Consider the following 72,089-nt stretch of genomic DNA (forward strand, 5'->3'; position numbering starts at 1 on the left):
ATGGTATCACAGCATGATCGGTCGACCGAAAATGAGGTTCGGTCGACCGAACCAATAAAAGCATTAATGGAGCATTAAGTGTGAATCTCGGTGAGAAGGGAAATTCACTGTTCGGTCGACCGAACAAGGTTATCGGTCGACCAAACCATTAAAGATCAGTTAATACTCGAAGATCAGATCTCAACGAATCTCAGGACAAAAGGAGGGGAGCGGGTTCAGTCGACCGAACCCCTGGATCGATCGACCGAACGTCGACAATTCTTATAAAAGGGAGCTTGAGGTCCAGAGCTCAGGCACATGGTTCTGCTTCAAAGGTCATCTCTGTGCAAGCTTCTGCTACTGCTCTATGACTTGCAAGCTGCTCCATTCAGAAGTGTCGACCTAGCTTCGTCTTCAAATCCTTGTCGGTATACTTTATTTTGTAATAAGCTTGCATTGTACTTAAATTGTTACAAGATAGTAGGGTGTTACTATCTTGCATATTGTACGCACTACTTCTTTTCAAAGATTTCGGAAAGAAGGGTTATAGTGTTTGCCTATCAGCGCGGTCAAGGACCGCGGGCATTCGAGTAGGAGTCGAGCTAGGCTCCGAACAAAGTAAACAATTTTGTCCCCTTTCTTATTTTCCACTGCACGACTTTGATTTTAAAAAGTTAAAGAAAAGTTTTTAAACGCGCGATATTTACCCCTCCCCCCCCTCTATCGCTCCAAACGATCTATCACATATAGCTAGGAATTTAACAACAACTGAACTACAACAATTGTATTTAATTTCCTAGTGATTTTTTAGCTTAGTAAGTGTGTAAGAGACTTCTCTGCCTTCTGCAAAGGAGTAACTTCTAATGGATCATTCTTCAACGCCTTGGATTAATAACCACCTTGGTTGTGACCAAGTAAACAACTATCTTACTTTCTTTAGTTGTTTAGTTTATTTCTACTTTATTTTAATTGTGCTATCTAACTAAGTTGAAAGAATGAGAAAAGGGTTATTTCAATTTTGCAGGCAATTTACCCCTTCATGCCGACCGCACGGGACTTACAAGTGGTATCAAAGCCAAACAACTTTAGAAGGACTAACCACCTCTAAAGCAATAAGATGATGGCCGATTCAAGTATACATCCATTGAAGTTTGAGGGAGATTTCACGCAATGGAAGCACCAGATGGAGGTATTTTTCAAAACAAACTTTGAAATATTGTTAATTATAAAATATGATTTTGTAGCCCTCAAAGACCAATAAGGAGCTGAAAAAGAAGAGTACTCATGCATAAAGAAAGAACAAGTCGATTTCATGGTGAACGACAAAGTAGAGGTAAGTGAGGTATGCACACTATCTCCTAAAAAGACTTTCGAATTTATTAAGATACTTTCTAAAAATATGCTAAAATTAGAAAATGAAAATGCTAAGCTTAAATTAAACTTAACAATTTCATGCCCCTTAGTTATGTATGATAATTTAAAAATAGAAAATGAAAACCTAAAAATAAAAATAAAGAAAATGGAAAACGACCATGCATGTTCAAACAATTTTCAAAAATCAAGATTTAGAAATTATGGTAGAATTAACTAGTACATTAAAAATCACTAGAGATAAATTAGAAAAATCCCTAGGAATTATGTACCACTAAATTTTTTAATAAATCCAATAGGAAGGAACCTATATTGGATTTCAAAATCTTTTTAAGATTAAAATTTTTAATTTATTAGTATAAAAATTATTTTAAATTGAAAAATAAATTTTGAACAATTTTTTGGGTTCCTATTCTTTTCTCAAAATTTTTATACTGATAAAACATTATAATTTTGGTTAAAATGTTTTTTTAAAAAAAAATTCTGATCAAATTTATTTTCTCAAAATTTTATCTCTACAAAATGAAAGTGTTATCTACTAACAAAAAAACTTTCAAAAAATTTTTCTGTTAAGTTATTTTCTATGATTTTTGTAATGATTTTTTTTTTTACAAAAATCATATTTTGAAAACTCAAAATATTTTATAGACTTATTTTTTAAAAAATTTACTTTTTTGTGATAAAACATTATGTTTCTCTATCATAATAAAAATTTTCATATTTTTTGAATAATATCTGAATTATTATGAATTATTTTTTGAAAAGTTAATTTTTTAACTTTACAAATTCAAGAAAATAGTAATTTATAAACTTTAATTTTTCTAGTATTAAACAATCTATTTTATATATTCAGGGAAATTAGCAAAATTTTTAGAATTGAAAATATACTTTTCAAGATTTATTTTTAAAAATTAGTTTATTCTATTGGAATAAATTAGTTTTGTTCTATTAAATAATGTTTTATTGAGAAAATTTCTACTGATATAGATTATTCTAGTTAAGTTTGACAAAAAATTTCAGGATTTTTCGAACCCAAAAAGTAATTTTAAAATTATTTTTTAAAAATAGGAAATTAATTAGTAAAAATAGAATATTTTTAAAAATTATTTCTGAAAAATATTTGTCTACTTTTAATTCTTGTTATGTATCTCTAGAAAAATATTTCAAAATTTTTTAACTATTTATTTTATTTTTCCTAATTTTTTGATGTGATGAAAGGGTGAAAAAATGTATAAGTTAAGGGAGAGTCGGGATAATTGGCAATTTATTTCTGTATTTGCTAAATAGATAGTGTTGATTGCATAATTTATGTTTATTTGCAATTCACTTAATTATAATATTGTATTTTTGTTTTATCCCTAGCTTTAAATCAGATTGATGCACATAAAAAAGGAGGAGATTGTAAGTACCCCGGGGTAGTTTTGATGTGGTCAACCGAGTTAAGTTAGTTTATATTTGTGTTTAATGCCTTGTGTCTAAATGTATAGGAATGTAGGAGTACAAGAAATTGAGCGAAAGACGCATCGGACGAGAAGGATGACATTGGAAAAGGAGCCGATAGGCTCGGTGCATCCGAGGGATGGGAAGTTGCAGAAGAGTACACTAGCGGACGAGAAGGATGTGCCCGGTGCTTCCAAGGGACGAGAAGTCGGAGCAGAAGTCTACTCGAGGAGAAGACCGGAAGATAACTTCGGGTGAGCTCAATTCTAGATGGCTAAAATCACCCACACGAAGCTACTGGAGTCTACCAGTAGCTGCTGGAGGAAGACACCTTCAATGGCTTGGAAGACGCCTTCAAATAACTATTAGCTGAAGATAAAGTTTTATCTTCGACGATAAATCTTGTCTTGTTGAAGGCGCCTTGGAACACCTTGAAGGTGCCTTCAAGCTACGGATAATATTTTTCAGGAGCTATAAAAAGACCCTTACACCTAGAAATTTAACAACAACTGAATTACAACAATTATATTAATTTCCTAGTGATTTCTGAGCTTTGTAAGTGTGTAAGAGGAGAGGCTTCTCCAACTTCAATAAAGGAGTACCTTCTAGTGGAGCATTCTTCAACGCCTTAGATTAACAACCACCTAGGTTGTAACCAAGTAAACAACTATTTTACTTTCTTTAGTTGTTTAGTTTATTTTTACTTTATTTTAATTGTGCTATCTAACTAAGTTGAAAGAACGAGAAAGGGGTTATTTTAATTTTACAGTCAATTTACCCCCTCTTGTCGACCTCATGAGACTTATAATTATGATTGCTATAGTTCCAAGGTTTATTACAAACCCTAAATCCTGAAATATAGGTTTGCTATAGAAATTTCGAGAGTTGCTACAATAGCTTTAGGGTTTAGTATAATAACTTTAGAGTTTACTACAGAAACCGAGTTTAGGATTTCTACTTCAGTACTTTTGCTATTGTAGTCAATCGATTGGTGACTTCTAGCAATCGATTGGTGTCATTGTAGCAGCAAACAAAAGCATCTTGAATTGATTGCCTAGTTTGACTGTTCTCACTAATCGATTGATAAGGTAAAAAAAGAGTCGTTTTGTATGTTTAAAGGTCGAATTTGATGATAATAGATTAATGAAATCTAGCAATCGATTATTAGGTGAAAATCAGTCCGAATAACAACCTTATAAAGAGAATTTTGAGGAGGATTCTTGAGGCCAGATCTTGAGAGATTGGAGATGAAGTGTCGCTATATTTCCCACCATCAAATGACAATCTAAAGCAACAAGTAAACATCCAAAGCAAATTAGTTGCTCAATTGTAAAGTGTTTTCGCCTTCATTTCCATTTGTATTCTGTCTTGCTTATATTTGCTTGTAACAACAGGCGTTATAAGAGACTTCTCCGTCTTCGAAAGGTATCCGAGAAGGAGAAGGTTGTAATGGTTGTATATGTCTAGGACTAGACTTTGGATTAGTCGTCTTAAGAAGCGGATACCAAGTAAAATCTTGGTGTTGTATATGTGGCATCAAGATTGATTTAAGTTCTCCACTGCACATTCAAACGACGAGTACACAATCAAGACGAAGTGATCGAAACTATTCACCCCTTTAGCTCGCATTGGTCCTAACACCCTTGTTTGTAAGAAGTATGAACATATAGTAGATGTTCCAGTTCGAGAATGATGAGTGAGTCAAATCCCATGGAACTTGTGGAGAGTTGACTTTCATCGAGTGTGGTTAGCTTCTTCAAATTAACTTCGGGTTAGCCTTGTGATGTGGTCGATACCTACAGAGTATAACCCACATCATATGACTTATTGAGAGTTATTTGATGAGGTCCTTTTGATGCCTAAGTCATCACGGAGTCCCAAAAAATTAGTATAAAAGGAAAAATGATAATAAATGTAGTAAAATAGATGATAACATAGAATAGAATAGAATAGATGATCATCATGACCTAGATAACTTCCCAAGAGGGTCCTCCACCATCAATTTATGTAACACTTCATTAATACATCATTAAAGGGTGATGTTATAACCGCCATGTCCTTAAATTATAATAATTATTATCTCGCGGCGGGGGGTGAGTCAACAACTCAGTAGCTCAATTTGATGAGTTAGGAAGTCCGAAGATTAGCAGCTCAACGAGTCAACAAGCCGGGAGGTCGACAACTCGACTGGTGAGAGATGATTGATAAGCTACACGACGTTGTTGACTGACTTCTAAAGCGCACCACATAGTATTTGTATTGACCAAATATTGACCTGCCAAATGATCCACTTAAGAGCTCGTCACATGCACAATACAGAAGACATTTAATTCATGGATTGGGTAGAGACGTAGAGTAGAGAAGTGTGAATACCTATGGGGTTGTCTATTATCATCCCATTTGAACTGTACAACCTCACATGTGATGTATGGCCCTGGCTGACGGCGACGCCACGTCCGTATAGATAAATTATGAGCTACGAAGCATAAATGCATGCATGAATATCTCCGCCCTCACTTTAAGGCTGTCGTATATATACATATATATTTATGCGGGAGGGAATATGGATTCAGGCAACCACGTTACCTAAACCAGCAGAGAGAATAAAAAAAGAGGAGGAATCAATAACCCTAATTCTGTTACTGTCCTGCCTATTTCTTCTTCCTCCTCTTTTCAGGAGAACTGCAGGACCCTAAACTTTTGAAGGATTTAAAGAGCTGTGTTTATTTAGTTGGATAAAAAATCAAAATAGAGTCAATTTTTTTTTCATCTTATTCTATTTTTATTATTCAAATTACCTCTACTTACTTGATCGACATTATAGTGTCCTATTAAAAGATCAGTGTCTGTGCATTATAATAGTTATGAATCATAATTGTTGAACATTGTAATAACTATATATGATTCATAATTGTTACATTATAATTTTGACCAATATTATGCAAATGTTAATGTGTTAGTAGTTATGATTCGTAATTGTTACAATATTAGGATTGTTCGCGGGTAAAGAACTCACTACCCTCGCTATTCCAGTTCATGTGCCCAACGAAATGAATATAAGGTCGAACTTGAATGAATTTGTAGACGCGAACTAGTCGATTGTTCACTAATTTCATAAAATTGAATTAAAGTGCAAAAAATTTGAAAATTTCCATGAGAAAAAAAAATTTGTCAAGGTCAGTTGACAGTTTACAAACCCTAGCTTCCATGTTCATGGCAGGGCTACTCCTCCTCCTCCCTGCCCTACACTATGAGATCATCAAACCCTAGCTACTCCACCCACCGAACTCAAAGATTCTTCCTTCGTAACGAATTCCTCGTACTTCGATAGGTTTCCACATTTCCGATTTCTTCTCCTTCCTTGGAATTGAATCGCGCTCGCAAAGCCATACGTCAAACATCTGTTGTGCCCTGCTCTTGGATGCGGAGAGATCTCTCCTCCTCCCGTAGAGTGTGTGGCCTAGTTAGGTCCGCAGCTATGAATCCAGTACGGCATAGAAATGGAAGAAAGAGAAGACGAGAGTAGTGACCTTGGCATTAGCAAAATGGACGATTCCGGGAAGGATCGAGCAGCTCGCCGTGAAGTTAATGGCTCCATGGCGCTCGGACCTTCTTCCCCAATCCGCTCTCGCTTGCCGCAAACGTTTGCAGAAGGATTTTTTTTTCCGAATGTTCGTGAAGTGTTCGAGGTGATGGCTAAATAATCGTTTTGTGTATGGTTCTGTTCTTGGTTACAGGATGCACGCAGGCCGCTCGACGTAATGCTTGCGAGGCAGCGATAACAGATCAAATTGGCCGTACTTGTGTTGCTGTTCAGGATGGCGCCACCATTGAATGCGGGGAGAAGCTTTTGCTGATTGATGGGTGCTGCTGCTGCTTCGCCTTGACGAGAGGTTGATTCGCGTACCAGAAGATGGCACGTATAACAAGCTTTCTTGGATTCCACCCCCGTCGCGCTGCTCCATTTCTTCCACCTCCGCCTGACCTCAACCTAGTAATCTCAGAAGGGTAATACCTGGACTTCACTCTCTCTTTCTTGATTAAATCACTAAAAAAAAATGTGGGAAAAAAGCTAATTTTGAAGTGGTTAGCGTAATTAATCAAGGTTGATTCGAAAAGAGCAATCTTGGAAAGAAATGGGAACAGTACTGGTTGTGTGGCCTATCCCTGTCACCTCCTCCCCTCCCATATTCTCTCTCAGCACTACTCCATTATAATCTCTCTTTTCACAGCAGTAGCAGTAGCAGCGGCGGCGACGAAGATGGGTAGGGGAAGAGTGGAGCTCAAGCGGATCGAGAACAAGATCAACCGGCAAGTGACCTTCTCCAAGCGCCGCAACGGGTTGCTCAAGAAGGCCTACGAGCTCTCCGTCCTCTGCGATGCCGAGGTCGCGCTCATCATCTTCTCCACCCGCGGCAAGCTCTACGAGTTCGGCAGTGTCGGGTCTGTAGCTTTTGCTCGAGTTTCATTTCTTTGTCTTTGACCGCCAAGGTCGCTTTTTTATCTACTCTGCCGCGACCTTAAAGGCTTCAAACAGTGGATCTGCGGCGGATCGAAGGCTTGGTTCGGTTGGTTCTTGCCATTTTCATGCTAAGGAGAGGGACGATGAGGAGAAAGCGAAGCCTGCTTTTTGCTGCTTGAGTAGCGGCCATCAATTGTTCTTGCATCTTTTACTTTGCTTTTAGCCTTTAGATCTCTCTTAAAAACGTTAAATTTTCGAACTTGCTGTCTTCTCCAACCATGAAGATTACCAAGATCATCCATATGCATAATAAATATCTTTCTTGAGAAAGATGAGCTGCTGAGGAGGAGAAAGAGAAAGAGAAAGAGAAAGAGAAAACAAAGAGAAAAGAAAGAGAAAGAAGATTTTAACGCATGGTTTCTATTTCTGTGTATGAGTTTCTGACCTCTTCATTTAAGATGGTTTGTCATACGGATTCATGTATCTTTTCGAGACGTCGCATGCCTGCTCTCCTGCCTCAGCTGGATCTTAGGCTTCTCTCTATTTTTATCTCTTGGATCTTGCTTTCTCCCAAATGTATTCCATTTTTCCCTATCCAGTCTCTTCTTCCAACTTCTTGAACAGAAATATTACACAGATCTTTGGAGAAAAAATTATACTAAACTAGTTATGATCTTCTCAGTAAGATCTTCTTTCTGAACTCCTCAACTGGTAAAGTAGTCATGCAGATGAAGGTGCATGTGCCGTGTTTTAATCTCCTCAGGAAGAACAAACTGTGCAGATTTTGGTGTGTTTTTGTCCAGATATTAATATATATTTGAAGCTAACTTTAATATGTAAACTTTGTAGAAGTTCCATGTTTCATAGTATTCTCATGGATTAATTAATTATCAAAGAGTATTATTGGGTTTGAAAACTGTCAAAAATACAATTAGAATTGTTCTCTCAAACTGATGGTTTCTACAGCTTAATCATCCAAATATGCTTCTATTTCCAATTTTATTCCAGTCACAAGAGTATAATGTTACAGTTGCTTGGAAGAAACAGATATGTTTTAGTCCAGAATTTGTATAAATAATAGCTGGTATTCATTGTTTAATTAAGCAAAAAAGAGGTGTTAATTTTTGTTTTTCTGCTTGAATGTAAAATTCTACTAATCACAATGGCCAACATCTGCTTTTAAAAAAATGGTCTTATTAATTAGATTTAGGAGTGGTTTATCTGATGTTCTATTTGCAAGTAATGGATGTAAATAATTATAAATAAATATAAGATGAACTAATTAATTAAGAGTTAGTGACTCTTATGTAAATTGTTTAGCCTCATTGTCTATCGTGGCAAAGCATAATTTCTTAAGTTGGAGGGGAAAAAAATACTTCATACACATTGTTGAAGCTTATACATGCAATTAATATTGAGATTATCAATTAGCACATTCAGCCATTTGTTTCAATACATTTAAAATTTCAACTTTTGTGTTGATCAAGTATTCTAATGTTGTTATTGTAGAACAAGCAAAACATTAGAGCGATATCAACGTTGTTGTTACACCTCTCAGAACACCAATGTTGCTAATCATGAAGCACAGGTAAATACTCTTTGGTGTTTTATCACTTTCATTATGTTAATTAATTGCGAGATGAATTATATCATCTAAAGTATTTGTTAGCATTTGAATAAACATATAAATTCTCTCAAATAAGCTTGTAACTGTTAGTTGTTTTATCCAAAGATGATTAATACTCGAACTCTTGCAATTGAAGTATATATGTTAAGAACAATTCATTGTAACTTTTATCATAAATTATAACCACATATTATTCGATGTTTGATTGAACTATCTTAATCTTGATCTTGATTTTAATTTTGGCACAATCAGAACTGGTATCAAGAAATGTCAAAGCTGAAGGCAAAGTTTGAATCCCTGCAACGCTCACAAAGGTGTTTCTCATTCCTAACAAGCGTATAGATGGAACTATTTATCTTTATGTTTTCACTGTTTCATTCATCTACGTGAGTTTATATGACAACTAAATATGCTACTAATTATTTCATCCTATCAAGAGAATTAAATTTGTACTGTTCCTCATCCTAGTAATCGAGTAATATTATTGATAAAAAAAGTGTTTATGTTGCATGGAGGATAGTTTTTCAGGTACATCATTAACATTGTCATGTATACAATTAAACTTTATCAATTATTATGTTAATCATGGTATTAATGAAGGCATTTGCTGGGAGAAGACCTCGGCCCACTGAGTGTGAAAGAACTGCAACAATTGGAAAGACAACTTGAATCTGCACTCTCACAGGCCAGGCAAAGGAAGGTCATTAATTAAACTTTTCCTTCAAATTTCCTTCTATAATCTCTCTTCATTTGTTTGTTTGTTTGAATCTGGCTTTTCATTGTAAGTGCAGACTCAGCTGATGCTGGAACAGATGGAAGAACTTCGCAAGAAAGTAAGCAAAATTTTGAGCTCTGATCAACTACTTTCATGAAAATCTACTTCCAATTCTTGTGGTGGCATGTAGGAACGTCGTCTCGGAGAGATAAACAAGCAACTGAAAGATCAGGTAACCAGAGATTGCAAGAAATCAATTCAAAAGACAATCGAAATGTTTCAACTGATCATCCCTGTGCCTTTTTCTGTTTCCAGCTCGAGGCAGAAGGTGCCACTCTGAGGGCTCTTCAAGCACCATGGGCCACTTCTGACCATGGAGCATCTGCAGTGGCTGGGAGTTCCTTCTCTGTGGAAGCAAATCCCAACATGGACCATGCACCAACGCTGTGTATAGGGTCAGTTTCAGTTCTGATCATAATTAAGTCAATAACAAAGCATTTTGTTATTTATTTATTTTACTGAAAAACTGATGAATAAACTTTAAAAAAAAACAGGCACCATCAGTTCGTGCCATCTGAAGCTGCCATGGCCAGGAATCTGGCAGTTGAGGAGAACAACTTCATGCTTGGCTGGATTCCTTAATTAAGAAAATGCTGCAAGTGGTTTCTGAAGTTTCCCAACAATTTAATGGCTATATGTATATGTATTCTAGCGATCAGCATGAAACTTGCTGCTACTTTAGTTAATGGGTAGAACATGTTGTGGTGATGCTGACTAAATATTTATTTAGTCGGTGGACTTTGACTTTTGTTGTGGGTTTGAGTTATCTTGCAATTAGTAAGAAAGTCATGGTTATTTTTGGATTGATTAAAACTTTAGGATTTTTTTTAATGATGATTTATTTGAATTTGAAATACTTATTTTGATAAAGAAAAATTCTTTTGTTTGTGAGTGTCACTAATGTAATTTTCCTTTAGGCATAAGGAGAGTGAGAAATTCTAAATTTTATGTCAAAGATAAACAAGAATAAAAATGAAAAATTAGAAAAAAATACAATTTATTTAATTATTTATTTTTTTTTAAAAAGAAAAATCTATGAATACATCATGCTTTATAATTTTCAAACCCTAATTTATTTGTTATCTTTTCAATATCCTCAAAAATAACTTACAACATATAAATTTAATAATTTTAGAGCCGCAAACTCATATGTTATATTTTATGTCAATATTATAAATTAAAATTTACTTGTGGGTTGATCTAATCTACAAATTAATGGGCTCTTTATAAAAAATCTTAAATTTATTTGTGTAAGTTGAGTTACAAATCATTTTTTCTTTTTAAAAAAAGGACAGCTAAATGATGATGCAGGAGGAGTCGGAGAGACCCATAAATTAGATTTGAGGATTCTGAGAGACCCATAAAGTAGATTTGATAAGGCTATGTTAGACCATGTTATAATGCAACAGATTATATAAAAAATTAATTTAATTGTTATATCATATATTTAACTAATGATACTATACTTTGTCAAAAAAAAAACTAAGATGTGAAATTAAAGAAAATCACGACAGTCCATATTTTTATATAAAAAGTAACTAAAAAAAATTACTAATAATGTTTAAAATTATTTTTAATAAAATATTAACTTAATTTAATTTTATGTTTACTAAAATTAGTTATATAAATTCTTAATTAAATAGTAAGATTAGTTTTTTAAAGTAATTTTAGCTTTTTATAGTATTTTTGTTAATTTATATTTTTTGTATTTTTAGATTTTGAGTACGTTTAGGAATTTTATAATTATGAATCTTAATAATTTTTATTTTTTTTTTATTTTACAAGTTAAAAATTTAGGTTTATATGTTGAGATTTATTTCCTTTCATTATGTTTTAAGGTTTAGAGTTTATATTTTGAAGAATTATCCTCGTTATTAAAAAAATTTAAAATCTGGTAATTATTATTGATGCGATCATAAAAAGGGTTCACTAAGTGTGAATTAAAGGATGGAGATAGCCATCGACATGGAGATCAAAGTCAAGAAGGTCAACGCTAGAGGACTAACATTCTCACCAAAGGGGGGTCGAGCGGAGCTCTATTGCAGTAGTCAATTAGGCGTAAAGCTTCCGACCGACAAAGGGCTAGTCCAAGCAGAACATCTGTACATTCAAGATAATGGGGCGCTTGTCATGGAGCAGAGGACCGTTGGGACGACCGGAGCATTAATCTGATTGGGCGATAACAAGCTACTATACCCGGTCACAACAAAGAGTAGCAGAGGCCGACCGAGCGGAGGAATCTCAGTCAATTGGTCATCTCGCTTGGTCGAACAACGGGATTATTGTCGTATCTCTCAATATCCCTTTGGGAGACAGTGCCATTGACACAAGGCATGGTCAATAGACGGATAATACGATGGAAGCTTTTACTGTCTTATCAGAGATATGCATGCCCTGTCAAAATATGGTGTCAGAAGCACTTTTCTGACAAATCTTTCATAGGACAAATTGGAGAACGTACCCACGATCAATTGGAGAACGTGCTCATGTCTCGAGAAGCATGCACGTTGCCCACCAGGGCACTATATAAAGGGGGCCCATATATCGGCGGAGGTACGCGTTATTCATTATTCACGCCCGTGTCTTCCGTTGCTCCGTCTTTTTCTTCTTTTCGATAACTGACTTAAGCGTCGGAGGACCAACGCCGTGGACCCCTTCCCTAACTCAATATTGACATTTCTTGTATTACATAATATAATAGAATTTATATCCAGTCAACATAATAATCACATTTCAATCAATCATCTTGGTACGCGCTATTCACTATTCACGCTTGTGTCTTCCGTTGCTCCGTCTTTTTTCCTCTTTCTGATGATTGACTTAAGCATTAGAGGACTAAGGCCGAGGACTTCTTCCCTAACTTGATATTGATATTTTTTGTGTTACAAAATAGAACAGAATTTATATCCAGTCAACACAATAGTCATTTTTTCAGTTAGCCATCTTTTCGATTTTTGGATCAGATCAATTATCTTGTTCGACGTTAAATGATAATTTTAAAACTCTAGCGACCAATTTATTTATTTATTTTTTATTTTTTATTTTTTGAAGTACTAGCAGAAAATAAAATTAATTAAAAATGACTCGAAGACTTGACTCAGTGGCAAGTTGGAGTCAACACGCGAAAAGCATGGCACTAAATTCCAACAACTTGAATTGATTTAGCGTGTGAAATAAATGATTCCAAAAATTGCTCATAATATAAAAATAAGTATAGAAGACTCGAGGTCAACCGCATATGTAGCCATCGAACCGTGTCGGATCCTTATCACGCTAGATCATCATCATCTTATACTAATCCACATATATAATGAAATTGAGTTAGGAAGAAATTAAGATTATAAAAAAAATTCAACAGCATGAGATCTGACTAACTAACGAGTTTAATTGGTTTAAAACAATGAATACTCATCTTCTCTAACCTACAAATGTTGACCTGTCATGGAACTTTGAGAAATGAATTGTGTTTGATGTTCTATTTTATGGTAGATCTGTGTGCCTTGAGGAACTAATGTTTGATTACGTCGAGGTGCACGAGTTAGGATGATCTCTTGATCTTAATTTCTCTAACTTAAGTTTGAACATAACATCATCGGTTGCATAAAATTCAAAAAAGATCCTTTTCAATTGCTCTATCATAGACGACGTGTGACACCCATTGTTACGAATGTCTTTGATCGTTCGTCAATCAATGTCTGTCATAGCTTCCGGGCCTCACAAACCTACCCAGACTCGACCGACCCATTAGAAATTTTTAGAGTAAAGGAGAAAAACAAATATGGAAGAAGATGGAATCTCTAGTCTTGAATCATACATATATAAAAAACAAAGGACTAGTCAACTCATTAATTGTACCACTTGACTAAATTAACTATATTAGTTGAGTGATATATTAGCAGCCATCTAACTCTTGAGCTAATTCACTGCTATTTAATTTCCATGGCCAACCAGCTCCTCTCCATCGCCCCCCGCCATGTTTCCCTCCCTGAAAACTACGTCCGGCCGGAGCCTCAACGGCCGCGCCTCCATGAAGTCATTGCCGGCACTTCTATCCCCACCATCGACCTCAATTCCCCTGACATCATTGACGAAGTGGCTGACGCTTGCACCTCCCATGGCTGCTTCCTGGTTTCAGACGCCATCCTTCCCTAATTCCCTGCATGAGTATCATCGTCCATGTTGGTTAGTTATGGAATTTGGATGCATGATAGGTGGTGAATCATGGAGTGGAGTCTGTGCCGGAGATGCTGGAAGTGTCCTCGGAGTTCTTCGACTTGCCGGCGGAGGAAAAGGCAAAGCATTACTCCGACGACCCGATGAAGAAGATGAGGCTGTCCACGAGCTCCAACGTGAGGACGGAGACGGTGAGGAATTGGAGAGACTACCTCCGGCTCCATTGCTACCCGCTCGAGGAATTCGTGCCTTCTTGGCCCTCTAATCCACCTTCATTCAAGTAAGATTTACTGATTCACAACTATTTATTATATTGATGACAGAGCCTACACTCAATATCTTATCTAATTGACCATGTTTATTTGCTATAGAGAACATGAATTTATTGAGCACAAATGTTATCAGGAACTCAGGAATTTTATTTGTGAACATTATTCACTAACCGTTTGTGAATATAAATGAGTTGAACACTAATTTAACGAGTTATATATTTAAATTTATTTATTTATTTAATTATATATTAAATGAACATAAATAAACTCTTATTAAATCCAATATATACCAAGTTTGCTCATATATATATATATATATGTTTGGTTCATTTACCGTCATAAACTCAAGCAACAAATTAAAGACAAACAAGTGGAGAAGAAAATTAAAACAGAAAAACAACACAAAAAAACTAGAACGTAGTTAACGAAATAACCTTTATGTTTAAAGTGTGATAAACAATTCAAACTTGCAGTTAGGTTTCTGAACTTGTATGATCAGTAAAGCAAACGGTATCGCTAAATAAATGGTGTGGCAGGAGAGTGGTCAGCACCTACTGCAGAGAAGTGCGTCAAGTAGGGATGCAAATCCTGAGGGTGATATCTTTGAGCCTGGAGCTGGAGGAGGAGTACTTAGTGAAGATCCTTGGGGAGCTAGAGCAGCACATGGCAATCAACTACTACCCCAGGTGCCCGCAGCCGGAGCTGACCTATGGCTTGCCGCCCCACACCGATCCCAATGCCTTCACCATTCTTCTCCAGGACCCCAGCGTCCCAGGCTTGCAGGTCCTCAAGGATGGCCACTGGATAGCTGTGGATCCCCAACCCAATGCCCTGGTCATCAACATTGGTGACCAACTGCAGGTTAAGTCCATTTCCTTTATTTCATGAGTTCATACTGACCTGCTCTGCTCAATGGTAAACACATGTTAAAATATTGTCTGACTCACCAATTGAAAAAAAAACGAGCTCAAATTTGAATATGAACAAAGAAAAACACAAAGAATGTGCTCATCAAATTAGACTTGCCTACTGTTTTTTCAAACATACCGACGGCTAATTAATTTCAATTTGTAGACTTCCTGAGTTCAGTACTTAGTCTTCAGTGATAGATTCTGATAAATCCTAAGTAGCATGAATTCTATGAATTCGTACATAGAAAATATTAAAAACATGAGCATAAATCTAATTTCAACAAAAAACATGACATAACAAATATGAAGCACAAATTAAAAGCGACAAGGAATCTACTAATTGAAGAGTCATATCCTTATCTTTAAATATCGTGAGTATCCTTAAGGAAGAAATCTCCTAGAGCCGCCTCGCAATCCACCGAGATAGAAAGATCGGAAACTTTAGCGAGCATGCCCTTCCCCATGTCTTGACCATTTACACTAATGGTTAGTAGTCACTCGTGATTTACCTCCTCCGTATTAGCGGGGTCGCTGGAGGCGAGCGAATTATCTTTTTGCCACGTGAATATCTTTAAGGAAGAAGAAGAAGCGGAAGAAAATGGAGAGTCTTCCAAGAGATTTAAGGATGACGACACTGTAAACCTTTGTCAATGGGGAACAAAGGATTTTATCACCTAAACCTTTGGGACCTCTTTCTTATATAGGCAATCCGATATGTTATTAGCCCATAGATGATAACGAATCGGACTAAAAGGTTCTACATATTAAATTCACATCTAATAACCCGAAACCCAATAACTTTAAGTTAGATTGCTTAAACAGGTTCGATTCTCATTCATATGCACAACTTACAAATATACTCACATTAAGGGTTGGGGATAATATCCAACAATCTCCCACTTGGACTTCTTGTGAGTTGTATATGAATACAAGTAAAACTTTAAGTGATATCAGACTTTATTGGTACAGAATACTCTTATAAACAATCTAATTTATTAACTTCATTGGTATAAAACTAAAAAAGTCATAACTATTATATATATGACTGTAATAAGCTCCAACAATAATCACAATACCAATGTCACTAATGGCATAGATCAAGATATGAATGTGTAGTGTAGAAATTATATGGAATGTGATCAATACATGTTAATTTTTAACTAGTCCAAAGTGACCTAAAAGGGTCTGATCATATTTGCTAAAACTTTATTCTAAACTGCATTAGCAAATCATAATACAAGTCTTATAATTCCCCAAAGAATCGGTATTATATTTATAATATCAAATGCTAACCAGCAGTAGTAAATCATGATACTTTATTTTATAGTGTTTGAACAAATATATAAAATTTCTATTAATATTTTGAATTTAAGTACATACAGCAATCAAAACAAAATTTTTATCTTTATTAACAAAATATAAAAAATAAAAAAAATACAGACTTCCACTAGATGAGTTCTTTTTCCACAAGAAGGACTCCCATATCCATAATATACATATGAAACACCTTAGGTACCAAACCCTTGGTGAGTGGATCTGGCAACATGAAATCTGTGCTAATGTGCTCTATTATGACCTGATGACTTTGAACTCTTTCTTTAACCGCCATAAACTTGATGCTAATGTGCTTGGACTTTGAAGAACTACGATTATTCTTGACATACAATTTTACAGCTTTATAAAAATAGTCAATCCTTAATGCCTTGTCAATGCCATCAATGATCTATAACACTGTGATGAAGTTATGTAGCCAAATCCAATGATTGGATGCTACGTAGCATGCTACCAACTCTACCTCTATAGTAGAAGTGACTATTAGTGTTTGCTTGACGCTCTTCTAAGATATAGCCCCTCTAGCAAGCTTGAAAATATAGCCTAAAGTGGACCTCCTGCTATCCAAGCACCTGGCAAAATTAGAGTTTGAATATTCAATCACCTCCAGATGATTTGACCTCTGATACATGAGCATGCGTCTTTTAGTTCTTTGCAAATACCACATCACTCTCTTTACTGCTTTTGAGTTCAATGGTCCTGGGTTACTAACATATCTACCTAACATCCCCACTATAAATGTTATATCTGGTCATGTACAAACCTGTGCATATATGAGACTTCCCATAGCTGACATATAAGGCAATTGTTCCATCTCCTTTATTTAAGTTCAATACATGGACATTGCTATAAACTAAATTTGTCACATCTAGACACATGTATGTCACCTGGTGCATAATTTTACATGTCATACCTTATAAGCACATTTTAATATAGGTCTATTGTGAAACTCCAAGAATGCCTCTTAAATGATCACAACATATTTATATGCCTAAAACAAATTATGCTTCACCAAGATCTTTGATTTCAAAAATACCAAATAGATAGACCCTTATTATTGATCACAAGCGATATGTTATTCACATATAGGATAAGTATAATAAACTTGCTCCCACTACACTTGATAAATATTCACTGATCAACAGGGTTTTCTCTAATCCAAAAGAGTTAACCATTGATTAAATTTCTGGTACCACTGACGGGACACCTGTTTCAAACCATAAATATACTTCTTTAATCTACATACTAGGTGCTTTGAGTCAAAGGACTCAAAGTTCTCCGGTTGCACCATTTATATAAACTTCTCAATGTTTCCATTGAGGAGCTCAGTCTTTACGTCCATTTGGTATAGTTCTAAATCATAATGAGCTATAAGTTCTATGATTACCTTAAGGGAGTCTTTCATTTACATACGCAAGAAAATCTCCTTATAATCAATGTCTTCCTTCCGAGTGACTCCCTTGGAAACAAGATGAGTTTTATACTTTTCAACATTGTCACTTGAATTTCTCTTGGTTTTAAATATTCATTTACAACCAACATGTTTTGAACCTTTAGGCAATTCAAGAAGTTCCCAAACGTCATTATCTGCCATAGACTTCAACTCTTCTTGCATGACATTTGATCCGGTAATGATGAGGGCCCCATTGAAGATGGGTCAAACTAAGGAAGACCAGGTGATGTGGAAGATAAAGTCAAGTGAGGTGTCTAAGTCAGCTGAGTGGACCAAGTATGGCCGAGCAGACTAGATATGGACATGCGGACATCGCAAGTTTCGAGACAAACAAGCTGGGCATTTATCAGCCAGGTAAAATAGCCCTTCGACCGCAAAGAAAGTTGAGTAGCAGTTGGTCTCGCTGATCAGGCTCTGCGTCCGATCAAGCAAATATAATCAACGATGGACAGGAAGCAAGGAAAGACACGAACTGGCAGCTCTGATGGACACTACCGAGCGGAGCAGACTGGCTGAGCGGACTCTAGTTGGCCACTCAGGGCCCCACTAAATATCTTATCTTATCCTTTTGGGAGTTTGTGCCGCTGACAACAAGGCATGTCCAGCAGACAATTATACTTTAGAAGCTTCCAGGCTGTCACATCAAAGAATTTCATGGATGTTTAAGAAATGGTATCAAAGATACTTTTTGACTTATCTTTCCTAGGACATCTAGGAAAATGTGCATATGCTTTGAGATGTGTACACAAACACCACAATGACACTTAAAAGGGGTTTCCATCTATAGGGAAAGGTATGCACAACTTCGTCTTCTAAATCTTTTAGTTGCAGTTCTCTATTTTTTAAGATCTCCAGAGATTGACTTGAGAGTCAGATGGCCAACGCCGAGAATCTTTTCCCGGCCCGGCGCTAACGATTTGGTGTTGCAGGGCCACGTGGAGTCTTCACCGTGTCAACTTCAAAGCCACATCCCCAGCTTGCAATCTTCACTATTTCTGGATGAAATCATATTTGGCATCGTCTGTGGGAATCTTACCTGAATCCAAAACGTAAAAATGGAGGACGCTGGACGACTCACCACCGTAATGTTGATGTACAAGGAGTTGGACATGTTGATACAAGTGTGAGCGGTTAAGATATTGGAGCAGCAGCAGGCAATAGATGATTTCCAAGCAAATGAACCCATGGCATCGGTGATAGGCCAACAAGCCGATCATAGAGGACAAACTGAAAACACCGTCGCTTGTCAGCCGAATAAGCCGACCGATACATTTGGAGATGCGCTAAATGCGCTGATCTCCTATCACCGAGCACTGTTTCATACCCCTTCGGAGGAACAAGGTCGAGCAGATAGGGCCCAAGGATCCTTATCGGAGTATGCACCCATTCGGGACGAGCGAAAGGGTAAAGCACAAAGGCTCAATGACTCTCTCAAATGGATAAGCAGACAGTTCTCTCAGGAGATCTTAGACGACTAACTGCCGTGGCATTACACGCCCTTAATAATTGGAGACGCTCCATCATTACACGAGGATGACCGACCCCGAAGATCATCTTATCAAATTCGACAACATGGCCACGCTCCATCAGTACACTGACAGAGTCAAATGCAGGTCTTCCTCACCACACTCTCCAGATCAGCCCAAAAGTGGTTCAGGCGATTACCGATCAGATCTAGATATATCTTTAAAGACTTCTAAGTGACATTCCTGTAGCACTTCACAAGCAGTCGCCACAATCAGAAGACAAATGTCAATCCGTTCGCAGTCAAGCAGGGACACAAGGAAGCATTCGGGCCTATATTAAGAGATTTAACCAAGTGGTTATGGAAGTCCCATCACCCACTCTGGAGATCCTTGTAAGTTCGTTCTCACAAGGGCTTTTAGAGGGCGAGTTCTTTTGCTCACTCATCCGGAGGCCCCCCAAGGACTTCGATCATCTACTCAGACAGGCCATCGAGTACATTAATGTCGAGGAAGCCCAAGCAGTTTGAAGGAGAGAAGTAATCCCTGATCCAGCCACCATCCCAAAGCACCGAACAACCCATACTCACTAGCCACTGAAGGATCCCTAAGTAGGAGTTGCACAGCCACAGCCCGAGCCACAGATGTAGGGATCTTATGTATAAAGTAACACATAACGTAGCAAAAAAAGGATTCCTCCAGAGATCCTTGCGAATACTATATACTATCTTTTTCTATTCTATCAGATAGAATAGTTACCTTTGTTACATGAACCGATACTCCCGACAGTAACTTTGATTTGGATGTAGATCTCAGCGCAATCAGCACGTCTACGCCTTTACGGTATCCGCACAAACACGTGCTCTGCCCGTCTCATGAACTCACGACTTAGAGAAGAAACAACATTTCTTGTGCTAGCCACTACGCAAGGTTGTTTTTGGCCAAGAGTAGAAGAGGAAGAAGAGCAAAAAACCAAGAAGATTACAATCACCCAAAAGGTTACTTCACTTATATAAGGCGACTTCCCCAAAATATTACTTTACCAAAAAGGTTATTTCACCAAAAGATTACTTTACTAAAAATGTTACTTCACCTAAAGATTACTTTTACAAATGACTTTTGTACTCATCCAATGAATACAAAAATATTTTTATCTCTTGATCTTCCTTTTGATTAATAATGTATTAATCTCTATTAATATTCATTAATTTTAATGGATTAGATTTAGTATATTGGATTAGCCATTAACTCAATAAGTCATTAACCCAATAAACCAATGAGTCTAACTCATTACTCAATGGGTCTAATCTAAATTCATTTGAGTCTAACTCAATATGTATAATTTGGATTAGACTTAACCATATAATCCATCTCCAAATCAACATGTTCTTTATGTGTGACCTAATAGGTTCTCGTAATGTTAGCAATATATCTAAAACCATTTTAGATACATAAACAATGAGTGGCAATGCATCATTGCTACCCAAGTGATGAGAATGTCAAGATCCGACCTAATCTTTCTGTATTTATTATCTTGTATGACTCAATCCTTCTATCCTTGATATCTAGATTGATCAATGAGGCATAGACCGTTCCATTCTCTTATTAATTTTTGTGTTTCTTGATCTCTAAGTAGACACACTCAATCAGATAAGCTCAATATCATATATTGACTCATTTGAGCATGACCATTCAATCTTGTATCCTACCAATCAAGGGGCCTATAGATATTACTTCCGTCATATGAAAGGTATAGATTCCATCTACATCACTCATATCCCTCGGCATAATTTATTACATACCCAGTAATCAAATTTATAGTCCACCTTGTTACAAGTGACTTTTGCTGATACTAAAGTACACAACTCCATATGTAGGGAACTGTAGTGACTTCAGGTCTAATGACTATTCATACTAATAGTCACTATGAGAATATTTATGATACTCATATGACAATCCATGAAACATTCTCATGGCAGATTATTCAGTACATATTCTCTAATATATATCCATGTGTCAACCTGATATCTCATATCCATGATTTGTGAGATTAAGTCATCCGTCGACCTATATGCTAGTTTCAACGTATTAATATTGTCTTTATATATTAATGCTTGACTATGAATAGTTAAGAGTAGTGTTCTATATATATCTATATATCCCACTATTAATTCAACTAATTAATATGTTGTAGACTTGAACCTACTATCCTAGGACATTATTATGCTTATTTATTCGACACTGAATTGAAGTAAATATAATAATCAACTTTGCCTTTTATTAATTAATGAAATATGATATAAAATTACCTTGTCAATAATCTCATAATTGGTACTAGAACTAATACTAACAATCTCCCACTAGCACTAGTGTCAATCACCAAAATATCTAATACCCAATGACCTAGTGTGACTATCATGCTTCCTATGTGCCAAAGCCTTGGTTAAAAGATCTGCAATATTAGCATTGGTCAGTACTCTATATATCCTCACATCTCCTCTATCAATGATCTCTCGAATGAGATGGAATGACTATCGTATATGTTTGGATCACTGATGAGAGCAAGGTTGCTTAGCTTGTGTAATAGCCCTATTGTTATCACAATAGAGGTCTATTGAGTTCGCTATACTAGGAACAATATCAATCTCTATAATAAACTTCCAGATGCAAACAGTCTCTTTTGTTGTAGCTAAAGCAGCAATGTACTCGACCTCTATTGTAGAATCAGTGACTGTGTCTTGCTTTGAACTCTTCTAGCTCACAGCACTACCATTTAAGCAAAATACATACCCTAATTGTGATTTGGAATTATCCTTGTTAGTTTGGAAGCTAGCATCAGTGTAACTCTTTACAACAAGCTCTTCATAGCCTCCAAAGATCAAGAAATAATTTTGAGTTCTTCTCAAGTACTTAAGAATATTCTTGATTGTTGTCTAGTGACCTTCACCTGGATCTGACCAGTATCTTCTCGTCATGCTTAATGCAGACGAGACATTTGGGCGAGTATAAAGCATGACGTACATGATTGACCCTATAGTAGATGCATAAAAAATTCGATCCATGCGATCCCTTTCTTCCTTAGAAGAGGGGATTGAGTCTTCGAAAGACTGACACCATGTGACATTGGCAAAAATCCCTTTTTAGAATTCTGCATGGCAAAACCATTAAGTGTATTATCAATATATATACTCTGACTTAATCCAAGCAATCTCCTAGATCTATCTCTATAGATTTTGATGCCTAAAGTATAGGCTGTTTCACCTAAGTCTTTTATTGAAAAATAATTCCTAAGCCAAGTCTTCACTGACTGAAGAGTAGGGATATAGTTTTCAATAAGAAGTATGTCATCTACATACAATATGAGAAAGATAACTGTGCTCCCACTAACCCTCTTGTAGATACAAGATTCATCTTCATTCTTGATAAAATCAAATATTTTGATTGCATCATCAAATCAAAGATTCCAGCTTCTAGAAGCTTACTTTAATCTATAAGTAGACAGTTGAAGTTTACATACCTTTCCAGCATCCTTTGGATCTACAAAATTGTCAAGTTGTGTCATGTACAAATTCTTGAGTAGATTGCCAATCAGAAATGCAGTTCTAACATCCATCTGCCAGATCTCATAATCATGGTAAGCTTAGCAAACATGATTTAAATAGACTTAAGCATCATAACTAGTGAAAAGGTTTCATCATAGTCTATACCATGAATCTGTTTGAATCCTTTAGTTACCAATCACCTCTTATAGGTATGCATATAACCATCTATGTCAGTCTTTCTCTTAAAGATCCACTTACACCCAATGAGTTTGATTCCTTTAGGTGGATCAACCAAAGTCCAAACATAGTTAGTTTACATGGATTCCATTTTGGACCTCATGACCTCTAGCCATTTCTCAGAATCTGGGCTTATTACAGCCTCTTGATAGGATGTAGGCTCATTGAGATCAACAAGTATTATATCACCGTGGTTAGACAAGAGAATAGAATATCTCTCAGGTTGACAGCGGGTCTTATCAGATCTGTGTAGAGCTTGTTCTACTTGAACAGGTTGTTGCTCCATAACTTCTTGCGGTGTAATAAAATCATGATCCACAACATCTTGTGGTACTTGTTCAATTTACATTAAAGCTTCAGTGCTAGTTTGTGTATCTTAAATTTCTTCAAGAATGACTGTACTCCCATGAGTTTTCAAGAAATAAATTCTTTTTCTAGAAATACACTATTTTTGGCAACAAATACTTTACCTTATGTGGGATTATAAAAGTAATATCCCTTTATTTCCTTGGGATATCCTATAAGATAGTACTTGACTAATTTGGATCCTAGTTTATCTAAGACTTGTCATCGAACGTAAGCCTCACAACCTTAAATCTTCATGAAAAACATCTTGGGATTCTTCCCAGTCCATATCGTATATGGTGTCTTTATGACGACCTTAGATGGAACACAGTCAAGTGTGAAAGCGGTCGTCTCTAGAGCATGTCCCGAGAAGGAAGTAGGAAGATCTATTTGACTCATTATCGATCGTACCATATCTAATAAAGTACGATTTTTTCTTTCTAATATACCATTCCATTGTGGTGTTCCAAGTAGAGTGAGTTGAGATATGATCCCACACTCAACGAGATGGTCATGGAACTCTTGGCTAAGGTATTCCTCACCTCGATTTGATTGAAGTATCTTAATACACTTACCAAGTTGGTTTTGTACTTCATTATTGAATTCTTTAAACTTTTCAAAGAATTCTTACTTGTGTCTCATTAGATACACATAGACATATCTACTAACATCATCAGTAAAAGTAACGAAATACTTATAGCCTCCTCTAGCTGCTATTTGAAAGGGCCATAAACATCAGTATGTATGAGTCCTAACAAATTATTAGCTCTTTTGCTATGTCCACTAAATGGAGTCTTTGTCATCTTACCTTGAAGATAATATTCGCATGCATCATATGATTCAAAATCAAATGAGTACAAAAGTCCATCCTTATGGAGTTGGGATATGCGAATCTCATTTATGTGACCCAAGCAACAATGCTAGAGATATGTTTGGTTGAAATCATTAGATTTGAACCGTTTGACATTTATGTTATAGATTGGGTTTTTTAAATCTAGAACATAGAGTCCATTCAGAAGATGTGCACTACAATAGAACATTTCATTGAAATAAACAGAACAACATTTATCCTTTATTATAAATGAGAATCCTTTCTTGTCCAAACAAGAAACAAAGATAATGTTCTTAGTTAAGGCAAGCATATAAAAGCACTCTTTAAGTTCTAGAACAAGTCCAGTGGACAAAGATAAGGAATATCTTCCTACAACTATAGTAACAACTTTTGCACCAATACCTACTTGTAGGTCCACTTTGCCCTTCGTCAATGATCTAGTCTTTCGAAGGCCCTACACATTGATACAAATGTGAGATGTATAGCCGGTATCTAATATCCAAGAAGACGAGATAGATAGATGGACTTCTATAACATATATACTTGAGACAGAAGTCTCGCTTCTCTTCCTTTTCAATTCCTCTTCCAGTGTCCGGTCTCACCACAGTGGAAGCAGGTTCCTTCCTTAGCAACCCCACCTTTTGTTTTCAATGCATGAGTCTTGCCCTTGCCTTTAGCTTGGGACTTACCCTTACCTTTGGGCTTCCATTTGTGTTTTCCCTTTTGCACCATCAAAATGGTACTAGGCTTTGCTTTCTTAAGATTGAGTTCAACAGTTCTTAACATGCTCAACATCTCAAGTAACGATTTGTCAATTTTATTCATAGTATAGTTCGTGATAAATTAACTATGGCTCTCAGGCAACGATTGCAGAATAAGATCAGTGGTCAATTCTTGGCCTAATGGAAATCCCAACCATTGTAGATTTTCTACATACCCAATCATTTTGAGCACATATGGTCCTACGGAACTATCTTCTTGCATCTTGCATTAAAATAGATCCTTAGAGATCTCAAATCTCTCATGTCTTGTCTGTCCTTGATATAGTTGTCTAAGATGTTCAACCATAACATAAGCATCCATGTTTTTATGTTGCTTCTAAAGCTCAGAGTTCATAGTGACAAACATAAGGTATGATACATCTAAGCATCATCTTGGTGCTTCTTATAACCATCCTTATCGGTTCTAGTGGCAGTAGTGGGGGGATTTTCAGGAATGAGCTACTCTAGGACGTACAGTTTTCTTTCTTACTTGAGAACTATTCTTAAGTTTATGTACCAGTTTAGGAAGTTAGCTCCATTGATCTTGTCCTTATCAAGGACAGATCACAGAGAGAAAGAGTATTCGATGTATTTGATGACATGGTGATCTGTAATAATAAAATACAGGAATAAGTATCATATTAGATCATTTAATTAGGTCTTTAATTAAATGATTCTCCCATTGAATTCTAAAGCTTTGGTAGGAGCAAGTCATGGATGTGATTTTACCCACACTACTAGCTCCAAATCCAATCGTGATGACATTTATGTGGGACAAGATCCATATTATACCTCATCTTGAATTAGTTTTGGCTAATCGCCCAAGACTTATTATAACTTAGGTAAGCAACATGTACCAATTACATCATATGTAACTCTTGTATCATTAGGTGAACAAGACTATTTGTTCATTTGCCCATCTTATGAAATCCACATTATAACTCATCTTGAGTTAGCTTTCGGAAATCGCCCAAGACTAGTATAATTTGAATTACATCGTATGGGATATACCTTTAAGTTATCAATCTAATTGAGGTAACCTAGTTAAGTCACACCCAAAGTTTAATAGTCGGATATCATAATTATCTTGTTGTACTCTACCATGATAAATTGAGTCATTTTGCTTTGGCAAACATGTCTACAATTGATCTAGGTAAAAGTGAGTACCAAACTTTGGTAGGTATATTTAAAAGAGACCTAATTATGATTAAACTACACATGCATCACATACAATTATGGCACACATCAACATATATGCTAAATAAACGTGACATGGTTATGGCCCCATCAACTACGATCTTCTCAAGCCAATGAGAAGAGCGAAAGGTCAACCTAGGTTAAAGCAGCTTCTCCAAGTGCTTCCTTGGTCGTTGTGTGTTGTTGTCCTTCTCCCTTTTTCACCATCGTCCAGTAGACTAGTTATTTTCTAATTTATATGTTACAACACCTAAAGAAACCTTGAGTTACATTCGAGGGTAGTCTAAATTTACAACAAGAATGAAAAAGGAGAGGTATGACACGTAGGCTGTATTATGAATTACAATACACACATCCAATCACATCGGGGTTAAGGGCCATAACAATGCACCATATCATATAAAACATATGTTCTTCCATATCACATATAAAACAGAACTAAAATAATGTACATGCATTCACAAGTGGCTTTGATACCACTGTAGGGATCTTATGCATAAAACAATACATAATGTAGCAGAAAAAGGATCCCTCCAGAGATTTTTGCGAATACTATATACTACGTTTTCCTATTCTATCAGATAGAATAGTTACCTTTGTTGCATGAACTGGTATTCCCAACAACAACTTTGATACGGATACAGATCTCAGCACGATCAGCATATCCGTGCCTCTACGATATCCACATGAACACGTTCTTTGTCCGTCTCACAAACTCACGACTTGGAGAAGAAACAACCTTTGTTGTGCTAACAACTACACAAGGTTTCTTTTGGCCAAGAGAAGAAGAGGAAGAAGAGCAAAAACTAAGAAGATCACCATCACCCAAAGGTTACTTCACCTATATAAGGTGACTTCACCAAAATATTATTTTACCAAAAAGGTTACTTCACCAAAATGTTACTTTACCAAAAAGGTTACTTTACCTAAAGGTTACTTTTACAAATGTCTTTTGTACTTATCTAATGAATACAAAAATATTTTTGTCTCTTGATCTTTCTTTTGATTAATGATATATTAATCTCTATTAATATTAATTAATCTTAATGGGTTGGATTTAGTATATTAGATTAACCATTAACCCAATAAGCCATTAACCCAATAAACCAATGAGTCTAACTCATTACTTAATGAGTCTAATCCAAATTCATTCGAGTCTAACTCAATGTGTATAATTCGGATTAGACTTAACCCTATAATCCATTTCCAAATCAACATGTTCTTTGTGTGTGACCCAATAGGCTCTCGTAATGTTGGAATGTATCTAAAACTATTTTAGATACATAAGCAATGAGTGACATCTAGCAATACATCATTGCTACCCAAGAGACGAGCATGTCAAGATCTAACCTAATCTTTTTTCTGTCTATTATCTTGTATGACTCAATCTTTCTATCCTTGATATCTAGATTAATCAATGAGGCATAGACCATATCATTCTCTTATCAATCTTTATGTTTCTTAATCTATAAGTAGACACACTCAATCAAATAAGCTCAATATCGCATATTAACTTATTTGAGCATGGTCATGCATTCTTATGTCCTACTAATCAAGGGACCCACAAATATCGATTCTGTCATATGGAAGGGATAGATCCCATTTACATCACTCACATTCCTCCGTATAATTTATTACATACCCAGTGATTGACTTTATAGTTCACATTGTTACAGGTAACATTTGCCGATACCAAAGTACACAACTCCTTATATAGGGAATCGTAATGACTTTAGGTCTAAGGACTATTCATACTAATAGTCACTATGAGAATGTTTATGTCACTCATATAATAATCCATGAAACATTCTCATGGTGGGTCATTTAGTATATATTCTCTAATATATACTCATTTATCAACCTGATATCTCATATCCATGACTTGTGAGATTAAGTCACCCATCGACCTATATGCTAGTTTCAACGTATTAATATTGTCCTTGTATATTAATGCTTGACTAGGAATAGTTAAGAGTAGTGTTCTATATATATCTATATATCTCACTATCAATTCAACTAATTAATATGTTATAGACTTAAACCTACTACCCTAGGACATTATTATACTTATTCATTCGGCACTGAACTGAAGTAAATATAATAATCAACTTTGCCTTTTATTAATTAATGAAATATGATATAAAACTGTCCTTGTCAATCATCTCATAATTAGTACTAGGGCTAATATTAACACTGGACCCATGTGGTCCAGCACGTGGAAGCTGAGCAAGCGAGATTCAATTAAAGACGACAATAGACGCTGCTCTTCTGCTTGTATCATTGGGGGGTGACACACAACACTAGGAACTGCTATAGTCTCAAGCTAAAGTCCTGCTGAGTGGCATCACCAAGAGCACACCATTGGTCACCATCTCTTGAATGACTCCATCATAGCCGATCAAGAGGGTGGTGTGAAGAGAGAAGGCCAGCAGCCGAAGAACATCGACTGCCAACTTCGAGTCGAAGAGCATCAGCATCAATTGAGAAACCACAACCATCAGCTTGGGAAGTGGAGAACCGACGTAATGCACTCGGGGTGATATAGGATGATTTCAAGATGCCCGATTGATGGTGACTCCAATCGAGTTCGAAAGTCACACGTCCGGCGCCTGGAAATCCATGTCGTCGGGTGCAACAGAGCAGCAGCAGACGGACCAGAAATTTGTTTCGGTCCTCGAGACTTAGAAGGAGTGGAGATCCCTTATGACGATGCCTTAATCATCAAAGCGGTAATTGCTAACTACAATATTCACTATATTTTTGTAGATACAAATAGCTCGATAAATATTATTTTTAAAAAGGCATTTGATCAACTACAAATCGACCGGAGCGAGTTGCAACCCATGATGACTCCCTTATATGGGTTCACCGACAATGAAATATTGGCAATCAGCCAGGCTCGGCTGGCCATATCCCTCAGAGATGAGCCACTCAGGAGGACAAGGATGACAAATTTCATCGTGGTGGACGCCCCGTTTGCCTATAACGTCATACTCGGCCGACCGACGCTGAATGAATTCCAAGCAGTTGTCTCCATATTTTGCCAGAAGATCAAGTTCCCCGTCAAGAACTCGGTCGATGAGGTAAGAGGCAACCAGTTGGCCATTCGGCGATGCTACGTTGAGATGGTCAAGACCAAGTCAAAAGTGGCTCGAAAGGCCCAGCGGCTAGAGGTAAACACAATCTTAGAGGAGCCTCCCACGTTAGTTTATGAAGAAAAGGAGGAACTTCAAGTTCATCCTAGTCGATCAGAGGCTATTACCTTCATAGCCGCCGACTTGACTGCAGAAAAGAAGGAGGAGCTAGTTGCCCGTCTTAGGCAAAATCAAGACGTGTTCGAGTGGACGATGCACGAGCTCTCGGGTATTTCACCAACCATAGTGTAGCACGGGCTACACGTCCAACCGAACACCAGGCTAGTAAAATAAAAGAAAAGAGACTTCAGCAGAGAGTAAAATCAGATCATCTAGACAAAATTAGAAAAACTGTTGGAGGCCGACCACATACGCGAAGTACAATTCCCGAGATGGCTAGCTAATGTGGTGCTAGTCTCCAAGCCGGGAAATAAAAAGCAGGTCTATATTGACTTTCGAGATTTGAACAAGGTCTGCCTGAAGGATTACTACCCTCTACCATGCATTGATCAAATGGTGAACTCCACGATAGGTTGTGAGTTGATATGCATGATGGATGCATGCCAGGGCGACCACCAGGTGCCGCTCGCCATAGAGGATCAAGAGAAGGTCAGTTTTATAATGAATGATAGAACCTTCTGCTATAATGTGATGTCGTTCAGATTGAAGAACACCTGAGTCACTTATCAGAGGCTGATAAATAAGATGTTTTGAAGGCAGATCGGTCGAAATATGGAGGTATATGTCGATGACATTTTGATAAAATCCCTCCAAGCCACTAACCTCTATGTAGACATTGAAGAAACCTACCGAATGCTGAGGAAGCACAGAATCAAGTTTAATCTGACCGAGTGCCTATTCAAAGCAAGGAGCGAATGGTTCCTCTATTACATAGTCACCGAGCGAGGAATAGAAGAAAATCCAAGCAAAGTGAAAGTGATTCAGGACATGCCTCCTCCACACGACCTAAAGGAAGCTCAGCGATTGACCCGACGGATTGCCACCCTATTAAGATTCATATCCAAGTCATCCGATCAGAGTTACTCTTTCTTCAAGGTTCTACGCTGAGCAATGCAATTCCAATGGGATGCTGAGTGTGATAAGGAGTTGGAGGAGCTCAAGAATTATCTAACTTTTTTACCTATATTGGCAAAGCCCATCGTTGGCGAGCCGTTCTGGATGTATCAGTCATCCATAGAATGGGTGGTTGGCTCAGTATTGGTGTGGTAGAAATACATTAAACAATAGTCAGTGTATTTTTTAAGGCATATATTGAAAGATGTTAAGTGTCATTACACCTGTCTCAAGAAGCTAGTACGGGCTAGTTTTTACCGCTCGGAGGTTACACCCATACTTTTTGTCACATCCAATAATTGTGTTGACTAATAGCAGTCTAGGGAGAGTCCTCCTTAATATAGAAGCATCCGATCAACTGATCAAATGGACCATGGAGTTAAGCAAATTTGAGATCCAATACCAGCCCCGGTCGACAATTAAGGCACAAGCCTTAGCCGATTTTGTAACGGAGGTACAAAACACTGAGCCGGAAACAATTTGGAAGATTTATGTGAACGGGTCATCCACTTGGTAAGGTAGCGGTGTGGGTATACTTCTGATATCACCACGCGAGGATCGAATGTAGATATCTGTCCGGCTAGACTATAAGGCCACAAACAACGAGGCAGAGTACGAAGTGCTAATAGCCGGTCTACAAGCAACAAGACATGTGGGAGCTACTCGAGTCCTTATCCACTCAGACTCCCAACTAGCAGCGCAGCAGCTCTAAGGAACTTTTGAAATAAACAATGCCAGGCTAAGGCTATATGCGAAAGTGATCAAAAAAATTAAAGGCGGGATTTCAAGAAGTTATTATTCAAAAGATCCCCTGAGTGGAGAATCAGTATGGAAATGAGATGGCAAAATTAGTAAGTTCCTTAATCCTAGTGGTGTTGGTTAAGCCGATCGAGCAGGTCATGCTAGGATCTCACATTGATAGGCCAACTAGAGGAGCTTCAAGCGATTGGAGAATGCCCCTAATCAAGTTTCTTCGATCAGGTAACAGGATGGTCGACCGACAATAGGCTCGGTTACTAAAAAAGAGGGTCGAATGATTCACATTAATCGGGGACCACCTATGAAAGAGAGCCTACTCAAGACCTTTGCTCAAGTGCGTCAGATCGGAGGACATTTAGTACATCTTACAAGAAGTTCACCAAGGTTCCTGCGGAAGTCATCCGGGTGGCCGATCATTGGCAAGAAAAATCCTACTGACATGGTATTTCTGAACTACTCTACAAGTTGACGCCACACAGACAGTAGCAATTTGCCTATCTTGTCAAAAATACCAAACATATTACATAGGCTCATGGAAGAGCTGAAGGCATCCGTGATATCTTGCCCGTTCGACCAATGGGGCATAGACATTGTGGGGTTATTCCTAATGACGACCAGACAAAGGAAATTTCTCCTTATAGCGGTAGACTACTTCTCCAAATGGGTAGAGGCCGAACCGCTAGCCTAGATAACCGAGCAGATGGTTATAAAATTTCTGTGGCAGAATATCATTTACTGGTTCAGCGTCTCTCATCGACTTATCTCCGATAATGGAAGACAGTTCCAAGGAAGAGGGCTTAGGGAATGGTACGCCAGCTATGGTATTACGTAGGTCTTCACTTTGGTAGCTTATCCCCAAAGTAATAGTCAGGTGAAGGTCAACAACAGAGAAATCCTCCGAGGACTCAAGATTCGGCTCTACCATGTCAGAGGAAGCTGGGCGGATGAATTGTTGAGCGTATTGTGGGCCTATCACACCACGCACCGAGAAGTGACCGACATAACCCTATTCCACTTAGTATACGGAGGAGAAGCCGTAGTGTCGGTCGAGATAGAAGTGGAATCCGATCAGGTGGTGCAGCTTTACGACGAGGATAACTTTGAGTGGCGCCTCATGGAGCTAAATTTAATAAACGAAATCAGAGACAAAGTTGTCGTTCAGATGATGACCTACCAGCAAAGGATGAAGTAAAATTACAACAGACGAGTGATTTCATGATCATTCCAATTCAGTGACTTAGTCTGGAAAAGAGTCAAGCCAGTCGGCAATGCCAGCAAACTAGAGGCCCCATGGTGAAGACCCTACAAAGTGATTCAGAACCTCAGCTCGGGGTCTTATTATCTACAAGATGAAATAGGGAGGAACTTAGAGCGGACATGGAGTGCGAACCATCTACAACCCTATTGGGCTGGGTAGTAAGTTCATGAATAAATTCATGTAATCTGTAAAGATGTTCATTCTATGGATGCAGAAAGTTTTGAATGAAAATAATTTAAGTGTCAAAGACTCACGAGCCATTCAGCTGTGTTATAAGCGAGCGTTGCTCTCACGCTAAGTGTCAAAGACTCATAAGCCATTCGGCCATATTATTAGCAAGCATTGCTCTCGTGCCAGGTGTCAAAGACTCAAGAGTCGTTCGACCGTGTTATAAGCGAGCGTTGATCTTACGCCAAATGTCAAAGACTCAAGAGTTGTTTGGCCATGTTATAAGCGAGCGTTGCTCTCGCGCTTGAAGATAATTAGCCATGGAGTCCAGATCAGGTGCGTCAAAGGCTCTCTACTCGATCAGGTGAGTTATAAGTGAGCGTTACTCTCGCGCCTGAAGATAATTAGTCATGGGGTCCAGATTGGGCATGTCAAAGGCTCTCGATATGATCGGGCAAGTTATAAGCGAGCGTTGTTCTTGTTCTTGAAGATAATTACCCACGGGGTCCAAACCAAGCATGTCAAAGGTTCTAAACCCGATCGAGCGAGTTATAAGCGAGCGTTACTCTCACGCCTGAAGATAATTAGCCATGGGGTTCAGATCGAGTGTGTCAAAGGCTCTCGACCCGATCGGGCGAGTTATAAGCAAGCGTTGCTCTCGGCCTGGAAATAATTAGCCACGGGGTTTAAACCAGGCGTGTCAAAGACTCTCGACCTGATTGGATGTCACGCCCTAGGTAGTCCCTGCCAGAAGAAATTTCGACAGCATCTCCCCTGTATGGGTGACAATCTGAAGCATTACTACATACAAAATATACATACAAAATATACATCAGCCACACACGACTGGAATATATACACAACCACATAGTTTATATCATCATCCCACTCGGCTGGAACAAAATAAACACAACCACATAGTTATACATATATATTTAACATTCCACTCGGCTGTACTAAAAACCAACACAGCGGAAAAATGATAAAGAAAAGCCATACAAACTAAAAACAACAACTGCTAGCCGACTAGGCTTTACACAACAACACCAAACACAATAACAACACTAAATACCAAATACACGAAAAGCATAAACGAAACTCGAAGCGATCTTCAGATGTGACATAGGATCGATAGGCAAGATACTCTAAGCGACTCCACATACCTCTAGCTGGTTTCTGAAAAAAAAAATATCAACGGGGTGAGTCCAAGAACTCAGCGGATATCAGATAGACAAGTATAATAAGTTATAACTAACAATAATAATCATGCGGTACAGTTTCCTGAACAAAAGTAGAAAATGCAGACTAGAAAGGGCTAAAGAAAACTGTACTCACCAGGACCTCCTATCCAGAACATAAGGGTCGTCAGACTAGATACAACATGTCACCTGTATGCATGTCAAACATATGCAACCACCAAAATACAGCAACTAATATGCAGCAATCACAAGCAATAAATGCAATCATGCAAAATGGTGCAAAATGACATGTGTCACCCCTGACGCCAGTCAGCCATCTCACACGCGATGGTGAGACCGAGTGAGTAGGGCTATGACAACTGTGCACTCTGCCATCACTGCTCCTGAGTGATCGAGTGGACAAGATGCTGTCGGAGTACATCTATCCTCCTACCCCAAACAGAGTGGGGGAGCTCAATGCTCTCATCTCCCTGTGTCATAATCAAGGGGAGGGATCCCTGCCCACTACACGCTGCAATCATCGCTACCCAGGAATGGACCAGTGGAGCCCTGACAGAGCAAGCTGCACACACCCTGCCTGATATACCACTAATTCATGAGTGGTTGTGTGTGTAGACCATGTAACTGGCGATGCACTCAACAATAATGGAGCTAACCATCGTCAGCATGCAATCATACAAGATGGTGAATGACACTAAACATGTAGATACAGACCGTATACCCTCCATATAAAATGCACCAAAAGAAAATAAATCATACGATGGTCCAGGTATCAACAACCTAAGTACACAAATCAGATATGATGAACAACAAGATTACTACACAGTAGGCAATATAAGTCATTATTTCTATGAACAGGGATACACATGACGACAATCAAAGAAGATATAAGTAGGAATGCATAATAGATAGGAATATAGACAGACAACAGGAACCAGATAGTGGCATATCAAAGCAGATGCAAATATAATCATTACCACTAGAAATAAACTATTATGCATATCTAATATGACTATATCAAGAGATAAGTTAGAAGTACCCACCACAAATAGAAGGTAGTATCAAGCCAAACCCGACGTCGAGACGCTCGTCTCGAATCAGAGTCCTGCGTCAAACAATATATAAGCCTTTATTTAGCTAAAATTCAAATGAATAGCTAAATAAAATCCTTAAGACTAAATTAGGGTAAAACCCTAATCAATCTAACCATAAGCCCTACCTAAATTAAATCCAACAGTTGACTAGGGTTAATTGCCTTAACCCTAATCATTCCATTAGATTAATTCTAAACCTAATCAATCTACACATGAACAACTACTACAATACATAGCAATCCTACCCTAGTACCTTATTGATGGAAACTATTAGAGATGCTTACTGTAAATACTTACCTAAAGGTATAGAAGTAATCAACAGCTCACTCTCTATTGATCCTCAACCATGGATGGTCACTGCTGGAAGGAGACTCCACAACCAGATTATCTCAACAACCGAACATCTCTGGGGAGCAAGGGAAAAGAAGAATCGGTCACACAACATCTCAACAAACAATAGAACACGATGCCTTACCTCCAAGATCACAGTTAGGGTACGGTACATCCTGGTCGATGAACAGAGAGGAACATCGGACAACGATTGATGCTGGGTAGATCCGACGCTGGTAGCCCCAATTTCCTCCTATCAAAGCTCCAAAATCGACTCCCCGTCGGTGACACCAAGAGATTGAGAGAAGAGTCGCCGATCACAAGGAATTGGATGCGCGGTGAAACAACTCCTCAACGCATCAGGACCAGCGATGAATCAAAAGAGAAGTCGGGGAGAAGGGTTTCGACTGGATCGGAAACAGGGATACCTCGCGACATCTCTGGGCTAGTAGTGTCACCTCCAGCAACAGCAAGGGTTGTGTCATCGTCAGCAGGCCTCGTATGGATGGCTAACGTCTACATTCGTCGTCATCCGACGATGGGATCGGAGAGGGCGGAGGAGACGCAAGGAGATGTGAATCGGGATCAGTAATGGGTTAGGGAAAGAAGAAAAGGATTGACATTTGGGGGAAGAAAATAAAGGATATATATATATATATATATATATATATATATATATATATATATTTCCTCACTTAAATGGGGTAACCTAATCCCGATTTATATTGTCAGTGACGAGGTTCGAAAAATTCCCAGAAATTTTTTAAAAATTTCACTAATGTTATTCATCCATAAAACTTTATTATTATTATTATTATTTATTATTATTATTATTATTATTATTATTATTTATTAGTTACGATATTTTACATCGGACGAGTTATAAGCGAGCGTTGCTCTCACGCTTGAAGATAATTAGCCACGGGGTCTAGACCGAACGCATCAAAGACTCTTGACCTGATTTGGCAAGTTATAAGTGAGTGTTGCTCTTGCACCTTAAGATAATTAGCCATGAGATCCAGACTGGGCGTGTCAAAGACTCTCGACCCAATCGGGTGAGTTATAAACGAGCAAATCACTCGCGTTAAGTGTTGGAGAAGATTAGGCCTTTCAACCGTGACACTTGCTACACTGATGAATATAAAAAGTCGAGTCCCCTACACTAAGGAGGGGTTATGAGATTATAGGATGGTAAAAAATATAACTATAAGGCGCCGAGTGGGGGTGCACTAAATGGTACTTAGAATTCAAACAAGACCCTACAATAAAAGAACTATAAAAGCTTTGAACGGGCACATGTTCATTAACATTTAGAAATTTTTACAAAGTGCTGGGGGAGGGGGGGGGTACAAAAAGCTGATGAAGAACTTAAACAAGAAACTACACTAAGTAATCAAGAACGTTATCTGGGAGTAACTCTGTGATCTTCTCCCTCTTTATAATTTGGCTCGTCAGATCAAGAGAGAGATAGCCACCCCTTCGGTTATTGAGGGTCCCATTGATGCCGTAGTTAAAGAGATGAAGAGCCCGGTCGGTGAACTTATCGTTGAAAGCGTCAAAGTGGAGATAATTTGTAACGCCCGCCCTTCCTGCTAGTAGGGCGAGGTTACTGTACGGGAACATACGTGCATATTAAAATTTCTTTTCTAAAACAGCGGAAGTACTTATTTATATATTCTTGTATACCTCTAAGTGAATGAGGTCATGAAATAAATTTTCTATCATAAACATAAATAAGTGTCAAGTAATCATGCAAATCATTAACATAAGATAGACATGGTTCATATCATGCATAAATTAATATAAGCAGGTCTTTTCTCGGTCGACAGGTGAATGATGGTCGTTATGTGTCTACGGCCACTCAAATCTGATGGCTCTAATGTGGCCGGACCCTTGGACTTGGACATTAGGGAGGAGCGGATTATGGAGACCTGGGCAGCTGGGCTCACTGACTACGATGGCATATAAGCGACTACCAGGGCACATATTATCCTGGCCGGTAGCGCAGACAATGAGGGTGTCCGATAGGAAGATGGAGGAGTGGGTCCATCAATATCCCTCTCTTGGATAATAGACAATGAGGTTTTGCCTCGCTCGGATGTTGGGCAAGATGTGGTAGGCACAAAGGCTGGCAGAGTGGAAATTGTCGAGTGGGAAGAATCTTCCACGTGGTGCCTCTTACGGAGTTGGATTAACGGCTCATCTGAAGTGTCCGAATCTGAAGGCACCATGATCGGCGCCATGGATTGCCACTTGAGGGGCAGTTTGCCAGTTGCAGCCGCGACGTCGCTACCTGCCACCCGGCTTCTTCCTACCTTGCTAGCTGCTACATGGCTTCCTCCTGCTTCGCCAGTCGGATCGTCAGAGTTTTTGATCGGCAATAGGCCCCGACTCTCCAGCTTGACGACGCCCTAGGCGTTGATCTCTGTGTTGGTAAGCTTGGTCTCGCTGCTCAACATGATTTAAGCTGTAATAAAGAGGAGAAATCAGTTAGATTCAAAGACGACAGGAAGAAAAAGGACATACCTGGGGGGATGGGCAGCCGCATTCGGATAGGGCTTAACCCGAACACATATAAAACTCCCTCCAACAACAGTAGGTGTATGTGGTATTTTTGATTGGCCAGACTCAAAGCCGCTTGAAGGAAGTCGGACTAACTGTGATATCGTCTGACTGAAGGATTCTTCACCAATTCTACTTGCCAGTTTATCGGAAAGTCGGGTTGGACGGGAAGACGGACAAAGTATTGCTCCCTCCAGTGTTTTTTAGAGGAAGGCATTTTATCAAAATAAATGGTGCCCACTCGGGCTTGAAATAGAAAGGTAATCGACTCAGACAACTTAGGGTAGTAGAAATAGTGGAACACACGGGGCACAAAGGGTATCTCGTGCAGACGAAATAGTACAACTACCCCCACACAATAGCCTAAAGGAGTTAGATACTAATTGGTGTAGAGAGATATGAAAATATCTCCAAACTTTAGAGAAAAGGGGGTAAATAGGAAAGCATAGACCAGCAAAAAATTGATCCTTAAAAAAAAGCAAAAAGTCATCTACAGGCAAATGAGTTCGATCATAAGCAGAGGGGATGGTAATCTAATAGTCCTCGGGGGAATGGTATGTTAACTACATCTAGTCAATCTCGTCACCATTAAATTTGGATTCGGTGGAGGTGTACTAGAGTCCTGAGATGGGTGGGGGAGGACAAGGAGATTTAGCCATAAATTACAGAGGGAGGAAGATTAAAAATTTAAAGAAAGAAAGGAAACAAGCTTACTGTATAAAGAATCGCCGGTAAAGGTTGTGGACGGGGAAGCAGAGAAGAGAGCACGAAGAAGACGATAGGGGAAGAGAAAAAGTTGGGGGCTTAAAAACCTGGAGAACGACCGCTCTGAGCCGTCCGATCAAGGGCTTTGGAAAATGGGAGTTTATCATGACTGTTGAATTCAAAAGGCAGCCGTCACATCAAAGTGACATAGCTGTTTGTGACATCACGCATGAGGCGGCATGTAGAGGTGACACGTGGCATTCTGTTACAAGTGACATTAATGAGGAGGTAGAAATCATGATTATAGAGCATGGCTGAGCGTGCTTTGCATTAATGGGTAGAGATTTGAATGATTTTTGAGAAATCATGGTGATGTCAGCAATAATTAAGGGGCATTGCAGTCATAGCATGGATCAGTAAGGAGCCTGAAAATAGACAAGTGTTGGCCATGATACCACCGAGAGGCAATTATAAATGTCTGTACAGAGAATATCAATAGTCGAACGATGGCTATAAAATCATATGTCTTCACCATTAGCAGCCGAACGACTGCTATAAAAATGTATGTCTTTGACATCAACAGCCGAACGACGGCTATAAATCTATATGGTTTTGACAGCCAAGCGGCAGTTATGAACCCTAGGATACCCTTAGGGGAAGGAGTTTCGGACCACACTAACTGTCCAGTCAGTCGGACTTGCAGTTTCTTTCGACTAGACTTGAGGGAGAGACTTGTGATCTTGTAATAATAAGGGGTCCCACTGAAGATGGATCAAAGTAAAAAGACTAGGTGACATGGAAGATAAAGTCAAGCAAGGTGTCTAAGTCATCCAAGTGGACCAGGTATGGCTGAGCGGACCAGATATGGGCAGGCGGATAGCGCAAGTTTTAAGACAAACAAGCCGGGCATTTCCCAGCCACGTAAAATAGCCCTTCATCCACAAAGAAAGCTAAGCAGCAGTTGGTCTCGCTGACCGAGCTCTGAGTCTGATCAGGCAAAGATAACCGACGATGGACAGGAAGTAAGGAAAGAGATGAGCTGACAGCTCTGATGGACACTGTCGAGCGGGGCAGACCAGCCGAGTAGACTCCGGTCGGTTGCTCAAGGCCCTACTAAATATCTTATCTTATCCTTTTGGGAGTTTGTGCCGCTGACGGTAGAGCATGTCCAGTAAGCAATTGTACTTTAGAAGCTTCCATGTTGTTACATCAGAGAATTGCATGACTGCTTAAGGAATGATGTCAGGGACACTTTTTGACTTGTTTTTTCCTAGGACATCTAGGGAAATGTGTCTATACTTTGAGATGCATGCACGAACACTATAGTGACACTTTAAAAGGGGTTCCCATCTATAAGGAAAGGTATGCGTAACTTCGTCTTCTACATCTTTTAGTTGCAGTTCTCCATTTTTTGAGATCGCCGAAGACTGACTTAAGCGTTAGAGGGCCAAGGCTGGGACCCCTTCCCTGTCAGGCACAGACATTTTGGTGTTGTAAGGCCATGTGCAGTCTTCACCACATCAACTTTGAAGCCACATCCCTGCTTGCCATATTCACTATTTCTAGACAGGATCAACGTTAATCCATCTTTCAGGGTTAGAGCATTGTTTGATCTCATGGAAAGATGAATGATCATTTTCCAACCCTCTGTCAAAATTATATTCTGGGAGATAAACATAATCACGAGAAGTCATCGTTCTCCATTCCCTTGTGGATTGCCTTAAAAACACTTGTACTTGAGGTAGTTGAGGTACTTACTCATTAATATGAGGTAATATCTCAATCTGAGTGATAGACTTCTCCAATTACATTGGAAATAATATGAGAATATCTTGACTCACTACTCCCACTAGATGCACAATATTCATAATGTGTGGTATGAAAACCATACTATTACTAATTGCACTAGTAGTGATTATAGGAGGATCACTAACGTTTTTCTCAAAAGATACTTTCCTGACCTTATCACTTCCACTATCCTCAATGAATTTGATGTTTTTCATTTCGAAGAAGGATCTATTAGAGGGATCATAAAATTTATAACCCCTAGACTTTTTAGACTAACCCAAAAAATTACAGCTAACAGTTATTGAGTCTAGTTTCTTTTCTTTAGGCATGTAAGGTGTTTCCTCAGTTGGACAATGCCAAATGTGCAAATTCCTAATATTAGGCTTCCTATCCATCCACGTCTTGAATGAGGTTTTAGTTACTGCCTTACTATTGGGGTTGCAAGGTTGCAAACATAGTCCCATATTGGAAACACATGGGAAAGATTATGGGTTTATAAGAGAAAAGATATCTCTATTGGAATGAGGGCTTTTGGGGAGATCCCAAGAGCAAAGGCATGAGGGTCTAGGCCCAAAGTGGATAATATCATGCCATTGTGGAGATATCTAAATTCTTTTCGATCCTACAATTGATATAAGAGCCCGGACTGCCAAAAGGTTTAACCGCCGATTGTGCACAAGAGCTATGGTCTGATTGAGCCATGTGGGTATAATATTGACCTCGAACAAAGAAAGTGGGGGCTCCTATGTTCGGATCAAGAGGACCAGACACCAGGCAGGAAGTCCTAGTTGCGACTAGGCAAGGAAGTCCTAGTAGGTCGGGTGGACTGAGGGGCAGGAAGACCTGGTGGGTCGAGGATCAGATGTGGGAAACCTATGGTCCTTTGTTTAAGGAAGGGGGGATTGTTGGGGTTGCAAGGTTGCAAACATAGTCCCATATTAGAAACACATGGGAAAGATCATGGGTTTATAAGAGAAAAGATATCTCCATTGGAATGAGGCCTTTTGAGGAGTGCCCAAGAGCAAAGTCATGAGGGTCTAGGCCCAAAGTGGACAATATCATGCCATTGTGGAGATATCTAAATTCTTTTCGATCCTACACTTACTAGGTACTCTATTGAGTAGGTAAATTACAGTCTTGAGTATTTCACCCCATAAAGACTCTAATAGAGAAGTGAAGGCCATAATAATTCTCACCGTGTCTTTTAGGGTTTGATTGTGATGTTCAACTACACCATCTGATTGGTGTACCAGGTATGGTATACTGGCAAGGTAGTTCGCAAAAGGTTATGGATGTTGTTAGTATGAATCATCATATCAACCGTAATATTTACCTCTACAATCAGATTAGACGACTTTAATTTTCTTACCTAGTTGAAGTTTAACTTCAGTTTTAAAAATCTTGAACATATCTAAAGACTATGACTTCTCATGAATAAGGTACAAATAGTCGAATTGAGAGCAGTCATCTCTGAAGCTAATAAAATATGTTTGACCATTCTAAGATACTTTAGAGAATGGTCTACAAATATCCGTATGTACTAGCTCCAAAACATTACTTAATCGACTTCCTTATTCTTTTTATTAGTTGTCTTCTCCTTAACATATTCTTTACAGACATCAAAGTCTGACATATCAAGGTAATCAAGAATTCTATGTGATATTAACCTTTCTAGGTGTTGTTTGGATATACATCCTAAATGCATATACCACAACATGGATGGATTCTCGTTAGTTAATTTGCATTTCATACCTATACTATGCATAATCACGTTGTCAACCATAAAAGTTATGGTGTTTAATTTATAATGATTATCAACTAAGGAACCATTACCAACCAATACTGAATTAAAGAAAATACTAAAATTTTTATTTTTAAATGAACAAGAATAACCTGATTTATCCAAATAAGAAATTAGAATTAAATTCTATCAAAAAGATGGTACAATAAATGTATTTTCAAATTCACAAAGATATTAGTTTCTAAACAAAGCCTAAAAACACCAATCGACTCGACTTTAGCCTTCTTTTCATTCCCTATATAGATGTGTCTTTCACTATTAAGTGGAAGTCGACTCCTGAGACAACTCTGTATAGTGACACTTATGTGAGTTATAGCATAGGTATTTATCCATCAAGTGTTAGTGGGTATAATAGTCAAATTGATTTCTAAACTAACAAGAGTGAGAAATTTACCTTTCTTTACATGCTAGTTGGCATACTTAGGGCAATCTTTCTTCATATGACCTTTCTTCTTGCAGAAGAAACAAGTGTACTCCTTATCTTTCTTCTTTTGCTTCTTATGGCCAAACCCCCAGAATTTATAGTTTGCTTTCCCTTTCCTTTATTGATCCTCTTTCTCTTCTTGCCCAAACCTTAGGAACCAGATGCTAAGTGAGCACTTTTAGGTGTCTCACATCTTAGTCTCTCGTCCTCTTGCATGTACTGAGCTATAAGATCATTCAATGTCTACTTTTCCTTTTAAGTATTATATGAAATCTTAAAAGTAGTGAACTATGTAGGCAGAGACATTAAGATGGAATGCACTAACATATACTCATACATATTGAGTTTAAGTGCTTTTAGATTTGTGACGATATTGGATATAGCCATAATATACTCCCTGATATTTTCTTTGTTGTTATATTGTATAGTTACCTACTTAGAAAGAAGTGTGGTAGTCTCAACCTTTTTGTTTGCCATGAAATGGTGGCTACTAGCATGTTATAAACTTCCCAAAGTTCCAAAGCTAAATCCCGTGATTGGATGCTTCATAACATGCTATAAGCTCTGTCTCTATAGTAAAAGTGACTACTAGCGTCTGCTTGATGCTCTTTGAAGATATAGTCCTTCCAGTAATCATGAAAATATAGCTTGAAGTGGGCCTCATAAAGCATCCACCAAAATAAGAGTATGAATATCCAATCACTTCTAGGTGATCTAACATCTGATGCATGAGTATGTATCCTTTAGTTTTTTGTAAATACCCCATCACTCTCTTCACTACTTTCCAGTGCAGTGGTCCTATATTACTTAAATACCTTCTTAACATCCCCACTATGAATGCTATATCTGAATATATACAAACTTGTGCATACATGAGATGACCCACTACCAACGTATAAAGAAATTGTTCCATCTCCTTTATTTCAAGTTCAATCCATGGACACTGTAAACTGAATTTGTCACTTTTAGACACAGGTGTGTCATAACGTGCACAGTTTTGCATGGCATACTATACAAGCATCTTTTTAATGTAGACCTTTTGTGAAAGTCTAATAATACCTCTTGAGCAATCATGACATATCTATATGTGATGCTTCACCAAGATCTTTAATTTCAAATTACTGGATAGAAATGACTTGGTTTTATACAACAGGACTTTATTATTGCTCACAAGCAATATATCATTCACATAGAGAACAAGTATAATAAACTTATTTTTCCTGAACTTGACTTGTATGCATTAATCAATAGAGTTCTCTTTAAATCCAAATGAGGTAACCACTTGATCAAATTATCGGTACCATTGACAGAACATTTGTTTCAAACTATAAATGAACTTTCTTTAATTTACATACTAGATGCTTTGAATCCTCATACTCAATGTTCTTTGGTTGCACCATGTATATAGTTTCCTTAATATCACCATTAAGAAATGCAGTCTTAAGTCCATTTGATGTAGTTTCAAATTAAAATGAGCTACAGGTGTTATGATTACCCTAAAGAAGTCTTTCGTCGACATAGGTGAGAAAGTCTTCTTGTAATCAATGTCTTCCTTTTGAGTGAATCCTTGGCAACAAGGTGAGCCTTATACTTTTCAAAATTTCCCCTTGAATCCCGTTTGGTTTTAAATATCTATTTGCAAACAATGAGTTTCTTTCTTTCGACAAGTTCTCAAACATCATTGTCCACCATAAACTTCAACTCTTCTTGCATGGTATTAATCGACCTTTCAAGGTTAGATCATTGTTTGACTTATTGGAAAGATGTAGGATCACTTCCAACTCTATGTCAAATTCATACTTTTGGAGATAAACATAATCATGGATAACCATGGATCTTTGTTCCCTCGTGGATCACCTTAAAGACACTTGTGCTTGAGGTGCTTGAGATATTTGCTCATCACCAATAGAAGGTTCCTCCAATTGAATTAGAGATGATATTGGTACTTTTGATTCACTACTCTCACTAGATGTGGAATATCCATATGTAAGGTATGGTAATCATACTGCTACTTATTGCACTAGTAGTGACCATAGAACGATTGCTTATGCTTTCCTCAAAAAATATTTCCCTAACCTTTGCACTCTCACTATTCTCAATGAATTTAGTATTTTCTGTTTCAAAAAAGATCTATTAGAGGGATCATATAATTTATAACCCCTTGACTTACTGTAGTTTATAATTTTTGAGTCCAATTTCTTTTCATTAGGCTTATAAGACCTAGCCTTAACTAGACAACCCTAGATGTATAAATGCTTAATGCTAGGTTTTCTACCCATCCACATCTCATATGGAATTTTAGTTATCATCTTACTAGGTATTCTATTAAGTAGATAAACTACAGTCTTGAGTGTCTCACCCTACAAAGACTTCGGTAAAGAAGAAAAAGTCATCATACTTCTCATAATGTCTTTAAAGGTATGATTATGATGCTCAACTACACCATTTTGACTGGGAACAACAGACATGGTATACTGAGAAACAATCTTACACTCAGTAAGGTAATTCAAAAAAGGTCTTGAATATTGTTCACCTAATCTATCATATCAATCATAATATTCACCCCCATGATCTAATCAGATGACCTTAATTTTCTTACCTAGTTGATTTTCAACTTAGAATTTGGAAATTTTAAATATGTCCAAAGATTGAGACTTCTCATGAATAAAGTAAAGATAATTGAATTGAGAGCAATTATCTATGAAGCTAATAAAATATGTGTGTTTATTCCAAGATACCTAAAGGAATGGTCAACAAAAACATCACTACAATGACTTGTCCCCCTTATTTCTTTTGTTAGTGGTCTTCCGCTTAACACATTCTATACAAACATCAAAGTCTGACATGTCAAGGGAATCGAGAATTCCATATAATATTAACCTTTCTAGGCGTTGTTTGGATATATGTCCTAAACGTCTATGCTATATAACATAGATGAATTCTCGTCAGTCAATTTACATTTCGTACCTATATTATGTATAATTACGTTATCAACTGTAGGAGCTAAAGTGTTTTAATTTTACAACTTATCAACCAAGAAACTATTGCCAACTAATGTAGAATTAAAGAAAAAAAATTAAAAATTCTATTTCCAAATGAACAAGACTAACTTGTTTTGTCCAAATAAGAAATTAAAATCAAATTCCATCTAAAAGACAGTATAATAAATGCATTTTCTAAATTCAAAAAGATATCAGTTCATAAATAAAGCCTAAAAATACCTATGGACTCTACTTTTTCTTTCTTGCCATTCCTTATAGTATTTTTCATCATCAAACGGAAGTCAGCTTCCGAGACAACCCTATATAGTGAAACTTTGTGATTAGTAGCACCAATATCTATTCACTAAGTGTTAGTTGGTACTCTAGGTAAATTGATTTCCTAACTAATAAGGTTTAGAAGCTTACTGTTCTTAACACGCGATTGGCGTATTTGAGGAAATCTTTCTTTATATGATTTTTTTGCAAAAGAAATAGGTGACTTTCTTATCTTGTTTCTTGTGATCCTTATGACCATAGCCCCCTGAATTTGTAGTTTGTTTACCTTTTCTCTTATTGTTGATCCTCTTTCACTTTTTGCTCGAACCTTCAGAATAAGATGCTAAGTGACCACTCTCAGATGTCTCATACTTTAATCTCTCCCCTTCTTACACATATTGCGCAATAAGCTCATTCAATTTTCACTTTTCCTTTTAAGTATGATACGAGATCTTAAAAGGAGTGAATCGTCCAAGTAAAGACATCTCTCCATTATGTTTTCTTTGCCACTATACCGGATCGGCACCAACTTTGAAAGAAGTGTGGTAGTCTTGACCTTTTTGTTTGGCATGAATCGATTTGCTAGTTGGTTCAGAAAACTCTTAGCATCTTCCCCTTTAATTATGGAGCCCTTTAATTTATTGATGCCAAATTTGAAAGTCTCATGACACTTAGACTCATACGGTTTGATCGCTCCCATTTTTCAAATTCCACCCTCTGCTCTATACTGTAGCACTAGTTAGGGGTGCGATGCGATCATATCTCAATGTAGAATCAAATTCTATACAACCCAAGGCTCTAATTACGTACTCTTCCCTTTCACAACATTTGATCTAGTTAATGTGAGAATGTTATTAATATTGACAGTTAATGATTGCACTAAATTAAAAGAGAGAAAAATACTATTAGCTCACAATTTAATTAAGGCCAAGAACAGAGATAATCAGGATAATAAATATTATACAATGATGTAATAAAAATATGCATATTAATGGGCTACTTATGAGATACCAAATACAACCTTACAATTATAATCTTTGAATTAAAACATGCAATTTGTTAACGGTACTCTTAAATACAATTCAAACCTTAGGTGATCACATAATGTGTTTTCCTTTGGGCAGACACATTATGCGCATACTTAACACTTTATATGAGATAAATAATGTAGTCCATAGCTCACAATAATCTTAATCAACCATACAATATGTCTGCCTTTGAGCCAACATATTTTGTACATGATCTGAATAAAAAATAAAATTTTATTCCATAGTTGTAAGCTACTTTTAAACATATATCTAGCCTAAAAATAATTTTCTTTTAGGCCAATTATTTTCAGCATAGATATACATCTATCGACATAAAATACATTAAACCTACCTAAAGTATTTTTCTTTGGGCCGACACAATAGTTAAATTTAGTAGCACATGTGTAGATAAATCCAAGAAATCCTTAGGAACCTTACTCGAATAGATAATCATTTGATCAATCTTAATAGCTCAAGTTTAGACTTATTAGTTGATTGATACTATATGACAATCAATTGACAACAACCAATTGATTACCCCAATCGACTTGAAAGCCAATTGTATCTGACTTACGACCATCAATTGATTGATGGTGTGTGCCAATCGATTGGTATCACCAATTGATCTTGCTAGTCGATCACATAAACTTCTGTATTTGACATCACATTGATCAAACGATTGTTGATTCTTAGTAATCGATTGGTTATCACCAATCGATCTGTTAGTCGATCCTAGAGACTTTTGTGCTCGACTTCAAAATTGGCAATCTATTGCTGAAAACTAGTAATCGATTGCCTCAAGGAGTTAATCTGACTAATTGATTTAAATCAATTCTGTGTCTGACCTGAAGGCCATGAATTGATTGGTAGTCATAGTCAAACCATGTAATCAATTAAAATCAATCTTGTATTCTATCCAATTGTGCCAATCGATTACTAAATTAAAGTAATTGATTTGTGCCAACTGGTCGAACTAGCCAATCGATTCCTGTTTGATTCTAATCACTACTTTTATTCTTGACAATCAATTGCTAGACCATTACAATTGATTGCTCCATCATGATTTCACCTAAGACAGATCAAAAGCTACGATTTTCCAAGAAAATGGCGAAGGTTACCATTGTTCTTCATGTTCTTCATGAAAAACATGAAAAAAAACTTGGAAAACCAAGACTATCCTAAGTTTTCTTTTGTTTTTCTATAATCAAATATTGTTTTATATTGCAAATCTAATCTAGCATAAAAAACAATAAATCGCCAAAAAAAACCCTAACTTTATTGCCATAGCATATAATGAAACAATTTGATTTTAATACTAATTGATTGTAACGACTCGCCTCCTACTGGTACTAGGTTGCGAGGCTGACCATCACATTATGCTGTGCTAAACTATAAGGTGCGGAAGACTGAACTAATTTAAAATTTCTTTATGCTAAGACAATTTGTTTGTTCTACATGTGCTAAGGGATGGGATCTAAGGTATACATGACATATTTTTCATCCCCCATGCTCAAGGAGCTACAACTAAAGGTTTCTAGTCAAAATCCAGCTTCCCGATCGATTGAGCTTATCACTCAATCGATTGGAGCTATTGGATCGATCCACTGATCGATTCAACGTGCTACTGTGCACGGATGAATTTCTGGATCGATCGGCTGATCTATCCAGGCTGACCAATCGATCCAGTGATCTATTCAAAAGCTCTCTGTTCGCGGGAGCAAATTCCCCGATCGATTCAGGAGCTTACTGTTCGCGGAACAAGCTGCCCAATCGATCAGCTGATCGATTGAGGAGCCTCCAATCGATCGGCTGATCGATTGGGGTTTCTGATTTCGTATCAGAAGTCTGATTTCAGCACTGTTTTGTGCTCAAATCACATATATCAATTCTATAAGCAAAAACAAAGCTACTAGACCTATCATTACTCATGATTAGCTATCTAATATCATGACAACTAACAATGTATGCATAACTTTCATAATCTAAGACACTTAAATAACTAAAGTGCAGAAAGGAATAACATAAAGGAAATGCTAAGTTCTTAAGTTGCTAGTTTCTCCAAAGATCTTTATTCCAAGTTCCTATCCACACACATCTTCATTACATTGTCCTCCAGCCTCCGCTAATCCATCTTTCCTTTACCTTTATCTGCAGTATAAGGAAAAGAAGTATCTGTAAGCTTGGGAGCTTAGCAAGAAACCATCTACCTCACAAAACATGCATACGATGTAATTTATGCTTTTAAAACATGTTATTTGAAATATATACTGAACATGTTAGAGCATGGCAGGGCATACTATCATACAAAACATAGAAATCCATAGCTGATCATGGCAATATCTTCTGGTATCAACAAGATAGAACTAAACTGATACGATAGCTAACTAAACTAATGCTAAGCTGATACAAATTCTGAACTGTAATCACATAACTAAATTGTGAAGCTTTGAAAAAAAACTATTTATCATAAATAGATGAAAATACTAATCATGCTGCTGTTGGGCCCGGCAACTGTACTTGCTATGCGCGCATCCCTAACTAAATTTGGGGTTGCAAATCCCGATTCTAGTAGGGTTTATTAGGTTATCTAAACCTAGGGACGACTGTGGGAACCCAACCCAAGGACAACTAAAGTCCAGTACAGTGCCACTGAAATGTAAAATACTGATTTGTAGCTAATATACCTTACCTTGCTCTTACTAGGTTATCTGAACCTAGAGGCGACTGTGGGAGCCCACCCATTGGACCATCTGTCCAATATAAGCTGAAGAAAAGCTAAGTATGCTATAAATGCTCCTATTGCATTTGTCTAAGCTATTAAAAATGCCTATGTTGCATTTAACTGAGCTAAGCATTTTATCAACAATTTGGTGTGCACTAATTCACACCCTATGTGCTGAAAATCTGTATATAACTAAACTAAGGCATAAAATCATGAAAAGAGCTACTTATACTGCAGGTGAGGGGTTTCTTACATCCTGCGCTAGATTCCTTACAATCCAATCGCTAGGTTTTCCGGAGAAGGGGTCTCTTCGACGATCTTCTCGCTTCTATGCGTTCTTCTCGCGGAGAGGAGCGTCCTCGTACCCTTGATGTTGCCGGAAGATACTCCTATGGCCCTAGGAATGGAACCCTAGGTTCTTCCTTGGACTTGGGCGCCGAGAGGTGAGGAAGGGAGAGGGGTCGGCGGAATTAGGGTGAGGAGAGGAAAAGCTTTCGATGAAAACTAATAACTCCTCACTTAATTTTTTTTCCTATTTATATTAAGTGGTTTATTCGGCTAACAAAACCTTAAATATAACTATTTCCCTCTTCTTTCAGCACACCCCTGCTGGGGCCTCCTGGTTACTAGAGTTGTCTATAAGACATAGGGTCTTATAGGTCTCGGGTTCAATTCCCGCTTAGGGTATTTTACGTTTCTATTTATTTTTGCTACTTCTGCTACTCCAAAAATTCCATAAAAATATTTTAAAATTCCATAAAAATCATAGAATATTTCTAAAATTAATTTGAAAATTTTCGGGCGTTACAATCCCCCATACCTTATAAAAAGTTCGTCCTCAAACTTAAAATAACTCTGGGTACTTCTGTCTCATAGTAGCTTCTGTCTCCCAAGTTGCCTCTTCTGCTGTGTGACTTTGCCAAATAACTTTTACTAATGATACTTCCTTGTTCCGCAACTTCTTAACTGCTCGATCTATTATCTGAATAGGCCGACTGTCATAGCTGAGGTCTTCGCGGACTTGTACCGACTGGGGCTCAATCACCTGGGTGGCATCTGGGATATGCTTTTTCAGCATAGAGACATGAAATACATTATGGATAGCTGACATCTCCTGGGGTAGCTCTAGCTCATATGCTACTTTGCCAACTCTTCTAGTGATAAGGTATGGTCCCACATATCTGGGACTTAATTTGCCCTTCTTCCCAAAACGCATTACTCCCTTCATGGGAGCCACTCTGAGGAATACTGTATCCCCAACTGAAAACTCTAAGGGTCTGCGCCGTGTATCAGCATAGCTTTTCTGGCGACTCTGAGCTGTCTCTATCCTCTGGCGGATCTGCTGTATTGCTGCTGTGGTATCTGCTACTAGATCTATCTGAAGTTCTAGTTCTTTCTGTTCACCACTTTCATACCAGCAGATTGGAGATCTACACCTCCGCCTGTAGAGAGCCTCGTAAGGTGTCATGCCGATAGTAGCCTGATAGCTATTGTTGTATGCAAATTCTGCTAAACTCAGATATTTGCACCATTTTCCCTTGAAGTCTAGGGCACATGCTCGGAGCATATCTTCGAGTACCTGATTTACTCGCTCGTCGATCATCATGCGAGGATGGAAAGGCATCTTGAATCTTAACTTAGTGCCCAATCTTGTTGCACACTCCCGGAAGTGTGATGTGAACCTCTTGTCTCATGCGATATAATGGTGCATGGGACTCCATGTAGTCTAACGATCTCCTTAAGATACAACTGAGCTAGCTGCTCCATGGAGTAGGATATCCTGATAGCTAAAAAATGGGCTGATTTAGTCAATCTATCGACTATTACCCAGATGGCATCAAAACCATTCGTGGTTCTGGGTAGTCCCACTATGAAGTCCATGGAAATATCTTCCCACTTCCATTCTGGAATCTGAATAGGCTGCAGACCTCTTCCTGGTCTCTTGTGTTCTGCCTTGACCCTCTGGCAGGTCAGACAGGTACTAACATATCTAGCGATGTCTCTTTTCATCCCAGGCCACCAAAAACGTCTCTTTAGGTATTGGTACATCTTGGTGGAACCCGGATGCATCGCGTAGGGAGTCCTGTGAGCCTCGTCTAAAATCTTTCTCTTTAATTCCTCCTGATTCGGAACGCATATTCTGTCATCAAAATACATGCCCCACTATCAGATATTCTGAATCCTCCACTTTCTGATCCTGCTAGCCCCTTGCTTGATTTTCTGAATTTCAGGATCCTGTCCCTGAGCTGTCTGGATGTCACCAAGCAAGGTGGATTCTAACGTCATAGTAGAGAGTTGTCCCACTATAAGTTCGAGACTGAAATCTGTGATCTCCTTCTGTTGGGACGGTGACATGGCTGCTAGGGATAGTAAGGTGGCGTTGGACTTCCTGCTAAGTGCGTCTGCTACCTTATTGGCTTTTCCTAGGTGGTAGAGGATGTCTATATCATAATCTTTGACCAGTTCGAGCCATCTACGCTGTCGCATATTCAGATCCTTCTAAGTGAAGAAGTATTTCAGACTCTGATGATTTGTATACACTCTGCACTGAGCTCCATACAAGTAATGTCTCCAAATTTTGTGAGCGAAGACAACTGCTGCAAGCTCAAGATCATGAGTGGGGTAGTTCCTCTCATAGTCCTTGAGTTCTCTGGAGGCATAGGCGATCACCTTGCCATTCTGCATCAGTACTGCTCCCAGTCCCAACTTAGAGGCATCACTATAAATATCAAAGCTGTCTGTGTTTTCTGGTAGAGTCAGAATGGGTGCACTGGTCAATCTTCTTTTTAGCTCGCTGAAGCTGTTCTCATAGTCCTCTGTCCACTGAAATTTTCTGTTCTTCCTGGTGAGAGCTGTCAGTGGGGAGGCTATCCTGGAGAAATCCTCTACGAATTTTCTGTAATAACCTGCTAGTCCCCAAAAGCTTCTGATTTCACTAGAGTTCTTAGGTCTTTTCCAGTTGCTCACAGCCTCTATTTTTCTAGGGTCTACCATAATACCATCCTTAGAGATGATGTGGCCCAGAAAGGACACCTGATCGAGCCAGAATTCACACTTCGTAAACTTGGCGTACAGCTGGTTCTGCTAAAGGATCTGTAGTACTGTCTTCAGGTGCTCTGTGTGTTCTTCCTGAGTTCCTGAATAGACAAGAATGTCATCGATGAACACAATAATAAATTTTTCTAGGTATTCTCTGAATACTCTGTTCATAAGGTCCATAAAGGTAGCTGGAGCATTTGTCACGCCAAAGGGCATGACTACGAACTCATAATGTCCGTATCTGGTCCTGAAGGCTGTCTTGGGTATATCACCTTCTTTAACTCTAACCTGGTGATATCCTGACCGGAGGTCTATTTTAGAGAACACTGCTGCTCCCTTTAGCTGATCAAACAGGTCATCTATTCTGGGAAGAGGATACATGTTCTTGATCGTGACTTGATTCAGTGCTCTGTAGTCTATACACAGGCGCATGCTCCCGTCCTTCTTCTTCACGAACAATACAGGTGCTCCCCATGGTGAGTGACTAGAGCTTATGAAGCCCTTGTCAAGCAGCTCCTGTAGTTGCTCCTGAAGTTCCTTCAGCTCTGCTGGGGCCATGCGATAGGGCGCTTTGGAGATGGGATTCATACCAGGGATGAGCTCTATCTCAAATTCAATCTCCCTGCCTAGTGCTAGACCTGGTAACTCCTCAGGGAAGACTGTTGGGTAGTCACATACAACTCGGACCTCTTCTAGATTTTGGTCCTTGTCCTGACCGGTATTGACTACATGCACTAAAAATCCCGTACATCCTGAATCTAGCAATTTCTGCGCTTTCAGGGCTGAGAGAAATTTCTTGACTTTTCTCTTTGGTTCTCCGTTGTACTCAAATTGTACTCCAGCTTCAGGTTGGAATATGACTTTCTGTTTACGGCAATCAATAGAGGCACCGTATCTGATCAGGAAGTCCATTCCAAAAATGACATCGTAATCAGTCATATCTAGCACTATCAGATCACAAACGAGTTCTCTGTCTGCTATAATGACTGGCACTGCTCTGAGCCAGTGCGTGGATGCCATAATTTCTCCCGAAGGTAGTGTTGTCAGAAACTGACCACTGAGTACCTCTGGAGGTATCGCTAATTTTTCGGAAAATGCCCTGGATATATAAGAATGGGTTGCCCCAGTATCGAACAAGATAGTTGTACTTTGCTGTAAAATACTGATCTGACCTGTAACAACTGTCGAGGCATTCGCTACCTCCTCTTTGGTGAGTGAATAGATCCTCGCGTTCGTCGTGGCTGAGGGGGCTTCTAGTCTGCCCTGGCTGATGTATGGACCATCTAAAGCAGCCTGCATCTGGTGTAACTGGGCTGGCTGGCCTCCATACTGAATCGGCTGTGGTTGAGGAAGACCGATCTTGTTCGGGCACTGCTTAGCCATATGTCCCTCTTGTCCACATTCGAAGCATCCTCGTGTGCCCTTGCGACAAACTCCTGGGTGAAATTTCCCACAAGTGGAACATTTGGGATAACTAGGCTGTTTACTAGCTAGTCCTCCTTTTGGGTAGCTCCCTGGCTTACGTTTATGGCTGGGGTTCCCTTTCCAGTTAGAGCTGTGGCCCTGGTGTTTCTGAGTACCTGAGCCTCCTTGACCTTTGGACTTTGAGAGGATTTGCTTCTGCCGTTTGATATTGTTCTGGTAGTGCTCGGTGGTCAGAGCACTGTTTACTAATTCTTCAGTGGTTTGCGGCCTATGGACGCCGCTGGCCACGTTCATTGCTATTTCCGGCCTTAGCATCTTGAGAATCAACCGGACTCGTTCTTTTTCAGTGCTGACTAGTTCAGGGCATAGACGAGCCAGTCTGTTGAATTTCTTCACGGCTTCCTCAACTGAAAGGTTGCCCTGGCGAAATTCCATGAACTCGTCGTAGTGGCGGTTTGTGACCCGCATGTGAAAGAACTCTTCAAAGAATTCTCTCTCGAAGTCGGCCCATGTCATCTGGTTTACTAGCGCTTCACTTAATTCTCTCCCACCACATACGTGCGTCTCCAGTCAGGCAGAATGAGGCGCATTTCACCTTTTCAAACTTTGGCCAGTCCAGAAGCTTCATCGTACTCTCCAGTGTTTTGAACCAAGCTTGAGCATCCCATGGTTCACTAGTGCCTGAGAAATTCTCTGGCTTGATTTTCTGCCACTAGATCAGATAGGCTTCTCTTCTTGCCCCTGCTGCTGGAGCTACTGGCGCTGCAGGTTGGACTGGAGGAACCTCTATCACCACTGGGTTTGCTAAGTTAGGTTCTGGGGTGACAGTGGGAATGTTCTGCTGGTTAGCCCTTAGGGTGGCTATCTCCTGTTGCTGTTCAGCTAGCTGTTTCTGTAATTGAGTCACTACTGCTGTAAGGTCTGGAGGAGGCACTGAGCTGCCTGCCTCATGTTGAGGCTCAGTAGCTGGTGTCTTTCAAGCTGGGCGTCCTCGTACCATTTTCTAGAGAGATAGAGGACATACATAACTAATACAATCATGATTATATAATTACTACTATCAGGTTAGATGCTATCATGTATAAACATGCTACTGTTATCCATAAACATGAAAGCAAGAACATAATAAAGTGAGAGGTATTCTTACTTGGAAGCTGCAGGTTCAATGCTGATGTGTGTGTGAAGGAAGTATGAAACTTGCTTTGATACCACTCTGTAACGACCCGCCTCCTACTGGTACTAGGCTGCAAGGCTGGCCATCACATTATGCTGTGCTAAACTATAAGGTGCGGAAGACTGAACTAATTTAAAATTTCTTTATGCTAAGGCAATTTCTTTGTTCTACATGTGCTAAGGGATGAGATCTAAGGTATACATGACATATTTTTCATCCCCCATGCTCAAGGAGCTACAACTAAAGGTTTCTAGTCAAAATCCAGCTTCCCAATCGATTGAGCTTATCACTCAATCGATTGGAGCAATTGGATCGATCCACTGATTGATTCAACGTGCTACTGTGCACGGATGAATTTCTGGATAGATCGGCTGATCGATCCAGGCTGACCAATCGATCCAATGATCGATTCAGAACCTCTCTGTTCGCGGGAGAAAATTCCCTGATCGATTCAGGAGCTTACTGTTCGCGGAACAAGCTGCCCAATCGATCAGCTGATCGATTGAGGAGCCTCATTTCGTATCAGAAGTCTGATTTCAGCACTGTTTCGTGCTCAAATCACATATATCAATTCTATAAGCAAAAACAAAGCTACTAGACCTATCATTACTCATGATTAGCTATCTAATATCATGACAACTAACAATCTATGCATAACTTTCATAATCCAAGACACTTAAATAACTAAAGTGCAGAAAGGAATAACATAAAGGAAATGCTAAGTTCTTAAGTTGCTAGTTTCTCCAAAGATCTTTATTCCAAGTTCCTATCCACACACATCTTCATTGCATTGTCCTCCAGCCTCCGCTAATCCATCTTTCCTTTACCTTTATCTGCAGTATAAGGAAAAGAAGTATCTGTAAGCTTGGGAGCTTAGTAAGAAACCATCTACCTCACAAAACATGCATACGATGCAATTTATGCTTTTAAAACATGCTATTTGAAATATATACTGAACATGTTAGAGCATGGCATGGTATACTATCATACAAAACATAGAAATCCATAGCTGATCATGGCAATATCTTCTGGTATCAACAAGATAGAACTAAACTGATACGATAGCTAACTAAACTAATGCTAAGCTGATACAAATTCTGAACTGTAATCACATAACTAAATTGTGAAGATTTAAAAAAAAACTATTTATCATAAATAGATGAAAATACTAATCATGCTGCTGTTGGGCCCGGTAACTGTACTTGCTATGCGCGCATCCCTAACTAAACTCGGGGTTGCAAATCCTGATTCTAGTAGGGTTTACTAGGTTATCTAAACCTAGGGACGACTGTGGGAGCCCAACCCAAGGACAACTAAAGTCCAGTACAGTGCCACTAAAAAGTAAAATACTGATTTGTAGCTGATATACCTTACCTTGCTCTTACTAGGTTATCTGAACCTAGAACTAGGTTATCTGAACCTAGAGGCGACTGTGGGAGCCCACCCATTGGACCATCTGTCCCATATAAGCTGAAGCAAAGCTAAGTATGCTATAAATGCTCCTATTGCATTTGTCTAAGCTATTAAAAATGCCTATGTTGCATTTAACTGAGCTAAGCATTTTATCAACCATTTGGTGTGCACTAATTCACACCCTATGTGCTGAAAATCTATATATAACTAAACTAAGGCATAAAATCATGAAAAGAGCTACTTATACTGCAGGTGAGGGGTTTCTTACATCCTGCGCTAGATTCCTTACAATCCAATCGCTAGGTTTTCCGGAGAAGGGGTCTCTTCGACGATCTTCTCGCGTCTATGCATTCTTCTCGCGGAGAGGAGCGTCCTCGTACCCTTGATGTTGCCGGAAGATACTCCTATGGTCCTAGGAATGGAACCCTAGGTTCTTCCTTGGACTTGGGCGCCGAGAGGTGAGGAAGGGAGAGGGGTCGGCGGAATTAGGGTGAGGAGAGGAAAAGCTTCCGATGAAAACTAATAACTCCTCACTTAATTTTTTTTCCTATTTATATTAAGTGGTTTATTCGGCTAACTAAACCTTAAATATAACTGTTTCCCTCTTCTTTCAGCACACCCCTGCTGGGGCCTCCTGGTTACTAGAGTTGTCTATAAGACATAGGGTCTCATAGGTCTTGGGTTCAATTCCTGCTTAGACTATTTTACGTTTCTATTTATTTTTGCTACTTCTGCTACTCCAAAAATTCCATATAAATATTCTAAAATTCCAGAAAAATCATAGAATATTTCTAAAATTGATTTGAGAATTTTCGGGCGTTACATTATAGAATTAGAGTTTTCTTCTGGCCACATGAATTCTAGAAACTAAAAAAAAATTCTAATATAGGAAATACAACAACTACATAAGATCTAGTAACATCAAAAACATAACACAATAATTAAACGAACTAAAAACAATGATAGAACCTGAATGTAGTGGAAGAGCCATTGTTGTAGAATGTCATCTTCGAGAGGTCTTCCGAAGGAGTTAGGGTGACGCTGTCGAAAACTCTCATCAATGGGAAACGAGGAGTTCTGTCAGTATCCCAAATCTAGTGGGGACCAAACTAATATATAGAGGATCTGCATCCATTATTAATCCATCATTAATAATGGATGCAGATAATGAATTTTATACATATAAGTCCACATCCTATAGCGAAAACACAAATTAACTTAATTAAGTTAGATCACTTGATGGATTTGGATTCTTAACAACCTAAATCCGTAAGCACATATGAGCCCATCTAAAGGAAATAAAATCCAACACAACATTCTTAGTCTATATGTATCACCAAGTAGTACACCAACGAATCCCCAAGACAATGATGCAATGATTAGGTTTTCAAATGAATAACCAAGACATCTACGGTTCGGATTTTCCCTCTAGTGAGAAACGGATTTAAGAATACTGTCCATTTGGATGAGCCTCTATAAGTACTTCCCGATTTATCTTGGTGGCCATGAGAATCTTCCGTAGAGCCGGACTAGTCACCTCCAAGATTAATCGGTTAGGTAGATATATGGATTAAAAAAAAAAACATTACACCAACAAACTCTTAGTTGAACAGGGGGAAGGTAGTGGATTCCAACTTCTCTTCTTCCTTGTCAAAGTCAGATGAATTCATAATTCAATAGTCACTCTTCCTCCTTCAATCAATCTCTACACTTTAAATCAAAACAATCTACATATCTTAATTGGTCAGTTATGTCGATGTACCTTTGGCCTTGTTATCATTGCATTCTGTTCAAGGACATATTTGTCTATGATTGTGTTCGCGCAGGCATTGAGCAATGGAAGATACAAGAGCGCATGGCACCGAGCTGTAGTTAACTCTGATAAGGAGAGGATATCAGTGGCCTCATTCGTGTGCCCTTGCAAGAGTGTTGTGATCAACCCACCGGAGAAGCTGATCACCAATGGATCACCTGCCGTGTACAAGAGTTACACCTACGATGAGTACTACACAAAGTTTTGGAGCAGAAACTTGGACGACGAGCACTGTTTGGAACTCTTCAAAAGAGAGTGATGGCATCTTCAACTTCTGGTCTTTCTGTTGTATTCATTCCTGCAATAGTACAAGGTTGATTTTTTATTTGCAGTGGTGTAATATTGTGGACATGATGATTCAATTAGCTAGATAATGTATCTTTCTTAGAGCGTGCTTGCATACTTAGGGCGACTGTGAATGCAAACAAACACTTGTTGCATCAAAAATAAATCCAAAAGAGTGACTGAAGAAAGAATGGTTACAAGAGAAGAGAAGAGAAGACAAGAACCTCAATAATCCAGCAGAGGTAAATGATAATCTTTCTTACAAACACCATAGAGAACATTAAGGTCAGGATCAATGACTGGTATTTTCAGATAGCATAGCATGAACTATACTGTACTTTCTATAATTGCATGTTACAGTTTACACATCAAAAATAAAAGTGTACTTATTATTGTGTCATCTTACCTAATATCAAAATTTAAGAAATAGATTACATATTTTTTTGGTTAAGGGGAAGTCAATAGTATTGCTAGTTGAGATGGAGGTCAAAGTCAATAAAAATCCGATCTCCGGCTCCAGACCACCCCGACTCCATTCTGTCCCCGACTCCACACAGTCCTCGACTCCTAACCACCCTGCCTCTATGTGGTCCTAGGCTCCAAACCGCCTCAACTCCATGTGATCCTCGATTCAGGTAGTCCCCGACTCCAAGAGGTCTCCAACTCTATGTCGCCCCTGACTCTAGGCGGTCTTCGGCTCTAGACTGCCCCGACTCCATGTTGTCCCTAGCTCCAGACTGCCTCGACTCCAGGCGGTCTCCAACTCTATGCAGTCTCTAACTCCAAGCGGTCTCCAACTCTTGATCGCCCCGACTTCAGGTTTCCCAGATTCGGACCGGTATACCTGACTTCTGACAGGCAAACTATTGAACCATTGCTCATTAAAGATATAAGCAATGCAGTCATTTTTCTCCCAAGAACGTGGGAAACACAACCTTTTAACCCGTAAGAGGTGGCTAACGTGGTCAATTATTTCAGAAACATGGGTAACATAAGTATGGATTTTAGAACACGTGGAGAATATGAGAGAGCGGCTATATCTCTATAAAAGGTCACCTGCCCTTGTAGGCGCACGGGGTAACTAGCTAAACTCAAGTAACTTCTACTATTCTTCTCTGTTCTCCTCTACGGTAGACTTACTTAAAAGTCAGAGTGATTGAGTGTGACATCCCCCACCGTCATTCTAACCCTCTCGTTCCTTACTTCTTCTTTCTAGGCTTGGGTGGATCTCGCCATAAATCCCTACTGCCCCTGGGTGATTGGCGGCTAAGTCAACATTAACACTAACTCACCGATATTTCATTCGTCAACAATCTCAGACGGGATCAACGATGTTAATGATGTACCTGAAAAATTAGTGTAAACTGATCCCCCATGAATAAAATATGTAAAATTTATCCTCCATGTAACATAGACACATTTTGTATAAGTAAAAATTATAGGTCCGGCTCCGGCTCCGGCTACCGCCACGAGAAGTAGTTGATCACCATGTGCTGCTCTGGCTCCCCAAGAACCTTCACTAAGTCCTCTTCCTCTAGCTCCAGGCCTAAAGATATCTCTCTCAGGAGTTGCATCACTACTCAATGCACTTCTCTGCCGTAAGAGTTGACTAATCTCCTTTCACACCATTTGTTTAACGATACGTCTACATCACTGATCATACAAGTTCAGAGAGCTCTAACTACTACAAGTTCCAATTGTTCTTCACATGCACTTTAAACATAAAGGTTGTTTTGTTAACTACGTTCTAGTTTTTGTGTTGGTTATGTTCCAATTCATGTTCTTTGTAGCAAATAAACATGTCCAATTGGATCAGATATTGCAGATTGTAGGCTCTGTCATCAAACAATAGTCATGAATCAGACGTAATCCATAAATCTTACTTGAATGAAAGTGGATTAGAGGGCCAAGAAGGCACACTATGTGAAAATTGGGTATAGACTTCGCGACATGTTACTTCGGTGATTTATAATTATGAAGTAATATATGATAATGAACTTCAATAATAAATTTGATGAAGTAAATTTCATTTTAGGATTAAAAACCATGGGCTTCACTACTAATTTTTATTGATATTTTATTTCATAATATATATATTTGATGAAGTAATAAATCACAAGATAAAATTCATATGTTTATATGAAATATTAAACATATGAATTTTATTTGTGACTTATTACTTTATCAAACATATATTATGAATTAAAATATCAATAAAAATTAGTAGTGAAGCCCATTATTTTTAATCTATGAAGTCTAAAATGAAATTTACTTCATCAAATTTATTATCGAAGTTGATTATCATATATTACTTTGTAATTATAACTCGCCGAAGTAACCTGTGGTGATGTCTATACCCGATTCCACATAGTGACATGATGACACCTGGTGTTCCCTGGCTCGTTCTTTTCTACGTTCAAGTCAGTACAGTGGCCTAATGAACAGTGGAGAAGAAGATGAACAGTAGAGTAGATGTGTGTATTTTTCAACGTGTGAGAACGTACCTAGCCAACAGAGAGAACTCCCTTTTTATACTGACTCTTATAACTCTAGTAATCCTGAGGTGTCAAATAATGTCTGATGTCAGAATACGTTGAGTAGTAGAATATATACGGTCACCCTTCGAGGAAGGTTCCGTTTAATGCACATGAACCATCTTTTGTAACTCCTATATTAATGAAGTGACTAAGAATGTTTGATGTCAGATTATGACAAGTAACGCCAGGCAATGAAAGTTTTACGACCATTCTCGGAGAAAGGTTCCGTTTCATGTATATGCCTTGATGGTTGAATATTCCTTGACGAGTAGTTGTTATTCTCTGAAGGGTTATTGTGATTCCATGATAATGTTATCTCATGGAGGCAGTCCGACCGACCTAGTGGCCAACTGACTGTATGATGAGAGACTAGCAAGAAAAGTGGAGAACTAAGTCCCTTAAGGATGACTGACTCTTTAGCCGACTGACCATATGCTGAGAGTTGCATTGTAGAAGCGGAGAGTTGGGCCCCATATACTCAACCATTGTGAGAGTCGACCGGGTTTATTTTGTGTATCTTGGAATTTAGGAGTGAAGTGCTAAGTCCCCTAAGTCTGACCAGCTCTGAGGCTGATTGACAGTATGCTGAGAGGCTGTGCTTGAAGATTGGGGGGCGTGCGAGTTGAACACCGTAAATCTGACTGGCTTTATTGTCGACCGACTATGTATTGAGCGCCTTAATACTGAGAAGTGAAGAGCTAAAGCCCTTAAGTCTGACTGGCTATAGGGCCAACCGGCTTCATATCGAATGCCTTAGCGTTGAGGAGTGGGGAGTTGAGTCCCAATGAGAGTGACTCGTTCAGCTACATATACTCTGACTGCCACCTCACCATGACTTTGGCCGCCATCTCACTTTGACTTTGACTGTCATATCTTCTTGACCATTGATTCCACATTGCTCTAGGGGCCACCCGCAACACACTACATCACTAGCCTCCCCTTCAAGTCTAGTTAAAGAAGGTTTGTAGCCGACCGACTAGACCCAAGTCTTTTTTTTACCTGAATGTCCAATCGGCTGGTCTGACCAACTGGCCACGTGCCTGATCGTCCATTAATGCTACAGTCAACTTTATCTTTCTCAGAAAAACACATGTTAGACGTTTAATATGCTAAGTAATGTGCTGATGATATGTGGGAAGACGCTCTTTATTGAAATGATTTGGTTGTCTTGTCTGTCATAAATGCCATTTCCTAGGTACTCACCACATGTCTCATGAACTCCTCGTTCTCTGTTTTGACAGCTGATGCACGCCTTTTCGTATGGGCTGACTAATTCCCTCTTCTACAATCCGTTGGTTACCACCAATCAGGTCATTATGATCGAATGATTGAGCTTAAAGAATCTCTTACGACCCATGTTTAAAAACCCTAAGTGCCTTAAAGATAAACCACTTGTGCCCCATCTTCTTGCTTCTTCTTCTCAGGTGATTTCTGCTAACTAGGTTTTCTTTTTCATGACATGTGTCAGTAAGTTCCCTCTTTGATCCTCTATCATTTCTCCTTCTTCTGTATATGGCTCAAGAAATGTTCACTCCTTGGTGTACATTTAACCATTCTGACTTCGACAACTGTGATTTAGAGACTATTCGCCTAGCCCTAGAAATCCCTAAAAGCTTTCGTATCTGCATTTCAACTTCTCAAGACCATCCTCATCATCCTCTGCCCGACTATATTGTTGGTTGCTACTCGGAAAACCTATAGGTTCCACTGTACAAAAATTTTGTACAAAGGTCTGAACCTTTTCCTAGCTACCATGTGTTCTTTTAAATTAAATTTTGGATCGCCTGCGGAACTTAACACGTTTGATCCAAAACTTAATCTATTTGTTCTTTTAGGTTTTGACTTGGATCTCCTGCGGAACTTAACACGTTCGACCCAAGTCTCCTTAAATTATTAATTCCATTAAATATTAATTTCCATAAAAGGTTCCCAGTACTGACGTGGCGAGGCACATGGCCTTCTTGGATATGGGAGCAACCACCACCGACTAGACAAAACCTTTAATAGAAAGCTAATATTTAATTTCCTAAAATAACTTTAGGTTAACCAAAGAGAACAATCAAATCACAAGGAAAAGTAAAAAACAAAAGAACACAACTTCGAAAAAATATATTCGAAATTCTAGAACGTAAGCCTCTTGTATTTGGTATTATTTCCATAAATAACTAGCATGATGCAGAAATAGAAATTACTAGTTATACCTTGTAGAAAAACCTCTTGATCTTCTACCGTATTCCTCTTCTAACCTCGGACGTTGTGTGGGCAACGATCAACCGAGATGAGAAACCACCAACCACCTTCTTCTCCTCCAAGCAAGGTTCGGCCACAAAAGAAAAGCTTCACCAAGGAGAAAAACCAAAATACTAACCAAGCTCCAAGAGATACTAGCTTTCTCTCCTTCTTCTTCTTCTTCTCCAAGTAGTATCCGGCCACCACAAGAGCTCCAAGGAAGGGAGAGAGGTTCGGCCACCACAAGAGGAAGAGAGGGAGAGGATGGCCGGCCACACCAAGGAACAAGAGAGGGAGAGGAATAATAGATGTTGTGTCTCTTGAAGGCACCCTCACCCCTTCTTTTATATTCCTTGGCCTAGGAAAATTAGGAAATTTAATTACAATAAAATTTCCTTAATTTTCCTTGACATGAATTAATTGAGAAAAATAAAACAAAATTTCCCAATTAACTTGAGATGGCCGGCCACATCATTGGAAAACAAAAGAGGACAAGTTTTAATCAACAATTAAAACTTCCTAATTTGTTTCCGGAAATTTTAAAAAATAAAATTTCTCTTTAAAATCTCTTCATGGTTAATAAAAGGAAATTTCTATAACTTTAATTTTATTAACATGTGAATAATTTTAAAGAGAAAATAAAACATCTCTTCATGGTGCGTATTTGACCAACTCAGTGTTGTGTCTTGCTCATGGTGACTGACATTCAACCAATTTGCAATTTATGAAAATTAACTTTTACAAGCAATTGGTGTGTTAACTCTTGAAGGCAGTCGGAATAGCAAGGGAAATTGGGAATTTTCTGTTCATTTATGTCATCCTACACTTTCTGTTTTATATTTTCTCACGCTAATTGTAATTTTTTTGTTTGGAGAATGTGATAAATTCCCTGTCTCATGGATGAATGTCATACGACATCTTATTTAAGATCTTTATCATTTTGATGGTTCTTAAATTTTATTTTATGATTTATTTATTTAAGTTCTTATTTGCTTATCAAAAATCTAATGGATAAAAGGTTCGTTTAGTGAACATTGATTTTTAAGCGATCCATCTGAAATAATTAGCACAATCAATTTTAATGTCAACGTTTACCTTGTTTCTATGCCATTAAGTTTGATACTTAGAAGCTGCAAATTGATGGCTGGGGTTTTCTTGGTTTAATCTTAGTTTCAGAATCGGAAAATTGATTGCTAGAGAAATCACCTAAGAAATATTTCTCTCAGTTGTAACTGGCTGTAGTACAATTTGAACAAGACCTCTTAATACAACTGAATTAAATCATTTTCATCAAGAAATATAACAAAAGCAAATCAACCTTCATACATGTGGGTTGCTTCAATTTGAACCAAATAATTAAAATCATTCATTAAAGTTGTTCTTTTGAACACTGAATTAAACTATAGATATAGTGTGGTAATTTTCAAACTGAACAATGCAAAATATTCTGTTGAAAGTGTACAGAACATGTTTTATTTTTATGTGTTTTCTGTATGAATTGATAATATACACATGTACTTGTTGGGAATTCCTGAAGGACATGATGGCTTGGACTTTAATAATTGATGGAATGACCTCTTGGATCTGATCCAGTGTCTTTCATAAGTTTTTTTTGGCTTCTTTTCTTACCTTTGTTGAAACTCATGTAGAAAGATCTGGTAACACCAGATTCATCTTCTCCAAGCTCTGGAATTTGTAGCTCTGGACCACCTCCTTCAGCAAAAGATGCTACTTGTTATATGAGCAGTACTCAAAGCAGTCCAGTTGATCAAGATGACAAGGATGGCTCTGGTCCTGAAGGTCATGTTACAGAACCAGCAATGGAAACGGTATAATGTTTGAGCACCTTTAGTACTCTCTCAACAAAAAAAATGGGTATAACTCTTTGTTTTTTACCAGATGGAAGATAAGTTCCTCAATCCAATCCAGAAATAGCACAAAAATAGGCTAACTGTACATGGTAAGTTAGTTTTGATTTCAGCTGTAAGTATAATTAAACTTGCCTGAGATCATGGCTTTCAGGTGGCTTTACAGGTCCGCAAATTTCCTCCTCCAGATGTAAGCCATTTTTAACATCACACAAGTAAAAGACGTCCCACCAGGCAACGTCTGTGGTCGACGAGACAAGAGTGTCTACAAACAGAAAAGTCATTGTGAGAAGCTCATACTTCAAGCATAAGCCATCAGATGTCAATAGTCTCCATCGACCCAATGATGGTGCCACAGATGGTAATGAAAATAACGATTGTATTCCTGGTAGCTACCCTGTCAAGAAAAGAAAACTATCTAAGGACAACGAAAATCAGCCACCCATCTTAGTAATGAATCAGGAAAATCTGCCATCAAAGAATGCGAGGACTTCAGTTCATCATGGAGAAGGTTCGAGCTACTTCTTTCATAACCAAGTTTATGTTCTTCACATCAGTTGATGATAAAGTTGTTATTCTTGCAATACTCTATAACGAGCAAAGGAGACAGTAATCACAGTCAAAAGGTTTATGCTAAATAAAACTAATGATACCGGTACTCTGCAGATAATCAAGTGTCTCGTTTGAACAACAATGGTGCCATGGTAAGGGAAGGAGGAAAATTCGGTTGTGACATTTCACATGTGAACAACTACACAACTGTAGCGGAGAGATCAATGGACAGATTTGCAGCGCTCATGTCATCTTTCAGATACACTCAATCAAGTGCCCGTGCAAGTGTCCTCCGTGCACCTCTAAAAGACGTTCAAAATTCTTCTTCCTCTGCAAGGTATTTTTATCATCTCAATCTATAGTGTTTCTCGATACTATCCAAGTTTCTGTTTTATCATTTCCGAACAGGAGGAAAGTTGTGCCCATTGCCATTGAAGAATTCACATATACATTCCAAAAATAAGGTTGACTTGGGGAGTTTCTAGTTAGCCAAATTTTCACAATTTTGTATGTATGCTCAGTGGCCTTTTCCATTTATACATTTTGGTTGTATTTATGGATATTGTTGTAAGAAGATTATTTATGTAATTTGTGAATATTTGTGTATTTTATGGATATTGTTGAATGAAGAATATTTGTGTAATTTGTGCATATTTGTGTATTTTTTTGATTACTGTATTCATTGTTTCAGAAATCAATGTGCTGTTAAAAAATACCGATATTACATCGGTTTTCCACCGCTGCAAAACCGGTGTTATTAACTAATATTACATCGGTCATTTACCGCTGCCAAAACTGGTGTTATTAACATACAATATTACATCGGTTTTACACCGTTGATGAAACGGTGTCGTTAAGTGATACTACACCGGTTAATAACCGATTCGAAGACCGGTGTCGTTAAGTGATACTACACCAGTTTTAACCCGATGTCTAAAATGGCAGACTTTTAACATCGGCTTCATAGACATCGGTCGAAAATGAAATAGACACCGGTGGAAAGCCGATGTCTATGAAGGTTTTTGTTGTAGTGAGAAGGTGAGAAAGGAGGCTTTGTTTCTAGCATCCCTTGGAGCTTGGTGGTGGTGGTCGGACCTCTACTTCTCTTGGAGAATTGATGGTGGCCAAATCTAGCTTGGAGAAGAAGGAGCTTGGTGGTTCTCGTCTCGGAAGATCGTTGCTCACACAACGGTAGAAGATCAAGAGGTTATTTGCTTACAAAAAAAGATATAACTAGTAATTGTTTTCTGCATCATACTAGTTTTCTTTGTATAGTTATTTTTGGAAATACCAAACACAAGAGGCATATGATTCTAGAGTTTTCGGATTTGTTTCGAATTTGTGTTTCTTTTGTTTTATTTTTCAAATTTGTGATTCAATTGTTCTTTTTGGTAAAACCTAGAGTTATATAAGGAAATTAAATATTAGCTTTCCTTAAAAGACTTTGTCTAGGAAGTGGTGGTTGCTCTCATATCCAAGAAGGCCTAGTGCCTCGCCATGTTTAATCTGGAAGCTAATTTTGGAAATTAATATTTAATTGAATTTATAACATAGGTGGATTTAGATCAATAGTGTTAAGTTCTGCTTGCGATCCAAGTCTAAACCATTAAGAACAAATAAGTTAAATTTGGAATCAATAATGTTAAGTTCCGTTTGCGATTCCTAATTTAATTTCTAAAGAACACAGTAGGTTGTTTAGGAAAGGTTCGACACTTGTACAAAATTTTTGTACAGTGGAACCGGTACGATCATCCTAGGACCAACCAACACTTAGGAGCACAGGAGGTCGAGCGTAAGACACAGCTAGCGAGAAGGACGACACAGGAGAGAGTCAATGGGTTCAGTGCGTCTTAGGGACTAGGCGTTGCGAAAGAGTACACTGGTGGACGAGAAGGAAGCACGTGATTGTTCCGAGGACGAGAAGTCGGAGCGGAAAGTTGCTCGAGAAGGTCGGAAAATGGGTTCGGGTGAGCCCTATTTCGGATGGCCAAAATCACCCAAGCGAGAGGAGCCAGAGCAGAAGTTGGAAGAAAAGTCAACTTGTTGTTGACTGTGGTCCGGGTGCTCGGAGCTTGTCTGGGCGCCTGGACCACTTCGGGTGTCGTGGGTGCCCCCGAGGGTGCACTCGACTGTGGATCAGATTTAACAGAGTTTAGGCGCCCGGAGCAGGTCCAAGCGCCCGAATTAAAAAGTTTATCGAGACTCCACCTATTGTGATCCGGTGCGACATGGATAAAATTTTATCCACGTCCAGGTGCTTGGAAGGATTCCAAGCGCTCTGATCAGGGTTATAAATACAACCCTGATCCCAATAGCTAAATACAACACTTGTAAACGATTCTTCTTTTGTTTAGCTTTGTAATTGAGTGTTTTAACTGCTGTAAGAGGCTTCTCCGCTTGAAGGAGATTTATAGTGAGTTTTCAACGTCTTGGATTAATAATCCCCTGATTGCAAATCAAGAAAACGATCTGCCTCTTCTTTCTTTTTGTTAATTAATTTCTTTTTGTACAGTGGTTTATTATTATTTCCAAAGTTGAAAAAGGCGTTCATTTTTATTTTGCAGGGCAATTCACCTCCTCTTGCTGACCATAAGGGATAAATAATTAGATCACAATAAGTGAGTATCTCTACATATGTAATTATTAATGTATTAAAACAATCCTTAGTCGATGAATTAATGAGTTTAGACATCATCGATTCTGTGAGACTATCACGTGTTATACTCTTTAGTTTACCCAAATAGTTATTCTTCACTAACTGGAGACATTGGTATATTAAGACTTAAACATGGATGCTAGTTAAAGGCAACTAGTTTATTAGAGTGACCTGCATTGAGATTTCATATAGTTATATACATATATGGATATGTCAATGAAGATCTCATTATAGTTTAAGTGTGAGTTTTTTTCGACTTGAGGTATTCAAGTCATCTTGGTCATGAAAACTTATACTTTAACATCTTAAGCAAACATCTCCTTATGGGTATGGACCCAGGATAATTGGATATAAGTAAAAGTACTCAAAGGTGTTTGTATAGCCCACAGAGGATTCACTACTTCTTGTGAAAAGAGATGTATACCCTATAACATCTTGTCAAGACTATTACTCGAAATCGTTGGTCAAAGTATTACATGTCAAGAGTATGATACTCTTGGATACATGTTTGAGTAATTTGAATTTACAGGACAAAGAAGTATGAATTAAGCTAGGTGTGAGGTAGTAAGCCTAGTGGGGATTAACACATATGTTGGTGCAAGGAGCACTAGATAATAACAATCAACCTCTAGAGTTTCGATGTTTGAAAATATAACAAGGTATGATCAAATTGATCAAGGGTTGATCCAAATAAGACTTGATGTTTGAAAGTGAGTGAAGTCTAGTCAGGTCAAAGTTGACCAGATACTAGTAAGGAGAAGTCTAGTCAGGACTAGATGACTAGCAGAGGAAGTCCTAATTGAAGGTTAGATAAAGAAAAATCCTAGTGTGTGAAGCTAGGCCCTAATGAGTGAAGTCAAGAAGTGAAAGTCCTAATGAGTGAACCTAAGCTCTGGTGAGTGAAGCCAGAAGGTGAAAGTCCTAATGAGTGAAGCTAAGCCCTAGTGACTGAAGCTAGGCGGTAAAAGTCCTATTGAATGAAGTCAGGCAGTGGAAGTCTTAGTGAATGAAGCTAGGTAGTAGAGATCCTAAGGAGTAAACCTTAGGTGGTAAAGTCTTGGATGCAATCCAAGCATGAAGACTAGTAGGTCGGGTAGACTTACAGGAGTGCGGCTTGATCCTAAGGGATTGACCCTTAGGTGATAAACTTGGAGGAGGGGCCTTCAAGCAAAAGGTAAGTCTAGTAGGTCAGCTAGACTTATAAAAGTGCGGCTTGATCCTAAGAGATTAACCCTTAGGTCAGGTAGACTTAGAGGAGGGACCTCCAAGTAAAAATAAGGCTAGTAGGTCAGGTAGACTTACAGATATAGTCTAGGTTGCTTGTTTGTATTTTGTATTGTTGATTTGTAGGAACTTGGAGTTGGAAGCAAAATAGATAGCATACAAATACAAATGGGTGAACCAAACTTGATTCGGGTCAAACCGAACCCAATCCGGTTCAATAGACTGAACCAGCGGTTCGATAGACCAACTAGGTTAGGTTCAGATTGCTAAGTTGTTAGAAATGTTGACATGGAAGATGATATGGCAAAAGATCTAGCTATCTTTATGATTTTGATGAGAATAATAAAAAGTCAGATAATATAGATAGAGATATGACTTCATCTAGATAAGAGTTGACTCGATTAAGGATCTAATCTAACTTATAAAAGGAGACGAAGTCTCTACATTCAACATCAACTTTTCTACTACTACTCATACACTCCATCCTCGAAGAAAATCGATGAGGCTCTGCTCGTGCGATAGGGGAAGCACTAGAAGGAATGCATGGCACTAAGGAGCTTCCAGATCGACCGACGACGACTTGTTTGGTTTGCTTGTATTTACATTACTATACACTTGCATTTAATTTCCATTTGTGTTTGCGTATAAACTGTAAGACGAGTTTCTTCGCCTCCATAAATTCATGAGTCTTTTTGCATTGTTATATTTCCGTTTGCACTAACTTTGATAGAATGACGAACAAACGATGAAACATGAAAAGAAAAGAGTGATCGATATTCATCCTCTCTCTATCGATGTGCACCATTCGTACAATTGGTATCAAAGCATATGCTCTGATTGGACTAACCGTCAACGGAGGAAGAAGTCCACAGATTGAGGAGGAGAAGGGTAAAAAGATAATTTTATTTAATATCAAATTTTAAATTACATATTATATGCTTCAAGTACAGGGAGAGAGGACACTATAAAAATAAGTGTCATACTCGTAAGAATCAAACAACACCAATGATGATAAAGGTGGAACCAATGCTAGGAACCCAGAGGAGCAAAGAACACATCACATGTTTTAAGTGCCAAAGATCCAGACACTGCAAGAATCGATGCCCTGCAAAGTAGATGGCTAAAAAGTCAGAATTAGATGTTATGATTCCGGTAAGTGTAATTATGAAATTGCCTCTATACATGATAAGTTAGTATTTTCTTCAATAAATTAGATAATGGTATTTTAGTATTTCTGAAAATTCTGATAAAATTTTAAATAACAATTTTTATCTTGATAATTCTGAAAATATCACTGTAAAAATATTTAATAATTTAAATTAAATAAATAATAATTTAAAATTAATGAAACTTAATAAAAATCCAAAGTTAATTAATTCTGAAATTTAAATAAATTAAAAAAATTCAAATACGGTTAATTTAGTAAATCCAAATTTAAATATATCTTAATTAATAAAAATTCAAATATAAATCTTAAAAGTTTAGAAATAATTAATCAAGAAAATGACCAAGTTAATCTAATCTAGATTAGATTAGTTATAAAATATTTTCTTTATTTATTCAAGATAAATATAATTTAGATAAGTTTAATTCAATTAATAATTTAAATGATGAAGATAATTCTAATTTGAATAATTCTAACTTAATTAATTTAAATAACTCAAAATTAGATAATAAATTAATAATCAAGATAACCCTAAAAATAAATTAATCAATTCCAATCTAAAAATTAAATATTAAAAATTCTAAATTAAATATTAAAAATTAAACTTCAAATTTTAATAAAATAAATTCTGATCTTAATAATAATTTTAAAAATTCAAACAATGATTATCTAAATTTTACAAAGTTAAAAGATAAAATTCCAAACAAGATAAAATCTGATCTCAAGAATCTAAATATGAAAATTTTGAAAATAAATGTTAAAAATCCAGAAGATAAATCTACAAATTTTAATAATATTAATTTAATTTAAACATTGAAAACTCAAAATTAAATCTTAAAATTAATTATAATAAAGTATCATTTTACTATGAAACAATGAATAATTCTAAAAATCTAAAATTAAGTCTAAAAATTTTAAAATTAAATAACAAGAATAGGAAAATAAATCTACAAATTATAACAAGTTAAATCTGAACTTAAATCCAAAAATACAAATTATCGTTTAATTATAAAACAATGACTTCACAAATTAATTACAAAAACTTAAAATTTAACAAAAAAAATTAAAAAATAATTACCTTAATTCAAGAAAATAAATTTACAAATTTTAATAAGTCATATCTAAATTTAAAATATCCAAAATTAAATTATTATAATTATGGAACTAATTAATAAAATTCTACCCAATGAAATAATAAAATTTATAAAGTGAGTTGGAACAAAATGATGAGTAT

The 72,089-nt window shown here is 38.0% G+C and overlaps 2 protein-coding genes across 2 annotated transcripts; both read left to right on the forward strand.

Annotated features, from left to right (window-relative positions):
• Positions 1 to 7,051: 7,051 nt before the first annotated feature.
• LOC121982955 (MADS-box transcription factor 6-like) lies at positions 7,052 to 10,305 on the forward strand. The gene is made up of 8 exons (XM_042535952.1): positions 7,052 to 7,233; positions 8,762 to 8,840; positions 9,132 to 9,193; positions 9,480 to 9,579; positions 9,671 to 9,712; positions 9,785 to 9,826; positions 9,910 to 10,049; positions 10,149 to 10,305. Exons 1-8 carry the CDS (start codon positions 7,052 to 7,054, stop codon positions 10,234 to 10,236), a joined length of 735 nt encoding a protein of 244 aa, XP_042391886.1. The 3' UTR covers positions 10,237 to 10,305.
• A 3,247-nt stretch (positions 10,306 to 13,552) lies between these two features.
• LOC121980758 (flavanone 3-dioxygenase 2-like) lies at positions 13,553 to 58,726 on the forward strand. Its single transcript, XM_042532953.1, has 4 exons — positions 13,553 to 13,782; positions 13,866 to 14,107; positions 14,636 to 14,960; positions 58,353 to 58,726. The coding sequence occupies exons 1-4, from the start codon at positions 13,594 to 13,596 to the stop codon at positions 58,596 to 58,598; spliced, it is 1,002 nt and encodes a 333-aa protein (XP_042388887.1). The 5' UTR covers positions 13,553 to 13,593; the 3' UTR covers positions 58,599 to 58,726.
• The last annotated feature ends 13,363 nt before the right edge of the window (positions 58,727 to 72,089 follow it).

This window comes from Zingiber officinale, chromosome 5A, assembly GCF_018446385.1.
Source record: "Zingiber officinale cultivar Zhangliang chromosome 5A, Zo_v1.1, whole genome shotgun sequence".
Classification (NCBI taxonomy): domain Eukaryota; kingdom Viridiplantae; phylum Streptophyta; class Magnoliopsida; order Zingiberales; family Zingiberaceae; genus Zingiber; species Zingiber officinale.

Coding starts and splice junctions, on each gene's coding strand:
- LOC121982955 (XM_042535952.1), top strand. CDS start 7,052: ATGGGTAGGGGAAGAGTGGAGCTCAAGCGGATCGAGAACAAGATCAAC. Junction 9,580..9,670: donor CACAGGCCAGGCAAAGGAAG/GTCATTAATTAA, acceptor TTGTAAGTGCAG/ACTCAGCTGATGCTGGAACA. Junction 10,050..10,148: donor GCACCAACGCTGTGTATAGG/GTCAGTTTCAGT, acceptor AAAAAAAAACAG/GCACCATCAGTTCGTGCCAT.
- LOC121980758 (XM_042532953.1), top strand. CDS start 13,594: ATGGCCAACCAGCTCCTCTCCATCGCCCCCCGCCATGTTTCCCTCCCT. Junction 13,783..13,865: donor CCTCCCATGGCTGCTTCCTG/GTTTCAGACGCC, acceptor GATGCATGATAG/GTGGTGAATCATGGAGTGGA. Junction 14,961..58,352: donor ACATTGGTGACCAACTGCAG/GTTAAGTCCATT, acceptor GTGTTCGCGCAG/GCATTGAGCAATGGAAGATA.